The 70,717-nt window shown below is 51.9% G+C and overlaps 1 protein-coding gene across 1 annotated transcript; it reads left to right on the top strand.

The window, feature by feature from the left end:
- Positions 1 to 30,734: 30,734 nt before the first annotated feature.
- LOXL1 (lysyl oxidase like 1) lies at positions 30,735 to 55,313 on the top strand. Its single transcript, XM_043489963.1, has 7 exons — positions 30,735 to 32,246; positions 46,350 to 46,458; positions 49,525 to 49,662; positions 50,088 to 50,244; positions 50,850 to 50,945; positions 52,765 to 52,880; positions 54,975 to 55,313. Exons 1-7 carry the CDS (start codon positions 31,097 to 31,099, stop codon positions 54,979 to 54,981), a joined length of 1,773 nt encoding a protein of 590 aa, XP_043345898.1. The 5' UTR covers positions 30,735 to 31,096; the 3' UTR covers positions 54,982 to 55,313.
- The last annotated feature ends 15,404 nt before the right edge of the window (positions 55,314 to 70,717 follow it).

Genomic DNA, 70,717 nt, shown 5'->3' on the forward strand with positions numbered 1-70,717 from the left:
TTCTTTGTCTTTAGAACTATGTATTCTAGCTATGAGAGAAACAACACCCTATACTCACTGCTGGCTTAAAGCATACACCACATCCTGAAAGACAGCATCCCAACCTTGAAGGGGGTTGTCTTTCCACTATCTACATTACGAACTCTTACACAATGCTCAGGCCAGCTGTTTCTGGGGGATATGGGACATGAACTCATGGCTTCAACGTTCTTTCACAGTAAAACGTTTGTTGGCCAAAAGTCGCGTTGTCTGGGATACAGAGACAGGAAATAAATCCTGCAAGACCACAGTGAGTGGTACCGACAGCACCGTGGTCATGGGCAGGGAAGGCAGAGCCATTCCTGTTCCAAGCACACTCCCTAACAAACTAGCAGGGGCTTGACCTTTCAGGTCCATCATCCCCAGAGCTGGCCTGGCAGTTCTCTCCCCAGAAATACTGGGACCTGAATCTTCTTGTGGGTCTGGAGGGAAAAAGTGGCGGGAGAGGCCTTGGTCAGTAGAGGCATTTCACTGGAGCTCATCACAGATATTTTTTAAACTGTATTCATTTATTTATTTATTTCTGCCTGTGCAGGGTCTTCATTGCTCCACATGGGCTCTCTCTAGTTGTGGCAAGCAGGGGCTATTCTCTGTTCAGGTGCAGGCTTCTCATTGTGGTGGCTCTGCTTGCTGCAGGGCATTGGCTCCAGGCACACAGGCTTCAGTAGTTACAGCACGCGGGCTCAGTAGTTGTCCTGCATAGGCTTACTTGTTCTGAATCATGTGGAATCTTCCCAGATCGAGGATCGAACTCAGGCCCCTTGCATTGGCAGGTAGATTCTTATCCACTGAGCCACCAGGGAAGTCCAGGGATATTTTATTTTATTTTGTTTCTTATTTTCATTGCAAAGATCTTTAGACAAGTTAAGGGATGGAGGACATTTCCACAGACCAGAAGATTTGAAGAAATCAGCCTGTTTTAGGGGCTTACCCACCTCCATCTGATTGTGCCCGTGAGCAGACAGACCAGCTCCCCAGGAAGCTGTCTGAGTACTTGTCAGAGAGCGGCTTCCATGGGAGCCCAGGGACTCGCTGTGTGTGGAGGGAGGTATCTGAGGGGAGGCTCCTGTCTTGTCCCGGGATGGCAGGAAGTCATCAGTGGGCAGGGGGAGAAAACATGGAAGTCCTCCTGCTGGCCTGACTCTCAGGGGCCTGGCTGAGCCCAGGCTCCGTCCTCGCTCTGTGGGGCCTCCAGGCGCTCACTGTCCCCTGTGGGACTCTGTCCCCCTCATCTCTCGAAGGATGACAAGAGTCTGCAACAAATGTTCTTAAACTTTTTCAAACCACAGAACCATTTCTTCAAAGTAAATGTGATACTGGAGCTGAATATGTATGTGGTTGGGCACCCTTTTTAAACACTATGTTTTTGCTTCTTTGTTTTCCTTTTGTGTGATTTCCAATCAACGAGCTGGGTCCTAGTACGTCTGGGGAATTTTTCAGCTCTAAATCAGAAGCTGTGTCATCGCTGCTCTTCCTTTGTAAACGTGCCCCAGGTCACTAGGAGGTTGTGTTGCTGCCTGTTTTGTGCACAACCCGAGGGGAAAGGGCCGGCCTTTAGGGTAACTGTATCCCAGAATAATGACACACGCCTCAGAGAGGCACAGTGCTGTGAGTTAGGGGGAGGGCGGCACCAGCCAAGACCTGGAACTCAGGTTCAGCTCCCAGGCAGCTCAGCACAGCCGTCAAGACCCTGGAGGGATGGCGGATGGAAGTGTCTGGTGAGGGGAGACCAGCACAGGGAGAGCCTTGCCCAGCAAAAATCACATATTCTCCAAACCAAGACCTTCCCAAGGATGGAAAGTCTAGGTCATCTTGGACCCTATGGAGCAGAAGTAATGTGACAGCCTAAGAGCAGAGGCATTTCTCCATTGGTCCAGACCACGTGGGTCTCGCTGACTGCAGTTTGGTTTCCACAGGCAGGAGCTTGCAGCCATGACAGGGAGCCTGTTTCTGGTCCATCCCATGGATCAGTGTTTAGAATCAGATTCTAATTGCCTTTCAAATGGGTGTTCCTACCATTTGAGCATGTGCAATGACATTTCTACCTGCTATCTTAAGAGTGGGCTTCCCTGCTAGCTCAGCTGATAAACAATTCACCTGCCATGTGGTGAGACTTGAGTTCGATCCCTGGGTTGGGAAGATCCCCTGGAGAAGGGAAAGGCTACTCACTCCAGTATTCTGGCCTGGAGAATTCCATGGACAGAGGAGCCTGGCAGGCTACAGTTTATGGGTTTGCAAAGAGTTGGACACGACTGAGCGACTAAGCACAGCACATTCAGAGTAAAAAATAAGGCTGCCCTGTTCCTTCTCTTCCCTCCCTGCTGCCCCCTCCCCCGGGGGCGAGGATGCTCCAGTGAGCAGAGCACTATCTTCATGTCTAGAAACAGAATGACCGATGTTTTAGAGTTACATGAAGTAACACTCCTCTCAGTTTGGATGAGAACGAGGGGCTTCTCAGGAGGCCCAGCCCTGCTCAGGGCCACTTCCCCTGGATGTGGGGGTTACAGGTCAGCTCAGGTAGCCCCCCTCCCCAGTAGGCAGGCCTCTGTCCTGGAGTTGCAGCCCAGACTGTGCTCTTGGAGTCGGGGACCCGTGGTGTGACCCACTCCCTCCTGCCATGTACACAGAGCAAAGAGTAAGGAGCTCACCCTGAGTCCCAGGACCAGAGAGGTTCATGTTTTCCCCTGATGGTGCTCAGCTTCAGCCCTTTCAGGAGGGCCAGCCCTGGAGGACAGGTGTGGGTAAGCAGACCTGGAAGACAGCTTTGCATGGGGTTTAGGGGAAGAGATGGTGGGAGGGGGGAGAGGAGGAAGCAGAAAACAGCAGAATCCTGTCATTGCCTTTCTAAACACAGAGTGACTATTTGTGAATAGGAGTCAGTGAATAAATAAGCAACCAGCCCTTCAAGCCCAGCTGAGTTACTGAGCTGCGGGGGCCCCCAACCCCGCAGTGTGATTCTGGATCAGCCCCAGGGAAGATGGTCTGGTTCCCGCAGTCAGAGGCTTTTCATGGTTTTCTTTATCCAGGGCAGGAAACTTGAGACTGTGGTGCAGGACCCTGGAGGTGACACATAATTTTGCCCACAGGGGACAATGCCCGGGGGCTACATTGTCACACCCCAGAGTCCCCCTGAGGACACAAAAGAGGAAGGACTGAGCCAGCTCTCCTCCTGGTCCTGCCTCCCCATCTTAAGACCCTCTAGGCGATGGTGGCCTTACAGGGCCTCCATCAGAGCCCAGGGCAGGCCTCTGGGGGCTGCTCAGCTCTCAATCCAGGACCCTGGACATTGTCAGTGCTTCACTGCACCCAGGAGGCAGCTCCATCTCCTCCCCCAGGTCCCTGATCTGCTCCACATGAAGACACTGGGGGACTGTTGACTCCAGGCTGGTCTCCAAGGACACAGAAGCAGGGGTCAGGCTGACATTCAGGGTGAAGGACGAGCCTATTACCCAATTCAGGTGTGCTCTCACGGCAGCAGGTAATTACACAGAACCCAGGGGGCAGCCTCCATCCTACACATCAAGGCTGTTCTACTCCTGGGCCGAGGAGACAGAGTTAGTGTCCCCCTGTCCTCACAGGACTGACCCTCTCCCTCTGTGTTGCCCACAGTGCTGGACGTGGTGGAGGTCACACAGGCTAGTGTGGTTGGGAGCAGCCGTTTGTGGCTGCGGTTCGTGCAGGACTTGTGATGCTGTCCCTCCTCTTATCAGCTCCATGTATTCCTTTACAGAAGTCAGTGACACAAGATCTTCTCTGCATCTCACATCAAAGCTGCACAGATGGTAGATCTTCTCTTATCGAGGTGGAATGTGAGGAGGGCCCAGTGTGAACCAAATGCATCTAAACCTGAGGTTCTCAACTGAAGCTGATTCCTGCCCAGCTCCTTCACAACACCCTTGCCTACACTCCACCCCACCCCGCCAACATGACATCTCCACTGGGGGACATTTAGCAAAGCCTGGAGACATCTTTGGTTCAGAACTTGGAGGAGAGGGGGATGTTGATACTGGCACCTAATGGGGAGTGGCCAGGGATACTCTAAACACCCTGCGATTCAGCATGTTCATAGTGATTCTGAAGAGCCCTAAAGATGACTCAGAGTTGATGATGAAGGCAGGGAAGGATCTGCTGTACTTTCTTCTTTAAGGTGGACATAGGGGTCCTGCCACTCCAGGGAACCCCTTTCTCTTCTTTCTATCCCTAGTGTTCTTCACTGTATCCTCTCTGTCTCTCACACACACACCACACACTCACCCCTTTCAAGGCTTCTGGAATGCCTGATGCTGGGAAAAGAGAGGAGACACACGCTTAGGTCTGGAAGCCAGGTGTTCACTGAGATTTATTGGGAATTCTGTGACCTGGAGGGGCCTTCCTGAGGATTAGGGACCTGATGGGGCTTTAAGAGGAAAACCAGAGGCAGATCCAGGGTGAGTGGCACAGAGAACCTGCCGGAGTCCTGCTCTGGTTTCCCCTCCGGCTGGCCCAGGTTCCCGGTTAATTCTCGTTCAGGACCTCATCGATCCAGGGCCGGTAATAGGAGATCCGGGTGAAGACGGCGGGGGATTTGCATTGGACTATCCATAGGAGACAATGCCCTGGGCCACCCCAGCACACAGAAGAGGGACCCCCCGAGTCTCCCTGTGGGACAGAGAAGGAAAGGGAGACAGAGAAGATGAGCTGGGAAACTACCCCGTCCTCCCTGTGGTCCCAACTCTGTTTGTCAGACCAGCCATCAGGCTCAGGAAAACTGGCTCCTCATGAGGTGATATGTCTCTGATTCTGTTTCCTTTCCTTCCTGGCAACCCTTGACCCTGGACAGCACCCCTGACCCTGAGAAGACCCTGGTCAGAGACCCCATGGGGCCGAGGGAGGAAGATGCAGAGGCAGGGTCCCAGTCCTCAGACCTGAGGTCTCACACTTGGTCACTGGCTGACATTCCAAACTCCATCTCCTTCCAAAGGTTCTGCACCTTAGACAGTGATTTGTGGGGAAGACCGTAGTCTGAGAATCACCTTAAATGCAGATTTTGTGCTCTGGGGATGGCCCACACACAGCTGGAGATTGTGGTCAAAAGCAGGGAAGAGGCTCCAGGCCCGGTGCTCCACGATTCTCAGCTCCACCTCTTGCAGAGTGCTGGAGGCTGGTTCCTTCACATCTGTTTTTCCCCAGCCAGCCACCCAGCACATCCTCCCAGGATGGATGAAGGTGAATTGGGGTGGGAGGGGCAGTGTCACGGGGCAAGAGCGGATTCCAAAGCCGCCTGTCCCAACTTGAAGCCAGCTGGTGCACCCTCTGTGTTCAGGCCCTGGGGCTCTGTGTTCCAGGGGAGATCATCGGGGGCACAGAGAGCAAGCCACACTCCCGCCCCTACATGGCTTACCTGAAATCGTCACCTTGCAGGGAAAGCAGGCAGCTTGTGGTGGTTTCCTGATAAGAAGGGACTTTGTGCTGACGGCTGCGCACTGTGCAGGGAGCTGAGACAATGGGTCCCGTTTATCTCCAAATGGGAAGTGAGCAGCCAGGGGAGCAATCAGGGCCAGCCCCTGGGGGCCTGAGGGGGAGCTCCTAGGGCTGGGTCTCTTTAGGGAGAGACTATACTTGGCCTTAAGGAAACCGTTCTCAGACTGATTTGTGTGATTTAATATTTTGAATTTATTAAAAATTTATTTCAAAACATTGAATCATGTAGGAAAATGCAATTCAAGAACGCTTTTTAAAACAATATATATATATCTCTATAGTAGAATCTCAATTTTTGTAATTATGGTTGGGTATTTGATGTATGCATAGGAGGAAACTGGAAATAATTAACATCAAATAATTATCATAATAATATAATTTTAGAGGCTAGGATTAATAGCTGTCTTTATTTCTTTTATATGCTGGCTCTAAACCCCAGGTATTCTAACTGTTGCTGACTCAATACCGTATATGGTCCTACCCATACATAAGCACATACACCTGTTCATCCTTCCACTGGTCAAGGTTTGCTCTGTGAGGAGTAAATACCCTTGCACTTCCAGATTGCATCACTCAGCCCATTCAGGATGCTGCGAAAGAATCTAAGCCTTCAAGGGATCCCTTGGGCTAGTGCACAGACATGGTGGTCTCCTTGTCAATTACTGCCTTGCATGGACATTCTTTTATCTTTAGCAAAAGTAATGGTGGCCTGGGATTTATACCCATGGGAATGGTGTGAGCTGGGAAGTATAACTGATTGAGCTGATCAGAGGTAGTAATAAAATGGCTCTGACGAAGCCTTTCTTATGCCACCCGAATCCGCCTTCACTTTCTTTTTGTGAATATTTATTTTGGTTGGTCTTAGTTGCAGCACGTGGGATCTTAGTTGCCACATGCAGACTCTTTAGTTGAGGCATGTGGGATCTTTAGTTGCAGCCTGTTGGCTCTACTTCCCTGACCAGGGATCAAACCCAGGCCCCTTGAACTGGCCACTCAGAGTCTTAGCTACTGGACCACCAAGGAAGTCCCATTTGCACCTTCTTACAGTATCTGGATCTTGCCTGATCAAGATGCCCATCCTTCTTTCCTGAGAGGGAAGGTACAAGTTCAAATCTTCAATGCAATAACCAATCACAGTCTCCTAAAAAGACTTATGGAGGGTTGGCAAATCAAGCTACGGGCTCCTTGGCCTCAGCTGTCCTCAGGTCTTAACTGATATTTCTCATCTGACCACTCTACTGCCCATTCTAGCCAATGTTTGTGTTAGTCTGGGTTTATGTTTGCTGGGGTGATCCAGACTTCTAACCCTGAGAGGGGCTGAGTCTTAAATTGCCTTCTATTTGTCGGGTTTGAGTGGTTGCCATTGCCCATTTATAATTATCACTGAGCACAAAGGTATAAGGGATGCCCCAGCGAATCTCCTGGCTTGTCATACTCTTCTCTTCCCTCTTTGGACAGCAGGAACACTAGCCTCCCATGAGATCGTGGTCAATTATTCAAACCGGCATAGTACCTCCTTTCTTTGCATGTTGGTCCACTGATACGAGGAGCCTAAAATGGCTAGGTGATAGTCACAACCTCCAGTTCCTAGAGCCTTTACCGTCTCCCTTGGTGAAAGCATGTTCCTCCCAAATATTTGGATCCCCAGCAATATGGCTTTGAACTTTCCTCATTCCATCTAATCCCAACGAAAGCTGCAGCAAGTAACAGAGCCATGCTTCATGGAGGAGAGTGCCCTCTCCTTTTCTCCTCCTATTCTAACTTTTCATCCACCTTCTTCTTTCTTTCCACTCCTTCCACTGTTCCCACATGTACCCAAAGGAGGCCGTATCACAGATAAACCAGTATCAGTTCATAAGAGGTGTCCCTAAAGGTGATTCTCCAGTCCCATGGCTTCTGGCAGTCTCTATCCCTTCCAGCTTCTGACCGACAACAAAATCATGTTTGTGACTAAAAAAATCACTGACGTCTCCTGTGCCCAAGGTCTTAGGACAAAGTGGGAAGCCTCATGAGCCTGCAGCTCTCTGGAGCCTCAGGTCTAATTAAGTCATCCGCACTAAATGAAAGGTCTCAGGCCCTGAATGAGAGGCCAGTATAGGACAGGGCTTCTCCAGCCCAGGAAAGGCACCCGTGGGCCTCAGCCAAACCTGGCCCTAGAGCCACCTCTGGGTACACCTGAAACGCAACCTCACTAACATCAGTGACCCCAGGTTTCTATAGAATGCTAGCCAGAGTTTTTGAAATTAAGCCAGGCCTCCCAACAAATGCTTTTGTTGAAGTTCTTTGCCACATACTTGATGCTCATCACCGCCTACCACTGCAACCAGGACCAGGAACCCTGGCAAGTGCCACAGGTGAACAGCGGGCCACAGTTCATCAAACAGACTCTATAGGAGACGAGGAAGACAGGCCTTCCTGCCTGGCTCCCCATCTGAAGTAACTCTCCTGCCTCCGCAGCCACTGAGGGACTGCCAACAATCCTGCTCCTTCTGCTTCAGAGCTTCAGAGTCCTAACTTCAAATCCAGTCAAAAATGCAATATAATCTGACTTGAAGAAAGCAGGATATTGAAAAATGAACATTCACTGTGATTGCAAATAGTGTAGAGTACTATACATTTTGGGACAAACTAGACAGAATTATTCTGAAATGGAGAATTATTAGAATTGTAATTAAACAAAAGACTTACCTGTTCTCTTTAAAATGATTTCCATAGGTTTGCAAATGACCCAAAAAACTGAAAAATGCAGAGAAACAAAAGTATTTTCTGAAACTGCTTAAATGCTCAGCACGTGATCTTATCCCTGATATTCCTATGTGCAGCACAGTCCCCATAGAGCAGAGGAACCACAGGACACAGTACCAGGATACCAGTAAAGAAGATGGGGAAGGTAGGCATGCTCAGGGTTGTTCACAGGCTGTGTTGGGAGGACCACCTGTGGGAGAACTTTAAGGATGCGCTGAAGCCAGTGACTGTGACTCCACAGCATTTCGGCAGCCTGCTCTGCCCACCTCTGCTTCCTTCACCCTGCAGGTGAGGGGCACTCCCCACTCAAGCCCCTACATGCAAATCTTTATCGCCACGTCTGCCTCTCAGGCATATTCATTTCCTCTAGCTGCTGAAACAGATCACCACAAACTGTCTTCAAACAACACCCATTTATTCTCTTCCAGCTCAGGAGGCCAGAAGTCCAAATTCAGCCTCTCTGCGCTACAGTGCAGGTGCAGGCAGGCTGGTCTCTCCTGGAGGCTCCAGGGGAGAGCTTGGTTCCTGTCTTCTCTTGCTCCTGGAGGCCGCCTGAACTCCTTGGCTGGTGGCCCCCTCCTCACATCACTCCAATCTCTGCTTCCTACTTCCTCCTTGGACTTTCTTACCTCCCTTTCATAAAGACCCTTGGGATGACAATTGGAGTCCATTTGATAATCCAGCATAATCTCTCCCTCTCAAGAACCCTAATTTAATCACATCTGCAAAGTCCCTTTTGCCATGTAAGGTGACATCCTGGTTCTGGGGATTGGGATGTTGATATCTTTAGGGGGCACTTCCCAAGTAGCTCAGTGGGTAAAGAATCTGCCTGCAATGCAGGAGATGCAGGTTCAATCCCCGGGTCGGGAAGATCCCCTGGAGAAGGCATGGCTAACCACTTCAGTATTCTTGCCTGGAGAATCCATGAACAGTGGAGCCTGGTGGGCTCGCTCAGTCGTGTCTGACTCTTTGCGACCCCACGGACTGCCTATAGCCTATCAGGCTCCTCCATCCATGGGATTTTCCAGGCAAGAATACTGGAGGGGGTTGTCATTTCCTTCCCCAAGAGATCTTCCCGACCCAGGGATTGAACCCGGGTGTCCCGTATTGTGGGCAGACGCTTTACCATCTGTGCCACCAGGGAAGTCAGTGTTGTAAATAGTAGGATATAACTGAAATGACTGAGCACACAGCACACACATCTTCGGGTGGGAGCTGCTATTCAGCCTACACACCAGGAAACCGAACCTAAGAAAGCAGCCTCTTCCTTTAAGCTGGAGGCCCAGTGCGACACGCGTCAACGCCTTCCAAACATCCTCTGTGTCAATCCCCAGCAAAGGCAGTCTGATCCATCCAAGGATGGTGACTGGGGTCTGGCTATGAAAGGATGGCTTCTGTAGGCAGTGGGTCCCTAATCTTGAAGGTATGTGATACTCAGTTACCAGGAAGGGGTAAACAGGCTACAAGTCTTTGAGGTCCAGGAATGCCTGACCCCTCTTTTCTCTACCTCTAATTATCCCTCATCACTCAAGGCTTGGCTGCCCCAGCTCAGCAGAGTAGCCGTCTCCTCTCTGACTTACACGCTCCCTGACACCTCCATTGGTACCTGTCCCAGTCCACTGCCTGTATCTGTCATTGCACAGGTGTAACTTTCCCAGACTAGCGGACAGGAAGGTCCTTCTCCTTTCCTCTCCCCCTTGATGCCCAACGTGGGGTCTGCTCCCCCTGGAGAGGACAGGCCTGTCTGCTTCCCATCAATCCAATAAATGCTCACAGAACCCGTCATGCTGAGCCAATCTGTGACACCCAAGGAGAAATATGGAAGTGAAAGGTGCCAGCTAGTGCCCAAGCCAAGTCTAGAGGACTCAATCTGAGTCTGGAGGACTCGGCAGAGGCCCCACGCACACTTCCATCAGCCCAGGTCTGGCAGCAGGTAGAGTGGCCAGGCCACTTGCTTGCTCCCCCCAGGCTCTGAGCAGCTCCCCTGTCCACGTGCAGCTCACCTTTGCCCCAGCCCCACAGGCCTTGGAACAGTTCCCCCATTATCTGGGCTTTTTGGAGTAGTCTGTGTCCTCTGCACCAACTCTCGTTCTCCCCGTATGTCAGCCCTCTCTGGCTGCTGCCCCTTTATCCCTCTGAAATGCCCTCCCCAGAGTCACTAACAACCCCGGTGCTGCCCAATGCAGAGGCAGCCATCCAAAGGCTCTGGCCAGAACAGGCTTCTCTGCTGCTCCTGACCTGGGACCCAGACCCACAGCATCTTATCTCTCTTCATAAGGGCATTGTCTGACCCTGGGCTGAACTCGGCCCCCACGTGGGTCAGACTAGAAGGCTGGGGCGTTGACACCCCAAGAGAAACCTTCCACCAACAAGGGACGAGTCACAGCAGATTAATACCCCTGCTTTTCACCCTCCATTAGACAATTCTGGGCCATGTTCACAGGGACCCCACTCGGCTGGGGTCCCGATTGCTCACAGCAGTAGCCTGCTCATTAACGCACGCTTTCTCCACTTATCTCCATCCTGTCTATTTCCCCATCCCTCACCTGCTTCCTGGGATCACCTGAAAAACAAATGACTTCACCCAAATCCTTGTGTAAAGGTCTGGAAACCAAAGGAAGACAACAGATCACCTGACTCTCCTCACTGCCTTCCGGGAAAGCCCGGGTTCTTTCCCTCAGTCTTCAGAGCCCTCCAGGACCCTCACCCACGTCTGCCTCTCCTGGACCACTTCTCCCCTCCAGCCTCAAACTTCATGCTCTGGCCACACTGAACTGCTCGTGATCACCAATACCACCCAGAGCAGCCATGTCCCTGCCCGCTACACACACATACACTAACATACACACACACACACACATAAACACACACACAGACACACACACATACACATGCACACACACACACATAAACACACACACACAGGCACACACACATACAAACACACAGACACACACACACAGACACACACACAGATACAGACACACACACACACAGAGACACACACACAGACACACACAGAGACAGACACACACACAGACACACACACACACATACATGCACACACACACACACACACACACACAGAGTCTGGCTCATGCCCTCTGGCCGTAACGCCCTTCCCTACACCCTTGGCCCTCTGCCTGAAGCTCAGTGCAGGCATTTCATCTGGAAGCCTTCCTTGGTGACTGTGAAGGTCAGTCCTCGGGCGGCCTGCCCCACCTGAAGGTGAGCGGACTGTGAAGCCAGCTTCAAGGAAGCAGGGGCCTGGGTGGAGTCGGCTGTCAGCCCAGAGCAGAGCCCGTCAGGCCCCGTGAGCCCTCGCCCTGGGAAGGCTGCGGGGGGCTGCTCTGCGGTCAGCCCTGTTAGCAGCCCCCCGCCAGGTCCTGTTGAATCTCCTTCCACCCCATCGCCTGCTGGCATGCTAAAATCAGCTCACACTGGCTCAGAGGAACCAACGTGTGCATCTCTTCCAACGCATCATCATTGCATCGGTAGCTTGGAACCAGCCACGATGAGAGTGTTTACACCAAGGAAATCGGAAATGCTACCAAGCAAGGATTTCATCTTCTTCAGAGGGCCTCCACTGCGTGTACCCCATCCCCACCCCAACCATCTGCGGCTCCCAGGTGTAATGAAATCTTGAGTGTGTGGAGGGGTTTGTAGCACAGGTTCTGGCTCTGATCTTCCCTCAAGAGGCAGGCAGATCAGCCAGGAGGAGGGAGGTCAATCAGGCCACAGAGTGCCAGGGTGGATGTGGACAGGACCAGCATGCAGCTGGAGAACCAAAACAAGGAGAAACTGGGGCTCAAAGACAGGGCCAGGTGTGTGTGTGTGTGTGTGTGTGTGTAAGAGTGAGAGGCCAAGGAAAATAGACAGCAGAGACAAGAAGGGAAGAGACATTGAGGTATAATGCAAACACAGACAAACAAAAAGCACAAAGAAGTGAGGAAGACAGAGAGGGGTAAGGTGAGTGGAGACAGAGGCAGAAATGAGAGGAGGACAGTCCAGAATGGAGAAAGTCAGGGGCAGAAATGGGAGAATCTAGGGACAGAGGTGGAAACTGGGGAATGATGAGCACAGACAGCAGCACCAGAGGGCCGCGGAAATCGCAGGCTCAGCCCTAGCTGACCATGAAACCTGCTCCAGGCATTGGGCTCCAGGGGAGCGAGGGCAGCTCGCTAGAGAACCAGGTCCCCTGCCCCTACCCCAGCCAAGTGTGAATCAGCGACTCAATTCAAAGATGCAAACGTTTCATTGCTTCTTCAGTTCAGGCATTGCTGCTGCTGCTTAGTCATTCACTCAGTCGTGTCTGAGAATTCGGCAAGAATACTAGAGTGGGTTACTGTGCCCTTCTACAGGGGATATTCCTGACCCAGGGATCGAACCCAGTTCTCCTACATTACAGGCAGATTCATTACCACTGAGCCACCAGGAAAGCCCCCAATTTAGGTACTAAATCCTTCTAATTCAATAACATGTGGTCCAATTACTTCTAGGATGAGCAATTGTTAAATTAGGTAAAAACATTTAGGTGATTAAATTCCTAAGTGGTCCGATTGTTTTGGAAAGAGATTCACTCACAAAGGCACTCTTGAGCTTTTATTCTCCCTTGTTAAGCCGACCTGTGGGAGGAAAACAAAGAGTTAGGGGTCTGCTCGCTGGCTCCTCCCCGGCAGAAGCCAGCACATCCTTGAGGTTAGAGTCCCTGGATTCATGCCCTTCCCCTGGCAGGATGGAGTGCAGAAATGGGCTGGTGCTGGCTCGAAAAAAAACGTTTCCACTTATCTTCCCAATTCTGCACTCTGCGCTTCATGTTGAGAGCCTGACATTGGTCATGGGGGTGGGGGCAGTATTTATTACATGGAGGTTGACAACTGCTACAGACCAGAGCTTCTTTTCGTCCTGAGAAAGCCACCAGTGCCTTCACTTACTGGCTCTGCCCCCAGCAATCTACGGCTCCCAGCTGAGCTGAAATCGGAGCACTCGCTGGATTTATAGCACGTGCTCCAGGTCCTGGCTGTGAGCGCCCCAGGGGAAACCCAGAGTAGAATCCATGGGGGCAGTCAAGCGGGCAGCACGACGGGGTCTGTGTGGACTTGCTGGGGCCTGGCCCGGGGGTCCGTGCTCCTCTCCTCAAGGCAGCGTGGTCTGCAGGGAAGAGAACTCAGGCAAGAGAATCCAGGCCCACGAGGGAAGTAACTGGCCATGGGTCACCTGCAGTGTGGCCAGGGTGGGGGTCAGGCTCAGGCAGCTGTCCTGCGCTCTGGCTTTGGGGCCTCTCTTGTTCAGCTGCTCAGACTCAGAGTCCCAGAAGGTTTGTGGCCCTACTTCTTTTTTTTTTATTGGAGTATAATTGCTTTACAGTGTTGTGATAGTTTCAGTTTTACAACAGCGTGAGTCAGCTATGCAGGCATGCGTGCTAAGTTGCTTCCGTCAGGTCCAACTCTCTGTGACCCTATGGACCGTAGCCTGCCAGGCTTCTCTGTTCATGGGATTATCTAGGCAAGAATACTGGAGTGGGTTGCCATTTCCTCCTCCAGGAGATCTTCCAGGCCCAGGGATCGAATCCTGTCTCTTATGTCTCCTGCATTGGCAGGTGAGTTCCTTACCACAAGCGCCACCTGGGAATCAGCTGTGAGCACATGCACGTCCTCTCCCTCTTAAGCCTCCCTCCCGCCCCCCCACCCCAGGTCATCACAGAGCCGGGCTCCCTGCGCTCAGCAGCTCCCCCTGCTCCCTGATTCACAGGGGGTCATGCATCTACCTCAAACCTATTTTCCCCATTTGTCCTGCCTTCCCCTCCCCAGCCCTGGTGCTTCTTCTACATAGAACAGCGTCATTGTTATTTATAACTCTGCATGGCCTTCTCGGGAAGCTGCGCCCCGGTGCCTGGTGGCCCTCTGTGCTGCCCACCTTGAAGGATCTGGGTAGGCAAACGGGGACCTAAGTGGGGAGAAGGGTGGAAAGAAATGCATCTCAAGTGCGGGTATGAGACCCTCTTTGAGGTCTACCACTCAAATCGTTAGTACACTGGGCCTTGCTCTTTGATTGAGTGAATCTGAGGGAGGAGTCGGGGACGGAGCGGTTTGAGGAGACGCGTGGGGCCCAGCCCCATCGGTTACACCAGGAGGGGACAAAGTGGGTTGAAGAGGAGGGCAGAGGGGGACAGAACCACAGACATGTGAGGAGAAGGCAGGAACTTCTCTCTCTGTTCCTCTGGGAAGCAGAGTGTTTGGGGAAACCAAACCCAAGGCACACCAGAGCAAGTGCCTTGATGTCCCCTTGTGAGAAAGGAGAGGGATGTCCTGGCCCGTGAGGGGCACCTGAGGTCACACGACTCTAAGGGACAGACTGAACCCCAGCCCATCCAGGGGGATGTTGCAGTGCTTTGGAGCTGAGCTGCGCTGATGTTAGTCTGTGGGCCCCCACACCCCCTAGCCGGAGAGGCTCATGGACCAATATCACATACGTGGAGAAGACAATCTGAAAGGCCTGGCAGATCCTCCTCGGCAAGGCGTGTTCTCTGTCCCACCAGCCCTGATAAAGTTGGGACTTCCCTTCATGAAGAGACCCCAGCCAGCTAAGGTTCCATACAAAGCTGGCCACAGAGACCCAACTCTGAGGGTGAGGAGCCAGGCCAGGCAGCGGGCACCTCATTCCCATTCATTCTCTTTCTCTCTTTCTCTCTCTCCTCCAAGCCTATCTTGTTCCTCACTCCCCATTAGCTAACTAGCCCACAGCTAACAGCTAAATATAGCCCCAATTCCTTGAATCCCAGAAGCCACCACTCTATCTATTAACATTCATTTCTCAGTCATTCCAGCCGCAAGCCAGCTGCTGGCTCTGGAATTTCACTGACTACTCTCAAGCCCGTTTTTTTTTTTTTGCTGGGGTAGGGGGGATGTGGAGGCCAGGGGGGTGTCTGCATGTAAAGAAACCACAGGTTTGAGAGAGCAGCTTTAGGTGTGAAACTGACATGGACTTTGGAATCAGAGAGACAAGGGTTCAAATCCTACCTTCTCCACTTCCTAGCTGTGTGACCTCAGGCAAGTTACTTAACCTCCCTGAGCAGCTCATCCTCATCTGTACCACGAGACTAATATCGCCTGGCTCACATGACTGTTGGGACTGGCCAACCAGGATAATAGGTGCAAAGCTTCTCGCCAAGACCTGGTACAGACAGAGAGCTGGATAACTGTTCTTTCCCCTCCCTGCATGCAGTCATTCTTGGCCTGTCCCATGATAGGACAGAAACAGGAATTATAACAACTGCCCAGAAAATGATGTTACTGAAGTCTGTAAAATCAGTGGCTTGCTATGGACAGAGTATCTGTCCCATGCCGTGACCTTGGACTTCCTCTTGGACACAGGGAGACCAGGTGTGCACATGCATGCACACATACACACATACACGCACAGGAAGGCGTGTGCACATTCATCAGCTCTGCGTGGAGGCATACAGAGGACAGGCTGACTGAGGCAAGAGGAACAGGCGGGGAGCATGCCATAACCACCCCCTGCCAACCTGCCTCTCTGCTCTCCCCTCCTGGTCCAGGCCTGGGCCTTGGGTGTGGGAAGAGGCTTTGGCGCCCTCTGCTGACAACAGCGATGCCTGCAGCCTACGTCTACCTCAGTTCAGGTCAGTCACTCAGTCATTTCGGACTCTGTGACCTCATGGACTGCAGCACGCCAGGCTTCCCTGTCCATCACCAATTCCGGGAGCTTACTCAAATTCATGTCCATCGAGTCGGTGATGCCATCCAACCATCTCATCCTCTGCCACCCCCTTCTCCTCCCGCCTTCAATCTTTGCCAGCAAGAGTCAGTGACTAGAGCCTTGGTAATAAGCCCTGGGTGCCTGGGGAAACTCCCCTCCCTCTAGTGTAGGAACAGGGAAAAACAGAAGGGAAGAGAAAGGAGATGAGGGACAAAATAAGAAGGGAGGAGTGGAGCCTGGACCCGTTCTGTCCTCCAAACCATCAGGCTGGAGGATCCGGTTCTGTAGCCCCTCCATCAGCCACAGCAGCTGCTCACAGCCGTCACCTCTTCCGATGCTCGTCATGACCTCCTGGAGACCTGGTGGGGACACAGCCAGTCCCCAGGAAGCTTCTCACACTCTGGTTGTGATGCCTGACGGTCTACACGACAGAACTATATCCCAGGCCTGGAAGACTTTTCTACTTCCCCTGGGAATGCCATGTCCCAGACCTTCAGTCTCAGAGGCAGGAGAGCTGAATGGTAAAAACTTGTGGACTTGGAAACCAGACAGACCTGGGCGGAGGGCCAGGCCTGGCCTCCACTAGCCACAGGGCCTTGGGTTCCTAACCTTTCCAACATAACCTCTGCCTGCTCAACCTCGATATGGATGGAAATAATACAGCTGCCCTGAGGATTCATTGAAAATCCATACAGAGCACAGCCCAGGGCCTGGCACATAGTAAGTAGACAATAAATGCCAACTATTATGGTTTCTGAGGTTGCTTCCCTTGCCATGGGTTTCATGAGGGCTGAAGGCCATAGCACCATCAGAACCTCTGCAGCTTGCATGGCACCCTGGCAGGTGGTGGGATGGTGGGGTCGTCGGAACCCCCTCCTTACAGAGGTCATGGTGTCAGTCTGACTTCCACCAGGAACACCAGTTGTGCCTGACTGACGGCCCCGATCCTCTTTCCCTGGGAGGGGCCTTCCCTGCTCCTCTGTGGAGCTGCCCTCCTGGCCAGCCTGACTGTCCACTGTCCTGACCTGGCCGGTGAGGTCATCCTCTGGGATTATAGATTTGGGGCCTCTGAGAGTCAGTTCTCCAGGCAGAGTTTCCATGTTACAATGCTTGGAAGCTGTGAGTGGCCATATTTTCTGTCTTTTGGACCAAACCTGTGTACAGAGAGAGGAAAGATTGGGGCTGACCTGCAGCAGGAAGCAAAACATGAGGACTGGGAGGGGAGGATTTTGCCATCACTCATGCCCACCTGTGTCACCTCCCTGCCCCCAGCTCAACTATTGGACTCCATGAGATGCTCCAGGATCCCCCCTATAAAACCCCACTTCTGCAGAAGTGAGCATGAGTTGGACTTCTGTCCCCTGAAAGCAAAAGGACAAAGACCTGCTCCTTGACGCCCTCGGTCCCCCGCTGATGGCCAACCCTCTTCATCTGCACTCACAGAAGCTCCCATGCCCTTCTACATTCCCTACTCCCAGAATGTTCCAAAGCTGTTTTATCCCCCTTTTGCTTTTAAGAAAGGGTTTTTCACGTGTAGCACATTCATTGCAGAGTCTCAATCTGTTGGAGTATAAACATGAAATGGTCTTCTAATAACCAACCCCCCACCCCCACCCCCCACCCAGCTGTGTCCTGCTGAAAGCCCATGTCCACTGGGAGGCAGCGCTCTGAATGGCATCTTGGCTGCACCGCCCTGCTCCCCGGCCGTGTTCGTCTGTTGGAACAGTCTCGTTTCCGCAGTCAACACTCAGACCTCTTCGCCTCCTCCAGCAGAGGGGAGACCCCAGCTGCATGGCTCAGGGTGAAGGGGAATCTGGCCCTACACCCATCCTCCTCCTCTCTCTTCCGGGGATCTCTGAGACAGGGGGGCCAGGAGAGGGCTGTGGAAGCAAGTCTCACAAGCCTGTCCTCTCCTGGCTGGGTCGTCACTGCCTTTCTGGCTACTCGACCCATCCTCTGTTCGCAGACAGCCGAGCCCCTCTGGAAGGCCTGTGCATTCCTTGCAGCCTGTGAGCGGCCCTGGGGCGAGGCAGCAGCAGCAGCACTCAGTCTGAGCCCCCTGCCTCCCTCTGCGCTCTCTCCCCACCTGACATCTGCCTCCATTTCCCCTTCCCCTCCTCAGGCGGCCCGGAGGTTCATCACAGAGCCCACAGACAAAGCGGACACCCACCTGGGGGGCGACATGCTGGTCTCGCCTCACAAGAGATCCCCTGTGGCCCTGGGGAGGGAAAGCGCCCGTCCCCATCTCCCCCATGAGAGGGAAGGGCGGACCCTCTGCCACCTGCGCTGGGCTCCCCACGTGGCCAATGACTCTCCCCCGTGCCAGCTCCTCTCCCAGTCACTGTGGCAGCCGTGGTGCTGATGAGAGAAGGGCCAGTCCAGCCCCCGTGCAAGCCCTGCAGAGGGGAGATGCTGTGAGCTCCTGGCCCTCACTGGAGGCTCTGTGAATGTAGGCACATGGGTTCCTGGCGTCTTTCATATGCAGTTTTGGGTCTCAGCTGCATCCAGGACAGGACGAGTCCCACACAGCACCCAGGTATGCTGGTGCAGGGCTCTCCTTCCTCCCAGAGCCCAGCTGATCAAAAGGATATAGAAGGGAAAGCTCAATAAATAAACATATTAAAAAAGGTTTTTTGCCTTTTTTTTATTATTATTTTACTTCACAACATTGTATTGGTTTTGCCACACATTGACGTGAATCCTTCATGGGTGTACCTGTGTTCCCCATCCTGAACTCCCCTCCCACCTCCTTCCCCATCCCCTCCCTCTGGGCCAATATGGTATTTATTTACTTTTGGTTGCGTTTGCTCTTAGCTGTGGCCTGGGGGATCCCTCCTTGAATGCCTGGGCCTCTCTCTACTTGTGGTGCGTGGGCTGAGCTGCCCCACTGTGTGTGAGATTTCAGTTCCCTTAGCAAGGATCGAACCCGTGTCCCCTGCACTGGAAGGCAGCCTGTTTTTAAAAATTTATTCATTTTTTAATTGAAGGATAATTGCCTTACAGAATGTTGTTGTTTTCTGTCAAACCTCCATATGGATCAGCTATGGTGGCAGTTTAGTCGTTAAGTTGTGTTCAACTCTTGTGAGCCCATGGACTGTAGCCTGCCAGGCTCCTCTGTCCATGGGATTCTCCAGGCAAGAATACTGGAGTGGGTTGCCATTTCCTTGTCCAGAGGATCTTCCCGACCCAGGGATCGAACCTGGTTCTCCTGCATTGCAGGCAGACTCTTCACCAGCTGAGCGACAAGGGAAGCCCTGAATCAGCTGTAGGTGCACATATATCCCCTTCCTCTTGAACCTCCTCCCATCTCCCTCCCCATCCACCCCTCTAGGTTGATCCAGAGCCCCTGTCTCAGTTCCCTGAGACACACAGCAAATTCCTGTCGGCCATCGATTTTACACGTGGTGATGCCAGTTTCCATGTTAGTCTCTCCATACATCTCACCCTCTCCTCCCCTCTCCCTGTGTCCATAAGTCTATTCTCTATGTCTGTTTCTCTCCCTGAAAATAAATTCTTCAGTACCATCTTTCTAGATTCCATATATATGCATTAATACACAATTTTTATCTTTCTCTTTCTGACTTAACTTCACTCTGTATAATAGGCTCTAGTTTCATACACCTCACTAGAACTGACTCAAACATGTTCTTTTTTATGGCTGAGTAGTATTCCATTGTATATATATACCACAACTTCTTTATCCATTCATCTGTCAATGAACATCTAGGTTGCTTCCATGTTCTAGCTGTTGTAAAGAGTACTGCAGTGAACATTGGGGTACGGGTGTCTTTTTCAACTTTTATTTCCTCAGGGAATATGCCTAGGAGTGGGATTGCTGGATCGTATGGTAGTTTTATTCCTGATTTTAAAGGAATCTCCATACCGTCTGGAAGGCAGATTCTTAACCACTGGACCACCAGGGAAGTCCCCTTAAATTTTTTTATTAAAAATAAATAAATAAATAAGGGCAAGCCCTGAGTCAGCCTGGAAGCCAGGGGAAGCACATTTCCATGTCAGGAATGCTGGGGATCTGCGGAAAATACGCAGCATCGGGGTTGAAGGGAGACCCCCCAAGGGCTGTTCACAACACCAATTCTTGAGAAAGGTAAACTTCCTTCAAGAGAAATAAGTAGATGAGATCCTGGCAGTGTTTGTCAACTGCCCCTGAATTGGAAAGCATGTGTTGGGACGTGGGGCTTGCAGAGAATATGTCATTCAGAAGCCCTTTCGGGGCTGTGGATCAATGGCATTGGGGAAGAGCTGACTGGAAGGCTTTGGGGTGCCTGTGGTTGCTAGGCCACGTGTATAACTGGGAGGGAGCTCCTCCCTGAATCGGTTTCTCCCTGATACCACGTTTCCTCTTCCTTGACAGGGTGAGCTCAAGTCTTATCATGGCTGCATCAATTACCTGGTGGAGGAGCCTGGCGTATCGCTGGCCCCTGGTGCAGACAGAAGAGTCCCCACTGGGTCACGGCCAATTCCCACTCTGTTCCCCTAACTAGATCCCTGAGCGGGTAATAGCCTTTGGAAGGCTCTACTTGAGTAGAGAAAGAACAGGACAAACACACAGATACACACACACACACACACAAGCCCTACAGCCAGGGAGACCTGCAAGTCAACTCTGGAGATGAGCGGGGGCACATAATGACAAAGACAATTTGTGTTCACAGCCAGTTGGTGACATGAGTTGGCATTAACCAGTCCTTCAACCTAAAAGATGACAGGACCTGGAAAAATATCCAGGTGAATGATGAGCAAAAAGAATCCAATTCTTCCCCTCTTGTTTGGGGGAAAATAATAAGATTTAACAAAACACTGATTTTTTAAGGAGGAGTAAAAGCAAACACACACCCACAGGCACACACAAATGCTTCAAACACACAGAGTCTTTGAAAGATTCTGTATCATGAAGGGAAAGAACAAGTCCTTCAAAGGGCAGAGAAAAACCATTCCTTTGAAGATGATTTATCACAGATACACAAATAACTTTCAGACCACATCTGCTTTGTATGCACTTCATGTAATCAAAACAGAAACTCTAAGAAAGGACAGCTGAAATACAAATGGGAAGAATGAAATGAGATGGCTGCTGGCCGAGAGGCAGGTGGAAGTCATAGGCAAACCATATAGGAGAGAGAGAGAAAGAAAGAAAAGGATGTAAAGAAACTACAAAGGCAGCAGTAGGTTTAAAATTGCATTATGATGGTAATGGACAGAATCGAAACTACAGAAGACTGAATCTGTAAATGCAGAGACAGACCTAAGTCCTCTGAGAAGGCTGAGGAAAAGCCCAAAGGAATAAACGCAAACAGGGAGACCACAGTAGACGTAGAGACCCAAAGAAGAAACTGAGCAAATGAAACAAAAGCAAGAATCAAAAAAGGAGATGATACTCCTGATGGGAAGCCTGCGCTTAAACACTTAAAATGTTCCTTTTGATCTCTATGTCAAATTAATTTAAAAAAAAAAAAAAAAACTTAGAAACACCATGCAGCATTTTGTCCATTTTAAGGGTAAAGAAATAACTCTATGGGGCTTCCCTGATGGCTCAGTAGTAAAGAATCTGCCTGTCAATGCAGGCAATGCGGTTTGACACAGATTCGATCCCTGGGTCAAGAAGATACTCCAGGGAAGGAAATGGCAACCAACTCCAGTATTCTTGTCTGGAGAATGTCATGGAGCCTGGCGGACTACAGTCCATGGGATCACAGAGTTGGACACAACTTAGCAACTGAACAACAACAACAGAGTAATCTCATAAGCACCCATACAGAGGGGGGAAATGGGAGAAACATCTATAACATTCTGGAATCATGTTTAATTGGAAGAGAAATTCCATTCCAGGGAATGTTGAGAAGTACTTATGTTACCAACCAGGGTGGCCTTCCCCAATCAACAGAAATTGACCAGAAGCCAGACAAGAAATCCAGACAAAGCTTTATTGGGACCCTTGCTGCAACAAGTGAGATCAAGAACAAACAAGTTTCCCTTGTTCTCTTCCTCCATAAAGCAGGGTGCCAATTTGTTCCTTATACAGAATGAGGGTAGGGGTGTGTCCAGGGGTCAGACCAGAGGGGTGGCTTAGGTGTTTTACCCACTCCTTTGGTGATGTTGAGTGCAGTGGGCATGCGCAGTACACTATTTTTGCTTCTGACACAGTTTTTGCTCCAGGTTCTTCAAAAATGGCGGTTGGGTTTTTGGTCTCTTTGTATCTTTGGTCCAGAATTTGTCCCAAGTGCATATGCATGCAGTTATTTTTAGTCCCACAGTGTCTTCATATTGTGTCGCTTGAGGAGAGGGGTGTCAGGTGCAAGCACCGCAGCACTGCCGCAGAGGCCCCGTGTCCCAGTTATGCTGGAGAAAAACAGCTTCTGCCATAAAATCGGCCTGGGAGACGCAGAATGAGGTGCGGCAAGATCCTATACCGAGGCTTTCTCGGGGCTTGGAAAGCATTTGTGAAATCGGTAATATTAGCGAGCACAGTTTTCCAAGCTTATTTAGCAATGAAACCCTTTTCCACTGGCTGCGTGGAAAGACAGGTGCTCTATGGAACACACTTTGGAAACAAGGCTTCTACAGAATTTTTCGAGATTGCAGCTGTGACCTAAAATTCCCACCATCTGCCAGGTGAGCTCATGCATGAAGACAACAGAAAGAAAGTTTCCTGTACTCCAGAACTTAGGACATGTGCCATGTGTAATGTGTCATGGGGGAAAATATTCAGGGATGCAATCTTAGCAGGCAGAGACGAGTCAAAATAAGCAAGATCAGAGTAAACAACGAAAATCAGTACGGGGAAATTGTTGCATATATGTGAAAGTAAATATGAAAACCCTTTCAGGCATAGGATCATGTTAGTCTCCGTCAGAGTCTGGTCACGAGACAGAAACTGCAGCAGAAGCCACATCCTTGCCTGTCTGGCCCAAAGCCCCAGGGGGCTGACCCCACAAACCGCTCCGGCAGCAGCAGTGTCTCCAACCTCAGCACTTGCCTGATGCTATTCTCCCAGGGGTCAGCTCTAGGCACCTCCCTCGTCCCTGCAGCCCTGGGACTGCTGGTGTCTCCCCATCAGTACTAGTCTCTGGCTGCCTCACTGTCCCTCGTTTGTCCCCATCACCTTATCCACACTTCTGTAAGGACTCCCTTCATTAAAGTCTCGCTATTTAGGGACTTCTCTGGTAGTCCAGTAGCTGAGACTGCATTCCCGATGCAGGGGGCCCAGGTTTGACCCCTAGCTGGGGGAACTAGATCTCACAAGCTGCAACTAACGCATGCTGCAACGAGGGTCGAAGATCCCGAGTGTCACAACTAAGACCTGGGGCAGCCAAATAAATAAATATTTTAAAAGTAAAAAAATAAAAAATAAAAATAAGGACTCTCTGTTTCAACCATTTGGCAGTGGGGAGAATGTTTCTTGCCAGGACCCTGACTCACACACTTCCCAGCTCTTTTTAGAAAGTTGGAATAACCCGAACACTAAAATCTGACCAATGGCACGAAGGAAAACACAACGAACGAATGAGTCATTCACTAGTTTCTCTCATAGAGACGTAAAGCCCTAGTAAAAATTTACTCAGGTTAAAGTCCAAACCCAGTCCAACAACATATTAAAAGAACGTGTCCAGTGTTTTCACCGTAAGCATCTTTGCCACAGAAATCTTTGCCGAAAGCGATTTCTGCTGCAAACATTTTTGCCCTGTAACTAAAGGGCTGTGAGGCAATTTTGTGAGAAAGATCAAATAACTGGTTGACTGTTTGGGGTTTGACAGCTTGGTTTCTGCTGGTTGAAGTGTGTTAGCATTTCTTCCAGTTAGCAACGTTATTGATGGCTTTATGGAGCTGACAGAAGACAATGATTTGCCCCAAGAGTTGGTTTCTTATTTTGAAACACACTTCACTGGAGGAGAAAGAGGCCTTCCAGGCACAGTTGAGCCCACTCTTCCCACACACGTCTGGAGTGACAATCAATGGACAGGTGACATTACACCAAGAGCTAGTGACAGTTAGAGGCCTTCACAGCTCACTGCAGAGCTCAGGTATGAAGACACATCCCAGGATTTGGGAACAGATACTCATCTAGTGATGGAAGAAATTTTAGCCTGAAAGAAAAAGAGTGATGCCAGCTAAGAAGACAATTCAACAAGTAAATGCATAAAATACTATGAATGGAAGACCTGGAAGACAGGTGCATATCGGTCCAGTCCACAAAATAAAATCAGTTCTTTGTGTAGTATTTCTATGAATCTATAGTATTTTAAATGTATTCAAATATTTTGTATTTTAAAATAAAGTCTTTTAGATTTCATTATTCATTCTTCATGTTTCTGTCCTTCTTAATGTTCCTCTTAAACTTTTATGGCAAAATTATCTTATAGCCAGCTAGTTATGTGATGTAAATGTTTGTGGCAAAGATGTCTTGGCAAAGATACTTACAGTGAAAGTATCGAGAACTATGAAAAGAATACACCATGAGCAAACACTCCTGGAATGCATGGATAATGCTATGTCAAAACTCCAGGAAACTGATTAACTACAGCGATAGGTCAAAGGAGAAGAAAAAATCATTTTACATGCTGAATAGATACTTGGTAAATTTCAATATCCATTCCTGATTTTCTTTCAAAAAACTCTAGTGAACTAGAGATGGAAGTATATTTGTTTCACTTGGTAAAAAATACTAGCTCTCAAACCCACAGCCAACACCAAATCACAAAAAGCATTCTCATCAAATATGGGAACAAGATAAAGGCTTCTACTGTCTTGTTATTCAACACTAAATATTATAAAAATTCTAGCTATTTCAATTAGAAAAAAATAAGAAGAGTAAATAATAATTATTTGCAAATAGGACTCAGAAAAACTAGGAAAAGGAATACAAAATTATCAGAATAGAAGAGTTTAGTAAAGTAGCCAGTTATAAAATAACTACAGAAAAGTTAATATCTTTTCTACTTCCTGACAACTTATTGGAAAGCATTAAGCAAAAATTAAATAAAGATGCTGCATTAGTTATCCGTTGCTGCATAACAAATTACCCCCAAGGCATAGTGGTTTAAAAACAACAAAATTTATTAACTCACAGTTTCTGTGGGCCAGGAATCTGTGGGTGGCTGAGCTGAGTTCTCTGCTTCTGGATCCCTCACAAAGCTATGATCAAGTAGTTGGCCAAGGCTGTGGTCTCATCTGAAGGTTCAAGTAGGTGTGCTCACTCATATGGCTGTTGGGCTGAGGGTCTCAGCTCCTTGCCACATGGGCTTCCCATATGGCAGCTCGAAACACAGCGCTGATTTTATCAGAGAAGGCAAGAGAGAGAGCCTGAGAGAGGAAGAGAGCTCCAGCAAGACAGAAGCCACAGTTTTTCACAACCTAATCTCAGAAGTAACATTCCATCACTTGTTTCCACTTTCTAGTCACTAGAAGCAAGTCATTAGGTCCAATCCACACATAAAGAGTGGGGATTATACAAGGGAGTGACTACCAGGGGTCATTGAGAACCATTTCAGAAGCTGCCAACTACAGATGTCATTGCCATGTTTCATAAAAGATGCACCAGACACATATATTCATCTATAAAACTTTATTGTAGAACAACAATTTAAAAAGACCTTAATAATAGAAAGATACACCATCTTCCCGAATGGAAACACTCAGTGTTGCGAAGAAGTTATTTACCACTACATTCATCTATAAATGTAATCCAATCCCAATTTTCAGAGGGACATTTTGTTTTGTATTTAACTTGGAAAAAAAAAATCCAGAGTTCACCTAAATGACAAGCACTAAGAATAATTTTTGGCAGTCCAGTGGTTAAAATACCTGTGCTTCCATTACAGGGGATACGGGTTCAATCCCTGGTCAGGAAACTAAGATACTGCATTCTACAAGCCATGGCCAATAAAGAAATAAATGAGATTTGTATTCTCAGTTAATAACCATTATTTAAAAGCTACAACTATTAAAATAAGGTAATCTCAATGTAAAAATGATCTGATAAGTCAATGGTACAGAATAGAAAGCATATCAAACAGAAAACTTTACAGTATATGATAAAATGGCCTTTCAGATCACTAGGAATTCATTTATGGATTAATTTATCATTCATATTGGGACAGTGGCTTAATTTGTTTTAAAGTCGTTTTCTTACCTCTCACCAGATACAAAAATAAAATAGAGTTAAACATAAAGGTGAGATTAAATTATAAAATCCTGAAATTTAATTGAAAATGTATGCATTCTTGGTGAAGACAAAGGTCATATAACAATAAAGTCTGAGGCCATAACAGAAAAATCAAACAATTTGACAGCTTAAAACTGAAGCACTTCAATATATCAGGAAAGTATAAAAACTACAGATATAAATGACAAACTTCAAAAATTACTTGCACACTATATGACAAAAAGAGTGATATACGAAAAGATGCTAAATATACTACATCTTATAAATCAATACTAAGCAGATGAACATTACAACAGAAAACAGTCAAAGAATATAGAATTAACCATTCATCCAGCTATTCAACTAATATTTATTGGGTGACTCAAAGGTCACAGTCAGCCTAAACATGCACCTCTACTCAGGACTGGCCACTCTGTTCTTATCTGTTTATCTGTGTCACTCCCACTAGAGTGGGGCTCTTTGGGGATCCCCCAGCCAACACAGGGCTTCCATTCAGCAGGCACCCAGGGAACATGCTGAGTGACTGCATGAGTGGACACATGAAGGAATAATTCAGAGAAATAAGTGAGGTGGAGTAAGGGAGATATGAAAGAACAGAAACAATGAATAGAGATTGCAAGCCACTGAAATGGAGGGAGACAGAGGAAATGAATGAATGAATGAAAAAAGGGATATTCTGAAAAAAGGGGGGAAAAAAAGGTAAAGAAACCCAGAAAGACCCAAATGGAAGTTAAAGATATAAAGGCAGGAAAACAAAAGCGGAGAGAGAGACAAGAGAAAAGAGCTTTCCCTTAGCCTTGTTTAGTCACAAATTCATGTTCCACTCTTTGGGACTCCACGGACCCCTGTATCCGCGCTGGTATTTCCAATTCCCAGGGGAAGCATGGAGGCGGGAGCCCCAGAAAGCTAGGAGGAAAAGCAGAGTGGGAGGTGGCCAGGGCCACCAAATTCCCCTGGGTCCTAGAGCAGGGTGAGTTCCTTCCCTTCCTCACGCCCCACCTCCCCATTTGTCCTTCCAAAAGGCTCTGACCTCACCTCCCCCATTTCCGGGCTTCTCCAGAGTTCCAGCCCTGAAGAGAGGCACTTCCAAACCAAAGGGCCCCAGCCCCTTCTGCGGGCCCCTCTATGGCTGCCCTGGCTCTGGGGACCTCCGAAGCCCCCCTGCCTCCCCCACCATTGCACCAGATGTGGCTGCAGGGGAGGGGTGGGCGCAGGGCCCAGCTGGCAGTGGTCACTTGGTGGTCCTCTTGCTGCAGAGTCAGCGCATTCTATGCCAGCTTGCCAGGCCTCCTCACTCAGCACTTCCTCGGCCCAATTTCTAGAAGCAGCAGCAGGGGCCTGCACAATTCACTGCCAGCTGGGCTGGGGCTTCCACCCCCAGGTCCGCACAAACCCCATCAATAGCCTTTGCCAGGGGCCTAGGCTCAGCAGCCAGGGATCACAGCGGGGGAATAAGGTCCAGCCCCATTCCAGGTGGGGGACAGAGGACAGGGACACCCGGAGCTTGCCTCATCTTTTCCCCCCAACCACAGAAACATTCTGACCCACAGTGGGCCTCCTGGTCCTTTCCTCTGCAAACCAGTAAGACATCCCACGGCTCCTGTCCTTTCTCAGCTTCCCAAACCCTCTGCTGGTTGGGTCTGAGGCCTCCTCACTCCCTCCGGATTTTCCAGAGCCTGGAGTTCCAGCACAGGATCAAAAGACACTGGCTGTGTCCCATGGGAAGCCTGGGGGTGGAGCAGCCCCTTCCAGAACATATTAGATTCTTAACAAAGTCACACACTACCAAAAGCTCTTGCAGCCCTATACCCCAGCCTTCCAAGAACACTTGTGCCTGGTTCTGAGTGCCAGGGACTGGCAACAAGCCTCAACCACAGGGCTAGGTCTTAAACCTGCGGGTGTGAACCCAGGCCCTAGGAACAGGGCCTGGTGAGGAGCTGCCTGCCACCCGCCCCTCACCTCCAGACGGCTCAGGCCCAGCCTGGTGACTCGAAGCCCTCATTTGACCCCAGCTCTGCATTCTTTGCTGCCTGCCCGGGGTCTCTCTCAGACCCTGGCTCCGCTGCTTCCAATCAAAGGATGTCAGGACACCTTCAGGCAAGGTCTTGTCCTGTGTGTGCAGAAAGGGAACCAGCTAGGCTCCTCTGGGCTCAGAGATCCAAGAGAGTCTTATCAGCCACTTTGGGAGACCCAGATTGGAAGAGAGAAGGAGGGCAAGGAAGGGAGTGGAGAGGAGGAGAGGACCGGCCCTAGGAGTGTGCCCTGGGCTGGCTACAAGAAGAGGATGCAGAAGACAGATGAAAAAGATGAAAGGGACAGAGAAAATGGGGAAGTGGGAACACCCTGGGGGATGAAGCCCTCCCTTCTCTCATCAGTCCAGAGGAAAGAAAAAAATAGTGGCCACATGCCCAGCACTGTGCTGGGTACTCTTCATAATCCTCTTATTTCATCCTCCCAAATATACCACGAGAAAGGTATTATTACTCCCAAGTTATAGCTGAAGACTTTGAAGCTCTGAGAGCTTAACAGGCTTCCCTGGGGAGCGTCTGGGGGCCAGGCCAGGACCCCAGGTCTCCAGTCTCAGCAGAGATGGCTGGCAGGGCTACAATCCTGGCCCCAGGAGCTTGTGCAGAGGCCCAAGCTATGTTCAGAGCAGAGTTTATTCAAACAGAGCCTAACAGGAAACTTGGCTCCTCTGACTCACTCTGATTCGACCTTATTAAGAAAAAAGAAAGAGGAGCAGGAGCCAGCACTGGGTAGGGTTTCACGCCAAGAGCTGGCTCCCAGGCGGAGGCCGGCTGAGCACAATGGCCTGTGCCCTGAACTCCCCACAGCTCCAAAGCCCGGAGGCAGCCTTGTCCCCCCCGCCTGGCTAAAGAAGAAGGGTCCTGCCTTCTCTGCTCTGCCAGTGGGGCTCCCGTACCACACAGCCATCCTCTCTCCTCCCTCTCTTCCTCTCTTCCCTTCCCCTCCCTGCCCAGGGGTACCCTGGGGCCTGTTTCCACTGCTCCTCCTCCTCCTCTCCTGGCGCTGCTGCCCATCTGGCTGTCGGGAGGGCCCTACAGGACCCCAGGGATTCCAAGCAGCTGAGGCCAGCACTGCAGGGGGGCAGGCTGGAGGGAGGGAAGGCTTAACCCTGCCGGTCCCGGCCCTCAGCATCTAGCTCGTGGTCCTGCACCAAATGGGTTGCTCTTTGCGGGAGTCCTGTCTAGAGACAGAGATCAAACCCCACACGAGGGAGCAGAGGGGCTGGTGTTGAGCAGTTGCTGGCTGGACTAGGAGGGCAGACGGATGCCCTGAGTCACCAGAACCAAGCCTCATCTTGAAGCACAGTGTGATGGGGGAACACATGCAGGGTGGACGAGGAAGCAGGGGCCCTGGGTCTCTGAGGAATGTCCACTCTGGCTGTCTCCTCCCAAAGTGGTCTCCAGGCGTTCCCAAAGTAGGAGGGGAATCTGGAGAGACCAAGTTAAGGGCAGGTTCTTCCTCCTGGATGTATAAGCCCAAGAGGGGGATTTCTGCCTTCCAGTTCCCAGGACCAAGGTTCGAGAAGGCAGCCCATAGGAGGCATTCAGAGAGATTTCTTAAACTCCAAAGTGTTCAAACTTCTGAGGCCCCTCCTATTTCTGCCAAGAGAACAGAGAACCTGCCAAAGCACCCTTGGAGACCATCTGGTCCAATCCTCCACTGATCGGATGTGGTGAGTGAATCAGAACAGGGAAAAGACTTGCCCAAGTTGATCCAGCAACTTAACCACATCAACTGGAGTAGGCCCATTCTCCCAAATCCTCTCTTCTGCTGCTCCATGCAAATAACACATAGTGCCTCCCAATGATTCCTAGCCCACATCAAAGACAGCCCCTGAATTTCATTTATCCAGGTGCACACTCAGGCTATTTCTAGGCCATGTCAACTTCAGAGATGTGTGACAGAAACCACACATGATGGGCAGGAAGTTGATCTCTTCCATGTTTTCACAAGTTCTGTTGAGCACGAAGGCAAACTTCCATTCTACAGGCCAGGAGAGTAAGGCCCAGGGGTGTGCCAAGAGGGAAAAGGCTGAAGCTCCATCTTCTTTGTGCGCAGGCCCAGTGAAGGAAGATGCGCCTGATGACGTGCATTAGAGTGGTTCAGCTTCTCCCCACAAGGGGGTAGGATTCAGCATATCCCCCTAGAAGGCCCACCGACAAAGAGGAAGTCTCAGTACTGCTTTGGAGACTAGCAGCCCAGACATCCTGGGCAGAGGCTGGAGTGGACAGGAGTCAGGGGTTCATTAAAGCCCAGGTAAGAAATCAGTAAGGTGAAAGCAACCAGGATGCTGGGTCCAAAGCAAAAGGAAATGGGCCAGAGTGGTGCTGACACCTCAGCCCTGTTATGCCTGCCAGGTCCCCACTCACCAGGCCTGAGTCCCCAGAGGCCTCCTTCCTACTCCCTATTTCACTCCCGTGCTCAGAGGCAGGTCTGCGGCTTGGCTGGGAGCTCCAGGGGCTGAGGGAGCCGGCGCAGCAGCTGTGGGACAGACCACATAGCTAAAACCCGGCGGGCCATAGGGCCCCGCGGAGGAGGCCCCAGCAGGCGGACCAGGCTGCCCGAAAAACCTCCCGAAGCTCCCAGCCTGTTGCTTATTCATTCAGAGTGGGAAAACGCCAGCCCAGCGCGGCCAGCCACAGCCGGGCTGGCCATGTAAGGCCCCCAGGCGGCCCTGCCTGCCCGGTGCCCTGCAGAGAGCCTCGTGCAGCCCTGGGCACCGCCCCTGCCCTGCCCTGACCCCCTTGGCCTCGAAATGCTGTCATCGGAGGAGCCGTCCCGCTCGGGACAAGGCCAGGATGGACAAAGCTAGAGCTGGGGCGGGCAAGGAGCCGTCCTGTCCTCGAGGCCGTGGGAAGAGAAGCACGCACGGGGGGCCACTCCTGAGAGCCTCTCGGTCCACCGGGCCTCCGCAGAGGGGCCACCATGGCTCTGGCCCTAACCGGCTGGCAGCTGGTGTGGGGCGCCTGCGTCTGCGTCCTGGTGCACGGGCAGCAGGCGCCGCCAGGGCAGGGCTCGGACCCGGGACGCTGGCGGCAGCTGATCCAGTGGGAGAACAACGGGCAGGTGTACAGCCTGCTCAACTCGGGCGCGGAGTACGTGCCGCCGGGGCCTCAGGGCTCCGAGGCTAATTCCCGGGTGCTGCTGGCGGGCGCGCCCCAGGCCCCTCCGCGGCGCAGCCAGGGGGGCCTCCGGCGTCGGCAGGCCCCGTCCCTGCCCCTGCCCGGGCGCGTCGGCTCGGACACCGTGCGCGGCCAAGCGCGGCACCCCTTCGGCTTCGGCCAGGTGCCCGACAACTGGCGCGAGGTGGCCGTCGGGGACAACACGGGCATGGCCCGGGCCCGCACGTCCGTCTCCCAGCAACGGCACGGGGGCTCCGCCTCCTCGGTCTCGGCCTCGGCCTTCGCCAGCACCTACCGCCAGCCGTCCTCCTTCCCGCAGCAGCAGTTCCCCTACCCGCAGGCGCCCTTCGTCAGCCAGTACGAGACGTACGACCCCGCGACGCGGACCTACGACCAGGGCTACGTGTACTACCGCAGCGCGGGCGGCGGCCTGGGCGCGGCGGCCGTGGCCTCGGCGGGGGTCGTCTACCCCTTCCAGCCGCGGGCGCGCTACGAGGAGTACGGAGGTGGCGGCGGCGAGGAGCAGCCCGAGTACCCGCCGCAGGGCTTCTATCCGGCCGCCCCGGAGAGGCCGTACGCGCCGCAGCCCGCCGACGGCCTGGACCGGCGCTACTCTCACAGTCTGTACCACGAGGGCACCGCGGGCCTCGAGCCGGCCTACCCCGACCCGGGCCCCGACGCCGCGCAGCCCAACGGGGGCGGCGGGGGCGGCACGTACGGCGGCGGCGGCGGCGACCACCGCCTCGGCTGGTACCCACCCTACGGCAACATGCCGCCCGAGGCCTACAGCCCGCCGCGGGCCGTGGAGCCGCAGCCCCCCTTCCGCGTGCTGGAGCCTCCCTACCTGCCGGTGCGCAGCTCCGACGCGCCCCCGCCGGGCTCCGAGCGCAACGGCGCGCAGCAGGGCCGCCTGAGCGTGGGCAGCGTGTACCGGCCCAACCAGAACGGTCGAGGTGAGTCCGTCCCGGCGCCCGGGGCCTCGTCCATCCTTTACAGAAGGCCTCCCCCGCCTGCTAAGTCAGGACCCCCACCCTGGCCCCCATCGGCAGCCCCAGTGCTTCCCAGGCCTTCGCCGCCATCCATACATCCCCATCCCCATCGGAGCCAGGACTTGGCCAGGCAGGCCAAGGCTCTGACTTGGGGGGATAGGGGGTGGAGGGGGTGGACAGGCCTTGCAAAGAGACGCTTGGGTCATCTGAGGACACATAAAGGAGCCCCTCTCCCCACCTCTCCTTCGTTCCCACTGGGGCACGTCCTCCCCTCTTGGAGGTGCCCCTCCGCCAGCCTCACAGGATGAAACATGGAGCATCCGGGTCAGAAAGGCCTCGGGGACACCTCCAGAGGTGTGACAAGTTCCCAGTCACTGGGCATAGGTGGGCTTGGCGTGAATGAACAGGAGGTTAGAAGAGAGGGTCTGGCCTGACAGGAGAGCAGATTGGACCACCCGGGGTTCCTTCGTGGGACTGCCAGGCCCGGACTAGAGAGGCAAGTGAGGCACTGGCCTGGGCTCCAAAAAGTAATCGACTTAAGAATATTTCAGTGCATTTTTAGATCAAAAATCATGCCAAAAATAGATGAACAAAATATCAAAATTTGAAATAGAATCAGTGATGGTGCCGTGCCAAACTGTATTCAAGCCAGCGAAAAACTGAAAATTAGCAGTAGCGATCTGTCTTTATTTGAAATTTTGATATTTTCTTCATCAGATTTCTTTTTTTTGCAGTACTGCTGAATTTTAAAAACACTGCTTCAAATATTACTTCCCTTAGTTACTGAGTTTTTAGGTGCCCTCTTAAGTTTTGCACCCCAGGCTGGGAAGAGTCCCTGGAGGCAGCTGTGGACAGGGATAGTGGGGGGAGGTTGAAGATACGACCTAGTCTTGGGAAAGCTATCTGCACAGTGGAAGGGGCGGCCTTCCTTCTTCAGATGAGCAGCTCCACACACGCTGTTGGAAGGCAGTCTACCTTGGCGAGGGCCCACAAGTGGTCTGGCCAGGGCTGAACGGCCATTGACCTAACCTCTGCCGTCCTAGATTTCCCCTTCCTGCTTCTGTCTCTGCAAGTCCACAGTCAGCTTTGGTCAAGGTTTTCCATTCAGACCCCAACGTGTATGCATTCCACGTCAGCCTTGCCTCTTTCAGGTTGCAATTACTATTCCTGATTCTTTATTCCTGCTTCTCTGCTCCACACCAGGGGGCTGCGCCAGGCCCACCAGGTGAGGGCTAAGCATTGAGGGGCCCAGGGGCACAGATGCTGCACCTCCAGCCTTCGTTCCTCTGCCTCTGTCCACACGGGGATGCATCCTTGTCTCCAGCCATACTGACCTTGGGTGAGAGGCTGCTGCTGGGTTGCAAGGGTGGGGACTCTTGTCTCTCTATGGGCTGCTGGAGCCCAAGGCTAGGGCAGGGAAGTGTCCCCAATGGTAGTACTCACTCCCTCACATTCAGGGGCTTCCTAGGTGGTGCTAGTGGTAAAGAACCTGCCTGCCAATGCAGTAGACGTAAGAGATGCGGGTTCAATCCTTGGGTCGGGAAGGTCCCCTGGAGGAGGGCGTGGCAACCCACTCCAGTATTCTTGCCTGGAGAATCCCATGGACACAGAGCCTGGTGGGCTACAGTCCATAATGTCGCAGAGAGTCAGACACGACTAAAGTGACTTAGCTCCAGCTCTCCCTCACATTCAAGGCATAGCCTTCAACTTGGGATGCTGAATCCCACTTTGAAAACCTGCAGGTGCTCAAAACAGGAGCTAGAGGAAGGGCCCGTCTATGCTGTGACGAAGGATTTCGCGGCCTACCTGCATATGATCCTCAGCAGGACTCGCAGCAGCCCTGCAGTGGTGTGTGATACCACTCTGCATCAGCCCTTGCTAGAGCTCCGTGGAGGAGAGCACGTTTTACCTATAGGCTAAACTGTTGTGATGGATTTTCTTAGAATGCAAGACCGCGACGTGGGGCTTAGCCAGAAGTGCTCCACCTCTGGGCGGAGGAGAAAACCCAGGCCTCAAACAGCAGTACTGGCAGAGCCAGGCCTTGGACTCGATGTCTGTGCCCCGAGCCAGTGGGTTTTTCTAAGGCCCTTCTGTGGCCCGTCAGGTCTTAAGGTTCAGAGGGAGACTGACCAGGGCAAGGCCGTGTCTGGAGTGGGGCTGCTTGGTCCTCAGGAGGGCCTCTGGCCGTTGCCCCTGAGCCCCAGTGTTCATTTGGGATTAAAGACATTTCTCTCCTGAAGGAGATGCCAAGCTGAATCCAGGCCCTGCCCTGAGGGAGGCATAGAGGAGGGGGCATCTCAGTGCTGTGATCAGGCAGGCACTGGGCTGGTGGGGAAAGGATGGTGGTTTACGGGAGCCAGAGGAGGGGCCTCCCCAGTCAGGAGCTAGGAACCAGGGAGGACTTCTAGGAGGAGTAGGTGCCCAAGTATTGCTGCAAGCTGTCAGCACCCTCCAGGTGCCCCTTCCCTAGTCCTGGGGGGCGGGGGGATGGTGTGTGAGTCGGGGCTGCAGGCTAAATCGGGGCTCACAGAGAGGCCAGAGAGGGAGCAGTACCTTCTCCCCCATCATTTGTTCCCCTTCCCACCCTGCTAGGCTGGGACCGTGGAAAATCCAGGCTCAGGGAAGGCCAAGCTTTGTGCTTGAGATCAGACCCCCAGGCCTGGTGTGGGAGTCCAGGGCGGATTCTCCGAGGCTGACCTCATTCCTCCTGGCCGCACACCCAGGGGTCTGAGGCTGGGCGCTGGCAGCCCGCGCGTGTACGGGCGTGGACATGTCCTCACAATACCAAACACATGTGCGCACCGCCCACGGCCTCCACGTTTGGGCGGTTTCCAAGTGCCTGTCCGGAGTCTCGTTTCTTCCCTGGGCGCCTGTACCCCCTTCCCTCCCACCCTGGAGAGGGGGACCCAAGGGTTCCTGCAATACCATTGTCTCTGAAACGTGTAACTGGACAGAAGGCAAGGAAACAGAGGCCCAGGTCACATACCTGGCCTGACTGTCCCAGCAAATCCAGGCAGAGGCCTGGGGGTGGGGGTGCCTGCTTCCCAGGCCCTGCTGAGACCCCAGAGCTGTGCCCCTCCCTCTCCTATGGCCAGGCCCTCTCTTCCTGGCCTCCTTGTCCCTGTTCCCACCTCCCCACAGCCTCAGCTCCTCTGATCTGGTGATATTTGTGCGGACTAAGATGACTCCAGGCCCTGGAAAACCATGCCTCTTCTCCCAGGGCTCCCCCTTACACCCCCGGCCTGTTTCACTGGTTCTGGACACCCTGTGAAAATAAGGTGGAGCAGCCGCCCTGGGAGGACAGCCAGTTGGAGGGCATCCTCCCGGGGCACCTCTGATGGCTGTGCCAGCCGTGCCTGGCACGGTTCCTCCAGCCTGTCCTCACACAGCCAGTTGGAGCTGGGACTGCCCCCTCCCTGGTTTCTTCCAGTCCGTCCTACGTGTGAGGCAGTTACACCCTTGCCTTGCTGACCACATTACTCTCCTGCTCAACGAGGTTCTGGGGCTCCCAAGGCCTTCAGGACAAAATCGCAAATGCCTTAGCCTATTGCTCCAGAACCTGAGGCACCTCCTCCCATCCCCTCCTCCTCCTCTCAGGCCTCCACAGCCCCCAGGGATGGTGGAGACCTAGGTGTTTCTAGGGTCCGCTTCTCTCCATCCAGCCTCCTGCACCCAAGAGTCCAGACAGGATCCCTTAGTCCCTGAGAGTGGCCCGGTCTCCCTGCTGCATCCCCTGCTGCCTGCCCCTCTCCCCACCAGAACCTGCCTTCCTGACTCAGGTCACCCACCCACCTCCACAAGGCCAGAAGGAGATGTAGGGGCAGACAGAGCGGGCCTCCACCCAGCAAGCCTCCAGAGTCAGAGCGCCCAGGCAGGAATGATGCTCACAACCCCAGCCATTTGCAGAGGAGCACCTGCTGAGCTTAGAGGCCTCAATGTGCAATTTCATTCACCCCACAAGCCTCCTAGAGAGGTGTGGATTACAGGCCAGTGGTACAGATGAGAAAACTGAGACCCGGGGAGGTCTCACAGCTGGATGCAGCGGAGCCAAGACTTCGCACTGAGCCTGTCATGTCTTCATGGCATTGAGGGGACCCCACCCTCAAGCCACCTGCGAGCCAGGCCTCAGTTCCGCCAGCCACCTCCAGGGGGAATAATTCTGCTAGCGTATGTTGGACACTTTATATTTATACATCATCTCTCTTTATTCCCATAGCAACTCCACCAGCCAGATGCTGATAATCCACCCCAGTTCATAGATAAGGTGGCGGGTTCACTTGCTGATTGTCACATGACCTGTTAGTAGTGAAACCAGAATTTGGGTCTGCATGACTACCCATCTTGGGTCCTTAACCGCTATGCATTATTTTTTCCTAAATTTTCATGTATTAAGGCTTACCTCTCACATCCATTTGGTCATTTAGCAGATGCTTGACTCCTACTGTGTTCTGGGCAGTGAGCACTGGTTGTGACAAAGTGAGATGAAACAGAGTGTGCACAGATTTAGAAGCAAAGAACACCTTCCCAGTGCGTTGTTAACATGAAGCGCTATCATTTCCACTCCAGACTCCAGAATATTTAACAGGCACATGGACAGCACCTGACACAGTTCTTGGAAATTTACAGTTAGAGTCGTTTAGTCCTCATAACGGGCTTCCCAGGTGGCCTAGTAGTAAAGAACCCACCTGCCAGTGCAGGAGACGTAAGAGACGTGGGTTCGATCCCTGGGTCAGGAAGATCCCCTGGCATAGGAGATGGCAACTCACTCCAGTATTCTTGCCTGGAGGATTCCATGGACAGAGGAGGCTGGCGGGCTACAGTCCACGGGGTTGCAAAGAGTAGGACACGACTAAGCACACATACAACCCTTGTTGTTACTATTACTCCCATTTTGCAGATGAGGAAACAGAAGCCCTCGGAGGTTAAGCACCTTTCCCACGATTGCTTTAACTGGTGACTGGTGGAGGCAGAATCACAGCTCATCACTCCTTCTTCCTTCCCTGAAGTTGTCCCAAGTTGCTCCTTCAGAAAGAAATGGAGTCTCAGGCCGAGGAAGTTGGGGTAAAGGGTCAGACAGTTATGGAGACAGAGGGGCCTGGGTCCTCTTGCTGCTCCCCTGTTTGGCAATCGGAGGTCACTGGTGTTGGAACAAACAAGTTGTGTCACGGACAGCCTCCTTGCAGGCAGACTTCCTGTCTCCTCTCATATCTGCCAGTTGAGGGCCACATCCTCTCCCCCTGCTCTCAAACTGGACTATCCCTGCAGGAAGAGACAGCTCCCGTTTTAAATAATTATAATTGCAACTGATATTATTGAACGCTTAATGTGTATCAAGGGCTTCCCTGGTGGCTAGGACGATAAAGAATCCTCTTGCAATACAGGAGACCCAGGTTCAATCCCTGGGTCGGGAAGATCCCCTGAAGGAGGGCATGGCAACCCACTCCAGTATTCTTGCCTGGAGAATCCCATGCACAGAGGAGCCTGGCGGGCTACAGTCCATGGGGTCACAGAAGAGTCAGACATGAATGACGCGACTGAGCACGCACAGTATGCCCCAGACACCATGCCAAGCATTTTATTTTTGTTTCCTCCTTTAGTCCTCCCGGCAAGCTTGTGAGGTATTATCACCCCCATTTTACAGAGGAGGCAGCTGAGGCTAGAGAAGTTCGGTAACTCATCCAGGGTCCCAGAATTCATCAGCAGCCAAGTTCAGATCCAGGCTGACTCCCCTCACCAAACCGCTCCAACCTCCCCATCTGCTCCTGCCCCTCAAGGAAGGGTATGTCTCCACCTTCATTGTTTCTCTCAGACCTAAACCGTCTAAGACTCAAAAAGTTGGACTTTTTGCCTTGAGTTCGCAGGCCCCACAGAGCTTGTTGGGGTGGTGGCCCAGCAAGGCGCTTCAGGCCTTATAGGCACCAGTCTACTGGCACACTTGGCCGGCGGGGGCGGTTCTGGCCTTTTGCCCCCTTCCTCCGCCTCTCTCCCACCCTAGGTGCCCCCATCTCAATGCCCTCTCACCTCCGAAGGGGCACTTCACCTCCAAAGGTTCACTTCTCCCAAGCAGTCCCAGCCCAAGTCCACGCGACTCCTGTCCAAGCCAAGAACACATGGAAAACTCCCCAGGGCAGTGGCTGGAAAGGCAGAAAGGAAGGGCGGGGGAGGAGCCGGTGGTCGGTGGCCCCAGCAGCCCACACCTGCTTCCAATTCTGTGCCCGGCATTCCTGCGGAGCAGCAGCCGGCAGGGAGGGAGGCCGGAAGGAGAGGCTGGTCCCGTCCCTCCCCTGCCCTGACCTAACAGCCTCCTCCCCACAGGCGGCTGGAGCCAGAGGGCCTTGCTGTCTGGATTCAGGATTACAGGGCCAGGCTGCACCTGGGTCCCTCTCCCCGTTACTGACGGGCGCCCAGAAACCTGAAAACGGGGAGAGGGCATCAGGACACCAGAGCAGGAGGGTGCTCAGAGGGGGAGGTCGAGGCCAGAGGAGCGTCAGCCACCCGAGTCTCAGGAGAGAAGCCGCCCTTCCTCCCTGCCGTGGGCCAAGGGAACCATGATTTTCCAGCCCCAAAGCTAATCCTTCCTGAAAAGAAAGGGCTTTTGGAGTCAGCCCCAGCCTCTACGTGGTAATGAAGGCTGTGCTCCCATAGGCAGTGCCAGCAGGCCCTTTGTGGGGTGCCGGCAGTTGTCCTCAGGCTCGCTGAGGGCGTGCAGGTGCCAGGCCCCGAGCTGGGGTCCAGGGAATTCAGGGGCACCCTGAACCCATCCCTGTTCTCGCCGGGGCCTCAGCCCAGGCAGGCAGGATGCCATGGTCCAGGTCCACTTCCTTCTCTCGCCAACTCGCCAGCTCTCAGAGACCTGGGCCACAGCGGGGTGGCGGCAGACAGGTGGTGGGAGGGGGAAGAGGGAGGGGCACCGGGCGGTGGCAGAGGAGGGCTAGCGAGATAGGCCTTGGGACCCCAAGACTACCCCGATGAAGCGTGTGTGTGTGTGTGTGTGCGCGCCTGCATAGCAGGGGATTCCAGGACAAGGGCAGTATGGGGTCAGAGGTCAGTGGCAGAAGAAAAGGTCAGTTGTGCTAGTAGCTGCCTCCTGCTCCTTAGGGTTAAGAAATCTGGAAGGCCAGGTTAAGGCCAGACCGCAGAAGGCTGGCTGTGGAGAGCAGACACCATCTCATGAGGAAATGCAGCCATTCAACAAATATTCATGGAGTGCCTTACACTGTGCTGGTCTAGAGCTGGGCATTCATGAGGTTAAGAAAAGAGACAAAGTCCCTGTCCTTGTAGATCTTGCATCTTCATGGGTGAACATAATAAGTAAATAATAGAAGGTGGTAAGTGCTGCAGAGAAAGCAGAGAGAAATCAAGGAGTTCTGGAGCATTGGGAGAGCTTGCAGAGGTGTCAGGGTGGGCATCATGAAGGTGACGTTTGAGCAAAAACTTAAAGGAGTCATCTGCCATCTCCTATCTGCCGGTAGAGCATTCCAGACAGAAGAACCAGCCAGTGCAAAGGCCCTGAGGTAGGAACTCCCTGAGCTTTCAGGTGTGCTCCAGCGTGGTTGGAGCAGCACGGCATGGGTGTGGGGGCCTTACAGGAGACAGGCCAGAGAGGGAACGGGGTCCAGACCATGGACGTCCTGTAGGCTACTGTGAGGACTCTGACTCTCCATTCACGGGGGAGCCACAACAGTGACATTTGAGCAGGGTCTCTCTCTGCTATGCTGGGAATGGACTGTGTGGAGGCAGACAGGGGGAGTCTGAGAGGAGGCTGGTACAGAGAGCGAGGCTGAGATATCAGCGGCCGGGCCAGGGGATAACAACGAGGCGGGGGGCAGTCAGTTTCAGGATATATTTTGGGGATAGAGCTGACGAGCTTTTCCTGATGAATTGGATGTGGGGTGTAAGAGAGAGAGAGGGGTCAGGCATGACGGGAAAGGGTCCTGTGCAGCTGAAAGGGTGAAGTCACCATAAGCTGAGATGGGCAGTCCATGGGTTTTGTAAGAAAGATAAAAAGTTCAGGTCACTGAGAAGGGTCTGAGGGGCAGCAAGGGAACCCAGGAGACCACAGGATCTTCAGAGCCTTCTAAAGGTGGGGGCAGGGCACTAGGCAGGGCCTGCAAGAGGGGGCCCGTGGGTGGGGTGGGCGGGCGTGTTCACACTGGGAAGAGTGTGAGTGATGGAGAGGTGTGAGGAGGCGGCAGGAGGCAGAAGGTAGCTCACCTCCCCTGGCGGCCTCCTCCAGCTCTGCCCGGCTACTTCTGGGTAGTTTGCGCAGTTAAACAAATACCCTTGCCCTCCTCTGAGTCTGGAACTGTCACTCAGAGCATCGAGGCCATCACTGCCCTTGGACTGCCTCTCCCAGTCTGGTGGGGGCAGCAGATGGGTGCTGGAAGGAGGGGGAAGGAGGGGAACCGGGTGGTGGCAGAGGAGGGTTAGTGAGGTAGACCTTGGGGCCTCAAGACTGTACCCTGTATAAGGGTATGTGTGTGTGTGTGTGTCTGTGTAGCGAGAAGTCCAGGGCAAGGGCGCTATGGGGTCAGAGGTCAGGGGCAGAACAGGTCAGTTGTGCTAGGAGATGCCTCCTGATCCTTAGGGTTGAGAGCCCTGGAAGGCCAGGTTAAGGTTAGACCGCAGAAGGCCTTGGCCGCCACCCTGAGAAATCTGAGCTTGATTCTGTAGGTGATGGGGAGCCACGGAAGGTTCTTAGCTAGTCTCAGTGACCATCCTAGCTCCTTTGCCTGGACTGTATTGCCCTTCACAGTGAGCCACAGTGGATCCTGCAGAACCTTGCCTGCCTACTAGTCACCCAGGTGTGGCGCCGACAGTTTAACGTCCTGATTCTTAGACCATCATTTCCTAGGACCTATAGCTGCCAGCTCCTGCCCCGGAGGCCCTCCTGGACCATCCTTATTCCAGGCCATGCTCTCTGAGCTTCCTGCTCTCCCCACCGAGGGGCTGCTCTGGAGTCGGGCCGCTCGGGCCAAAACATCCCTCTCTGTACATATTTCACAACCCACTGACCGGTTCCTGCTGGACATTGTTTATCCTGCAGCCCCAGGCTCGAGAGATTAGGGCTCTTTGGCATTCCATTTGCCTTCAGCTGCTTCGTGTGAGCAGGAGGCTGGGGAGAAGGATTTCAAAGGAGACGAGGTTTATGAAACTCACAGGAAAGAGGAAGCCAAGAGGAAAACAGGTGAGGTGTAGGCACGCGGAGGGAATGTAACCTCAGACCCTCTGCTCTGGGCGACCGCCAGGAACCGCTGAGCAGGAGGGAACAGATTCCTCCTAAAGCAGGAAGGATTTAGGTCAGACGGTGGGAGAATTTCCTGGCAGCTAGAGTATCGTCTGCAGAGGTTGTGAGAGGTCCTGGGCTCTTGCCCAAAGCTGGGGAACGGCCTGAATAGCTCCTGAAAAATATTTTAATCTCCAAGTGTTTATGGAGCCATCAAACCTGCTCTCAAGGGACGGTTACTCTAATCTCCCCGTCATCCACGTGGGGAAAGTGAGCCTAAAGAAGTGCCGGGACCTGGAACACGAGGCGCGGGGCGAGATGGCAGATATCGCCTGCTGGACTCTCTCCCACCAGAAGGGCCCAGCTGCGTCCTGCCAGGGAGCGAGAAGACAGTGCTCAGCCTTCCACGGGCTGGTGTGGGGGCCAGCCAGCAGCTCCAGGCCCAGCCCAGGGGAGGCGGGAGGACATCAGACCCCCAAGAGGCAGTGGAAGGGGCCCTGGGTCCCACAGAGAGGAGAGCAGGAATGCCGAGTGCTCGCCCTTGTCCCGCCATTCTGTGTCCTCCCAGGCCTGGAGGGTCCACCGGAGCCCCCACGGCCAAGGGACTGCCTCTAGACCAGAGGCTGCCTGCAGATGGCCTTGGGACCTGGTTCACTCACACCCAGCCCCCCCCAGCTGAGCAGCCTAGCTTTGGTCATCCCAGGGGCCTTGGCCCTCTGACTCAGTCCTCCCAATCCTCGTCCAAACTGTGCAGCCTGAGCCCCCGTGGCCAGCACACTGTTCCTGGGGAAGAGTGTTCACAGGGGGTCAGCCCCAGGCTCCCAGCCCTGAGTGAGGTGGAGGACAGTCAGTCTGTGTTAATGGAAGCAGTGAGGCCTAGACTGGGGCCAGGCCGGCCCAGGGCCTTGCAGAAGGCCTGTAAGAAGTCAGGCTCCTGCCTACCTCCTGGGCAAGGAAGGCAGGGCACTGAAGGTGACCAGGCCTCCCTGGGTAACCTGAGCAAGCCCATCGCCCAGCCTTTGAGGGGTCAACCCCATCCCCAGGAGACTGGCTAGATCGGTCATGGAGGGTATAAACTGTGGAATCCTACTCATAATGACAAGCAATGAACTTGACATATCTTAAAAGTTAACATTGACTGGAAGTCAAGAAACAGAATGAGACCCACAAGGTAATATCATTTATATACCTCACGGATAAATACCCATTTCCAATTTTATACAGAGACACAGATGTTCAAAGACATGTCTAAGGGTCAGGGTAAGGATGAAGGTTAAAAAAACCTAATTATGAGAATGGCCTGGCACAAACCAGTGATAATGGTTGCTCTGAAATGAGAATTCAGTTCTCTGCATTTATAAAAACAAGTGTCTCCAGAAAAACTTCCCACTACACTATTTTATAATGTCTCCAGTGACAGGTCCACAGGCCGGCTGACTCCATACATTCTGCATAAGAGGTCCCAGCCCCACCCCCCACCCCCCACCCCCTCCCACAAAATTACATCCCATGACTGATGGTTCTCCCTGCCTTCTGATGACCCGATGACCAGGATCTTCCTTTTAAAATGCACATTTCTTGGGATGGTGGGGAAGAGAGGTGAGCACAGGTCTTGTTGGAACTGAACTTTAACCAACACTGGCCGCTCTGTCTGGAGGGCCTGGATGTACCCCATAAGCCAGAGGGAACAAACCGGTACCCCTACCCCTACATCCACAAGTGCACACTCAAGCCTTCCCTCAGCCCCCTTCCAGCATCACACAGCCCACCCACATACCCAAGCCCCTATGGAGAGGCTGAGAGCCCAAGCCTGCAGGCCTGGCTGCTGATGGAATGCCTCCTGGGAGAGCAGCAGAGAAGGAGGCATTGTTCCTTCCTGGGAAAACATACCAGCTGAGGGAGGGGGCCTGCTGTTCCCAGAGACCTCAGTGGGGGATTTTAAGGGGGGTTGGGGGGACCCAGCCTAGACTCTGCCTTTTCCAGTAGCTTCCCCCACGGCGGTGAAGGTGTGACAGAGGAGGGCGGACAAGGGGAAGCCAGTTAGGGGAGTCACAGGACCCCCGTGATGGTCAGAGATACAGAACAAAGAACACAAAATAATGATCAGGGGGATTCCATTTAAGTTCTAGAAAAGGCATAACTGATCTAAAGTGATTAAAAAGCAGATCAGTGGTTACGTGGGGAGGAGGGAGGGAGGATTTGCTGAGAAGGGGCAGGGAGGAACTTTCAGGAATGGTGGAAACAGACTGCAGCATGATTGTGGCAGCTCTAACACCCTGTGTGTATTTGTCACAGCTTATCAAGCTGGATGCCTAAAATCTGTGCATTTGACTGTATAAATTATAACTTTAAAAAAAGAAAAAATAACACGTCAAGTCCTGGAAGGAGAGATTGGGACCTGGAAGCTCTTCCTGGGGCTTCCTTGACCTGCGGTGTGACTGTGGGCAGATTCTCTGCTCTCTCTGAGCCTCCCTTCCCTCTAGCACCACTGTGAGCCGTGATTTCCTGAGGGAGACAGGGTGAGGAGCATGCTGGTGGATGAGTGGAGCAGTAAAGTATGAAGCCACTGATCATTAAAGAAGCTTGCCTGACAGAGACTGACAGCTTAACAGTCAGCCAGCCCTGAAGCATGCTGAGGGGGTGAGTGGGGCCTGAGCCCTGCCCTCGGGGAGTACAGACTGCAGGGGAGCAGACACAGGTAAATATGACGAAATCTAGTAGTGAGGCAGAAGTGTGAGCAGCTTGGAATGTCACTGCCAATCAGAGAAGCCTTCCTGGAGCAGGAGGCACCTGCCTAAACCTGAGGTTCCTCAACAGAAGGAGGAAAATGGTCATCTTTGGCTCAGCCTAGGACCAGGACCAAGATTCAGTGTGTGGCCAGGATCAGAATCCAGTATGTGGTCAGACTCAAGGCACAGTCAGAGGCCAGGAGTGGCACCAGCCCCGAGTATCCCTAGCCTCTTAGCTGGCTCTTCCAGCTTCCCTGGACGAGGAAGGGTCGGGCCAGAAAGCGCTGTACAGTCATCTGTGCAATGTTTATTGAAACCCGGCCTGGGGTGGGGGTGGCAGGCTGCCTGGTGCCAAATGTGGGTCTCATGCAGCTTCAGGCCCAGCTGACCCACCACCACATGTTGCTGAGGGAAAGGCTCTTTGATAATGGGAAGGGGGCCATTCCTGGCCATTCACCCCGCTCTCCCCACCACACAAGCTTCTATGGACGAGAAAGTGAGAAACAGCTTGATACGGAGGTGGCCCTTGCTTTCAGGGCCTGACGCTCCCTGGGGAAATGACTGCAAGCATTCCTAGGGGCTTGAGTAACGGGGCCGAGGCTGGCCAAGACAGCCCCCATCAGCCAGGAGCCACCTCATCCTCACCCACCCTTGTGCTCCTTGCTTCCTCTTCATTCCAAGCAGGTGAGATCACACTGGCTGCTCCTGCCTGAGGCTTGAACCGTAGGCAGGCAGGGGTAAGGTCTGGAAGCCCCAGAGATGTATTTGAGAGGGGTGACAGGCAGGCAGAAACCTCTGGGAAAGGGTCAGAAGCCAGCGTCCCCCTCTTCTGTCTCGTCTTCTGGACCTGCAAGCTGACAAGAGGGTTTTGGCAGCAAGAAGAAGGGGCTAGAAGCCTGTCCATGTGACTCAAGCCCCCTCACTGTGCCTGCCCCCCAAAAACCAGAGGGCTTGAAAGAAGCTAAGAAGAGCTTACAGCTTCATTTTATCATTTATCTGCCAGAAGCCCTGCGGCATGAGAGGGGAGGGTACATGGAGGCCCAGGCCCGTTCCCCTTTACGCTGGTGGCTGAGCTGGGATGGAGCCCAGGGCTCTGGAGTCCCCCTGCCCACCTCCCACCCCACCCCTTCCACACACCCAACATCAAGATCTTTCCTTCTTTATTCTGTGTGGCTAGGGTCTGGACACCTGAGTTCAGCTTCTGCTTAGTCCTAATAACTCACTGGGATGAAGTTATGTACGGGGGTGGGGGTGGGGAGCAGAATGGACAGACCCTTGGCTGCAGCCTGACCGGAGGAACAAGTGATCCAGGGACTGGACCAGACTCCAGACTTCCCCTGGGCACTGGGCCCCAGGCCCTCCTCAGACTGGAGGCCAGAGGCTGCAGACGGGAAGGTGTGGTCCGCTCTGGGGGCCAATGACAGGATGAAAGGAATCCTGAGCAAGGCGGGCTGGGCTCCCAAGCCGAGAATCCTGCCCTGTCAGCAGCCTGCTCCAGGGACGTGTTTTCCTGTGAGCCCTTCCCTTCCTGGCCACCCTCACTTCTGCCAACCGCCATTCACCTGGCTCTGCCCAGCAGCCTTCTGGTACCCGCTGAGGGCTGGAAGCCCAGGGCTCGCTCTCGGCGGTTCACGAAGAATGCCAGCTGCAGGGGAGAGGGGAGCAGAGAGTGTCTGGGGGCTGGTGCCCTGGGAAATAAGGACACCAAGGGGAGTGTCTGCGTCAGGAGACTGCTAGGTTCACTCGGTCCTGCCCCCAGGCCCTTATTCATGCTACGCCCCCTGCCAAGAGCACTCTTTTGTCTTCTAAGGTTCTCCAAATCCCACCCCCCAGTCTCCCAGGAGGCTCAGTGGTCCCCACAGCGTGGGGTTCCAGAGGTGAGCCCCTGCTCCCTGACCTCCCTGACCCCACACCTGAGCCTAGAGAGAATGGTTCATGTCACACACCTCGCTCACACACACATTGGGAGGCTTCCAGGAGGAGGTGACAGCCAGTGCAGAGAACTAAGAACGACCAAGGACATTTGGGTTGGGGAGGTCTCTGGGCTTTAACCCCGACCCTCCTCAATGCCAAGCTATCGCTCCCTCCTCTCTCTCCCACTCCTGACTCCAGGCCTCCCTGACTTGGTCCCAGACCCCAACTACGTGCAAGCGTCCACTTACGTCCAGAGAGCCCACCTGTACTCCCTGCGCTGTGCTGCGGAGGAGAAGTGCCTGGCCAGGTAAGGAGGTGAAGTGCGGATGGTCGTAGGGAGTCACCCAGAACCTGCCTGCAGGCCGCACCACCCTGGCCTTCTCATTGGTGGGCCTGGTCTTCCCCCAGGGTATCAGGTGGGGAAGGGAATGGGGAGATCCAACTTTTATGTACACATTACCCTGCAGGGAACTTAATGACATTTCACCTTCACACCCACTAGTAATAAAGAACCTGCCTGCCAATGCAGGAGACTATAAGAGATACGGGTCCTATCCCTGGGTTGGGAAGATCCCCTGGAGAAGGAAATGGCAACTCACTCCAGTATTCTTGCCTGGAGAATCCCATGGACAGAGGAGCCTGGTGGGCTACAGTCCTTGGGGTTGCAGAGTCAGACATGACTGAGCAACTTAGCATGCAACTTCACACCAACCCCCAAGGGTCTGTGTTGCCCCATCAGTAACTGAGGAGCAGTGAGAAGAACTGCATCGTGAGAAGGTCCCAGGCAAGTCTAGCTGCTATCAGGACAGAGGGCAGGATTATGGAGCCATCTTTGCAGAGGATGGGGGAGGCTGATGGAAGGGGCCAAGGGCACGGGTGACAGTGAGGCCTCCATTGTGTGTTGCACTAGAGAGAGGGGAAGGTCTTCAGTTTACTTGAACCCAGGAGGTGAGCACAGCCGACTCTCCATTATACCTGATTAATTCTGCCTCTTGCAGAGCTTGCTTCTCAGTTTGACGGCGAATGTTCTGGTCAAATATGTATGCGTTGAGGACATCTCCCCATGCTAAAACAACTAGTTAAAGGTTACGTTGACTTATTTCTTTTGTTTACATCCCTCTGTGTTGAAAGCACCTATTTTTCTTAATTATTTGCTTTTTTAAAGCAGTTGAACTCTCCTTTCACTTCTGCATATCTGGGAAGCCCTTGGGGATCTCAGCATTTTTTCATTGAGGGAACCTCTCATTCACTGCCACTCAAGAGTAGCTGACCACAGACTGTTATCTATCTGTAATGAAATGAGGGGCTTGCACTGGAATGTCACTCAATTCACCACTTCCTTCATCGAGAAAGTCTTGCTTCAAAAAAAGAAGTATCAGCTGAACTAGACCGTGTGATCAGTGATGTAGCTGATTTACATGTTGGTGGAAGTTCCTTATCTCCTTACAGACTGGCCACAGACAGTGTGACAGCTGGCAGAGGTCCAGGGACCACACGTGAGTCCCCTCAGCTGGCCTGCCCACTCAGGTCTCGTGCCTGGGAACAGAGCATCATAGTACTGCTCTTCCTACAGCGCCTTCAGAGACCAGTCTCCATGGCTGTCCACTGAGGCTGAGTTTTGAGGAGTCTGAGTCAAAACCAAGCTGTTACTCCATCTTCATGGAACGTCCTGTGTGCCCACACCTGGGCCCCCAGGTGGACTGGGGAGGAGGCAGCCGGGGCTCCGTCCGAGGGCTCTTTTGATCTAGCTGGAGAAGGTAGCCGCTCACCCAGACCCAAGCGACGGGGAGTGGAGGAGAGCTAGAAGGGGTGGTTGGCAGGCTGGAGCTGCTCGAGGCCAGAGGAGGGGGAGGTTGGCAGGGGCTGAGGCATCTGCGGAGGCTGGGCGTGGGATACAGACCTAGAAAATGCGGCAGGACCGACGCCCAGGAGCGGCAGGGCCCTCGGAGATGGCCGAAAGCATGGGCCACAGACCGATGCCAGTTCACAGACAGTAGGCGGGACTCAGACGAGGGAAGGGACTTGATCCAAGTCTCACCGCGGCTTTGTGGCCAAGCTGGGCCTAGAACCCAGACCCTAATGGGTTCCCACGGTGTGCCGAGCCCAACAGAAGGGCAGGATTTAGCTGAACAGAGGGAAGGAGGATGTTCTGTTCCAGCGCAGACAGAGACAAATTCCAAGCCTCCCTCAGACAAGGCCAAGGGACTTACGTCCTGGCAGACAGAAGCCTGCAGCGCCTGGTGTCCAGACATCTTCTCACAGAGAGCTAATCCCCATGACTGGCCACCTCCTGCCTCTGGCCTCAGGGCCCAGCCCTTAATGATTGCTAGGGAAGTGCCCCTGAGGCTGGCCAAGACAGCTGTCCGCAGTCAGCTGAAGAGGGGGAAGCCTGCAGTCAGCCCTTTCTCCTACCTATAGGGTGTGTGGACATGTGTCCCTTCACTGCTGCCCCCGAGTTTTCTCTCTTTTCCCTTCCCTCCTCACATGGCCCATCTCAGTTGGCCGCTGGGGGACAGCAAGTGAATTGTGAGCAGGCAGTCTGCAACCAGTGTTCCCCCAACAAAACAGGTCAGGTAGCTGGCCCTGAAGCCACACGATCAGGGAGAGCACTCACACAGGCCGGGCTCAGGCTGTGTGTGGTATCAGGGCATGCTGTTAGATCTCCCAGGCAGTCAAGATCCCTCTAAGTGGGGCAATCTCAGCAGACTTCCTGGAGGAGGGGACCTGAGTTGGGGCTAAGAGGCTGGTTGGGTTCTGGGTCAAGTGAACAGAACAGACAAAAGTAGAGATCAGTGAAAGAGTTAAGTCTGTTTGGGAAACAGTATTTGAAGCTAGAACCCAAGGTGTAGGGGGAAGTCAGAATCTCTTGGACAAGGCTATTTTTTAAAAAGCCCTCCGAAGATTTTGATATGCCCCCACACTCCGCTGTGTCTCACTCTTTGCGACCCCATAGACTGTAACCCACCAGGCTTCTCTGTCCATGGGATTCTCCAGGCAAGAATACTGGAGTGGGTATCCATTCCCTTCTCCAGGTCATCTCCCCAACCCAGGGATCAAACCCGAATCTCTGGCATTACAAGCAGATTCTTAACCATCTGAGTCACCACGCGTAGAGACTGTCCCCAACTGAGAGTCATAAGCAGGCATCAGGGACCCTCAGAGCGTCATTATCAGGCCCTGCTTTAGAGCATCCCCACCAGCAGCCTCCAGCCACACGGCAGAGGGGAGGGGGCGGCCCGCAGAGAGGAGGAGGCCTGAGCCTTGGCTGCAACACAGGGATCAGCGGTGAGAACCTTCAGGGACAAGACGGCCCCCGCGGGGTGTCTCTGGCTGGTGCCTGAGCGCCCTCCGCTCTCCCCTCCTGTCCCCACAGCACGGCCTACGGCCCCGAGGCCACCGACTACGACGTGCGTGTGCTGCTGCGTTTCCCCCAGCGCGTGAAGAACCAGGGCACAGCGGACTTCCTCCCGAACCGGCCGCGGCATACCTGGGAGTGGCACAGCTGCCACCAGTGAGCTGCCGCCCCGCTGCTGGGCCCGGACCCGCGCCCCCGCGAGCGCTCGGGAGGGGCAGGGCTGGGGAGAGGGCCCCGAGGGGGGTTTTCTGCCGAGAATCCATCACTGAGGCAAGGACTTTTAAGCAGAGCCTCAGCAACTGGGCTGGAAGATGGGACACAGAAGGATCGGTCTGGATAGGAGATGAAAGTGTCTAGAATGCAGGGCATCGCCCAAGGGAGGCCAGGATAGGGAGGAGTGAGGGGTCCTGCGGAGGTGCCCTCCTAGGGTGCCTGGCTCGGTGGGGACACCAGAGATGCTGCCTGTGGGACCCAGGAGCCCAGGCTGGTCAGGAGGCAGGGTCACCTGGGCCACCTCAGGAGGGGAGTGGGCTGGGCAGGGCCGCCTAGGCCCTCTTCTCCTGCGTCCTCTCCCACCCCAGGCACTACCACAGCATGGACGAGTTCAGCCACTATGACCTGCTGGACGCAGCCACAGGCAAGAAGGTGGCTGAGGGCCACAAGGCCAGCTTCTGCCTGGAGGACAGCACCTGTGACTTCGGCAACCTCAAGCGCTATGCCTGCACCTCTCACACACAGGTCAGGTCAGGTCGGGCTGGAGAGGCGGGGCCGGGCTCCGGACGACGGGGCAGAGCTGCCTGGGGATGGGAGGCTGGGCCACCCTGAAGACAGGCTATCGCCGAGGCTCCTGGCCACTCTACTCCTCCAGAGTGCAGGTCTTCTCGCCAGTCCTCAGGCCGCTGCAGGGCTCCTCGGGGCCTACCCTGCACCTCCATTTCCAGGGGTGTCTGCTCACGGAAGGGAAACATTCCAAGGAAGTCTGGATGGCTTAATGTTCTATTTGTCTAGCTGGGCCCCCAAATCCATCTTTCTGTCCAGAGAGTGTCCATCTATCCTGCCTGTCTCTCTCTGTCCATTCATCCATCCGTCTCTCCCAGGCATCCCCCCACCTTCATTTCACCCCTCCTTCTGGTTATTACATCTCTCATTGCTCTGGTCCATCTGCCCAGTGGGCCTAATACAGGGCAGAGCCATGCTGAGCTGCTCCATGGGGTGGGGGGGCGGGGGGCCCAGGGTCAGGACAGAGCACAGAGCAAGGAGGCCCCAGGCTGCTGAAGTGGGCATGGGGTGGCTCTTTGAGGAGTGCACAGCACCCCAACCTCTGCTCCTGTCCCCTCTCCTAGGGCCTGAGCCCAGGCTGCTACGACACGTACAATGCAGACATCGATTGCCAGTGGATTGACATCACCGATGTACAGCCCGGGAACTACATCCTCAAGGTGGGGCCCCTGGAGGCACTCTTCCAGCCTGATGTCCCCACCCCTGACATAAGCTTCACGTTCTGGGTGTACACCCTCTGGGTGTTAGATCTCACAGGCAGTCAAGAGCACTCTAAATGGGGCAATCACGGTAGACTTCCTGCAGGAGGGGACCTGAATTGGGTCTAGAAGGCTGGGTGGATTCTGGGTCAAGTGAACAGAAGTGAAAGAGTTAAGTCTGTTTGGGAAGCAGTATTTGAAGCTGGAACGAAGGGTGTAGGGGGAAGGGGAGGCCAGTATCTCCAGGCTAAGGCTCCTCCTTCATACTCCTGTTGCTCTGCAACTAATGATGTCCCCTGAGATCTGCACTTCCCATCTGAAGGTCTTAGTCTCAGGCAGACACAGCCTCTTCCCATAAAAACTCCAAGGAAACTGCAGCCCAGGTGTGGTAATGCTGGAGGAGGGGGTGACTCTCTTCCCTAAGTGACAGAGGACTTGGAGAGCCATGTAGTCCATCCCCCTGTATGTGGGCAGGGCAGGCTCTGTGCCATCTGGGAGAGGACACTGCCCTTCCCTGAGACACAGCTCCTCACAGGACCCGCTGCAAAGCCAAGGGCTTTATCCCCTCTGGCCTGAACCCCTCCTGCACGTCCGATCATTCCAATGCCCCTTGGTTGGGGGCACAAGCAGAAAAGTGCGTAAGGGGCACAGAACCCAGCATGGTGCCTCCATGCAGGCTGGGCAGGGGCCAGGTCATCACAGCCTCACCTGGGGAAGCCAAATCTTAGCCTCTTCCTTGCAGGTGCAAAGCCAGAGTGGGACTCACTCTGTGAGCTCTCTCTCACAAGGAGAAGAGCTCCTTGGGCTCTTCTCTACTCTGGAGTAAAAGAAGAGCAGAGAAGGTGGGCCTGGAAAGCAGCTTTAACCTGCACAAAGATGGGCTGCTGGGCGGCTGCATTCAGAACCCAGCAACCCAGAAGCTGTTGGTTGCAGCCCTGAATGAGCACCTCTCACTGGGCTTGGTGAGGCCTCTGCTCAGCCTCACCCAGGGGCCAGCATTGTTCAGGGTATCTTTTTTCTTCCCTCATTCATCCACTCAACAAACTCACAAAAAAGCCCCTCTGAGTTCTAGGTTCCAAGGATTCAAGACATGTAATGCCCAGTTCCTGCCTCTAATAAATGTAACTTAAAGACAATATCACTGCATCTCTTCTTAAATGTTCTGCAGATAAGGCTGGGTGTGGCCTAACCCAGTGAAGCCCTCTCCTGTCAGTCCAACATTTTAAAGACTTCCTTGTGTCCCAACAACTCCTCTTCAGCCAGGTTACGCTAGGGTCATCATCTCAGTTGAGTGTCAGGTGCCTTGGGCTCCAGGCCAGAAGATGCCTCCTGGCATCAGACAAGCCATCAGCGGGTCATCTAGATGGGCACGCATGGTGAAAGGGTACAGGCTTCGTAGTCAGGGAGACTAGGCATGGGATCCCTGCCCAGCCCCTCACTCAACTGCTGGGTTCCCTGGGGCAGTGGCTCTGAATGCCCTGTGCCAGGCCCCCTGTCCTGCCCTGTGACTGAGGAAGCCGCCTGTCTTCCAAGAAGGGTGATCTGATGATGCTTTCTTTGACTATGAGCTGTCTCTTCCTTCCTCTCTCTGTGTCTCTGCGTCTTCTCCTGTCTCTGCATCAGTGCGTCTCTTGGTCTGGTGTGGTCTTTCTCCATCTCCGTGTCTCCCTCCCTTTGTCTCCTCTCTGTCTGCCCGTCTGCCTCTCCACCTTCCTTGGCGACCAAGTGAAGCACAGCTCCCTGATCAGATCCCTTTCCATCTGTTCTCTTCCTTCTTCAGGTGCATGTGAACCCAAAGTACATCGTTTTGGAGTCTGACTTCACCAACAATGTAGTGAGATGCAACATCCATTATACAGGTCGCTATGTTTCTACAACAAACTGCAAAATCGTCCAGTAAGTGTTCGCCCACCCCGCTCCCTGCCCCAGCCCCTCTCCTCCTCGAGGAGCAGGCAGGGCCACCCGAAACACGGAGGATGCCTGCCCTCTGGGTCACCTTGGTGGCCATGCACGGCTGCAGCTGGACCAGCCCCCAGGCTGCGCAGGAGGAGGCTCATCTGTGCCCACCCCGAGCCCAGTGCTAAGGATGGGAGTGGCGCTCAGGCTGCGGGCACTGATCTGGGGCGTGGCCCCCCATCTCTCAACCGGAGACTGGCAGGAGGCAGCGAGGAGGTGCAGGGCCCTGCAGGCCTCATTCTGTGACTCCCTCGCTCTGTGATCTCAGGCAGCTCGTCTCACCTCTCTGATCTTTCCGCTTCGACACTTCCCAGGCAGGCTTGTGAGGCGGATTGAAAGGCCTGACAGCTGTCTCTGCGTGTTCCAGAACCCTTACACTGGTGCTCAGTGACGGGCAGCTGTGTGGGCCTTAGCGTCCCTGTAAAGTGGACTGAATGAAGCGGTCCCAGATTAGAAGGGATTCTGGCTGGAGTCACTTCTAGTCGGTCATCAGCCCCTGGGCCCCATTGTGGAGGGAGCTGATAAACTCTGCGCCCAGGCCTTTGGCACATGGCTCCTCAGCTGCCCGAGCTGGCTGTCCTCATCCTCTCTCCTGATTCCTCATGTGAAGCACTTTGCAGAGGGACTGCCTGCTTACAAACTCATTAAGAAAATGCAGTCGCACTCTGTATGAATTTTAAATGCTTGATCGGGTCAAAGCGACTCTCTTCCATTTAAAAAATAAAGAAAAACAGAATAGTCTTCTAGAACTGTAGTCCGTCAGCTAGGGGACAAGTGGCAGGGATTGCAAGGCCCAGAGAAGCATTTTTCCCCAAACACGCCTGCTTCTTAATGGTTCACAGATATGAGAGGCTTAGCCTATCTCCAGGGTCAGGGCTCAGAGTGTGACCGGGATTAGGGCTCAGTGTGTGACCAGGATTAAGGCTCAGCATGTGACCAGGGTCAGGGCTTGGTATGTGAGGGCTCCGTGTGTGTTTACAGATAGCCCCTTCACCCTTGGCTGCTACCACTAAGCTAACTGTTCACAGCCCCCCACCGCACTGTGAGGACAGTAGCCTCTCGTTCAATTCAGAGATTCAGTTCCTCATTAGTGGGATTAGATCAGAATTATCCAGGTCACGGAGGGACCTGGGAACGACCGACTCCTGCCCCATCCCTGGCAACCTAGCCCTTTGGCAGGCCTGGGTTTCCAGCACCTTCTTGCTCCTCAGGGCTTGTCTCTTTCAGCCATTAAAAGTCCAGGGGTCACCTAAACAGTAGAGGTTTTCTGGGAAGCAGTTGAAGGAAGGAGTGGGACGGGCGGGACGGAGGCAGGAGCAGAGGGGGGAGCGAGGGAGGCAGGGAGCCCACACGCCCTCTTGTCGCTCCTGCTGCTGGTGGGGGGAGCATCCAAACAGCCCCATGTTTTCCGGGAGGCACGGTGAGCTGGGCCCCTCAGCGGGGGGGACAGAGCAGCTGCCCCACACCCTCTCCAGCTCCCCCGGGGCCTGCGGGCACCAGGAATGCCGAGGCCCTTCCTTCCGAGCCCTTTACATAAGTGCTTGGAGAGGCTCAGGTCTCATTAGCGCGTCTCCACGACCCTGACCGCAGGCAGGCGGCTGGGCCAGCACACAGGAAGCTGGAAGGAGCGTTCCCAGAAAGGCCACGGGACTGACGCCTGTGGGTTTCAATCATGTTTCTGAAGAGAAAAAGGAGGCCATTTTTTTTTCCCCAAAAGTACTGAGTTAGAAGAAATAAGAAAGTATTTTCAGACAGTAGCAGCTCTGCTAATGACCCAGAAAAGAGTCTGGAGCTCAGGGCAAGGGGCAGTGTGCTGCCCAGACTACACCCTGGGTGGGAGCCCATGAAACCCCTCTTCTTAGAGCTGGGGGTGCAAGGCCGCTTCCCCTGAGCCCCAATGACTGAGGGGAGTGGAGGGGAACCACTCAGCTGGGGAGGTGGTGGTCGGTGGGCGGGGGGGAGGGCCTGGCTGACAGTTCAGTGAGGTCTCCCTGCCCTCAGCCTGCCGCTGACCTGCTCTCTTTCTTTCCTTAGATCCTGATCCAGGGGAGGTGTATACAGCCGGCCCACCTCCTCACCTCCCAAAGCAGGCCCTGCTCCCCAGGCAGCCTTCCGCCAGGACGAGCCCAGCCGAGGGGCCCAGCCCCCACTCACAGGCAGGGGCAGCTGGACCGCGGGAGCATCCTTCCCTGCCCGCCTCAGGGAGCGAACGGGGACCGAAACCACAGGGACTCCGGATGCCAGGCCCCACTGTGTACTTAACTCTCCCCCACCACGTTATTTTGTTGGTTGTTGGTTTTTATTTTTTATATTTTGGCCATACCACAGAGTAAGATTGCCCAGGCCTGGGCTGAATAAAACAAGGTTTTTCTACTCCGTGGTTTTCTGCATGTGGCCTGCCGGCCGGGATGACCAGAGCTAGGCTGGGCTCAGGAGACACGCTCGGGCTCCATCCTTCGCAGCAGAATGTGGAAAGGGCAGCCACCACCCGCCAGGACCACGGCTTGACCTAGGGGGCCTCGAGCCCCTGCTGGAAGCCCCACAGGGCCTCTCTCGGCGCCAAGCCCACTGCGTGGGGAGAGGTCCCCGGCATCTCATCCTCCACCACCACCCACCCCCCTCGCTCTCACAGTCACCCCCTCCACCAGCCACCTGCCCCCTTCTCACATATTGGGCGCCTACTGAATGCCCAGCCTATGGTGGAACTGAGCGCACATTAGAGCCAGAGACAGTTCCTGCTCACGGGCTGGAGGGGGTGCACCCCCCAGCGCGAAAACATTCCCTCCCCAGTAAGACGGCCCCGGGGGGCAGTGGTGGAGCCCGGGAAGAGAAGGGAGAAGAGTTTACTTGGCAGAGGCTGATGGAGGCGGTGGCCCTTTCGCTCCTGTCCTGGCAGCAGTACCCTGAGCTCCTGGACCCTGGATCCAGGCTGGAAGGAGCAAAGAAAGGCACTTACCCTGTTCCTTCTCCTCCCACAAGCCCTTGGAACACCTTTGCACCCACCTGCCTCCTGCCAGCTCCCTTCCTTCCCAGGGCAGTGACAGTAGTGACAAAGGGAAAGAAACTTGGTCCAAGAACCAGGGCTGTGAGTTCCAGGGCCAGGTCTCCTGCTCACCAGCTGTGTGACTCTGGGCAAGGCCTGCAACACCTCTGGGCCTCGGTTTCCCCGTCAGTAAAATGGGGATGCTCTCCTGCCTGGCCCACATGTGACATGGAGAGCCCGTGAGCTACTCCTGCAGGCCAGCCGCGGGTGACAGACCACGCCTCCAGGTCCTCGTGGTCTCCCCCGCCTGCTGCAGTCCTCCAAGGAGAAGGGGGCCCCCCCTTTTGGCTCTCACACTGGTCTTGCCTCAGGACCCCCGGAGCAAGTAGGCGCTCTAACGGCGTGGAGAGGGGGGTCCTCCTGGAGCCATGCTGTGCTTCCAGAAGGCCCTGGCCCAGCCCACTGGAGCCCTTGAGCCATTCACTAGCCCAGGCAGAGGATGGAGTGGGACTGCAGCCCCTCTCTCCTTCCCTCACTGAGCCTTGCTAGGGTCCCACCCTTTCCCGACTCGGGGTGAGGGCTGTGGCCCTGCCGCTCTCCACCTAGGGCTGGACAGCAGAACTGAGAAGGGGTGCAGGCAGAAGCCTGCCTTCCAGGGGTCCCACTCTGCCACAACCTGTACCCCTGTGTGCCTCAGAAACTCTGTCCTCATTCCAGCCCCACCGCTGTCCTTCCTAGGTGCCCCCAGGAGGGCAAGGAGGATTCAGACGAGGTCACCAAATTCCAGACTGTCAGAAGGTCCCAAGAGGTACAGTCAAGAGTCCCCAGTTGCCAGGTCAGAAAGCTGAAGCCTAGAGGAGGAGCCCGTCTGAGGTCACAGGCTTCAGCAGATGCTCAAGGGAGGCTCCTGGGGAGGAACAGTGCACCTGGGGGATGTGGGACTGGAGGGGCTAGAGGGTGGGAATGAGCGAGACTGCGGCAGGAGGAGCAGGAGGGGAGGAGGTGGTAACCACCTTCAAGCCTGAACCAAAAAAATGTTATTCCTTAGAAGCTGCCTTCCAAGAAAACAGTGTGGGGTTTTCTGGGTGGTAAGGGGCTGGGTGCCAAACAGGTTCCCTCTTGGTCCATGGCAATGCCTGTGTGCCAAGCCCCTCCCCTCTGCACTGGGGGTCGGTCAGCATCTGCACTGGCCCCACACCTGATGCCCACCCCTGGGGCCAGCCTCCTGAGGAAGGTTCCTGCTTGCCCTGCTGCTTCAGACTGAGTGAGGTTAACAATACCTGCCCTTCCAGCTCGGAGCAGGGGGATCACTCCCCAGCTCCGACCAAGCATCTCCCCTTTATGGCCAAGATACCAAGGCCCCCTTGGCCACCCTCCAAGACCTCTGAGCCCTGCTGGTCATGCCCAGGAATGGTCCCAACACTCCCCACTGTGGCCAAGTTGGGTACACACCCAACTATAGCCTTTTTTGGGAAGCCCCACCTCCCCATAAACTCCTTGCTGTCCCCCAGACTGAGTCCTACAGGCAGTGGCCACGGGCAGGGTGGGCACCAGCCAGCTAAGGAGAATGAGAGGCACTGCCCACACCCTGGAAACTTCACTAGGGAATCACAAGGATTCAGATCAAGAGAGCAGCTAGGACTCGGGACCCAAGGGCTCACCTGACACACATCACCCTGGAAATTGCAACAGAACTTTCCAAGAGTGAGAAAGTCCTAAAAAAGCTTCAACAGAGAAACTCAAGGTATGGAAGACAGGGGAAGCAGGTATGGATTTTGGTTCCCATTTGCCCTAGCTAAGTGAAATCATTCTTTAAAAAAAAAAAGAAAAAGAAAATTTAATCCGCTTTGAGCCCCTGGTTACCAGGTGGGAAATTCAATGTCCTGAGTCATTTTACTCTCATGCTAGAAGCCTCAAAAGACCCAGAACATCAGAGAGGCTGCCCTCTAGCCATTGCATGCAGGCTTGATGAATGAACCCTTGAGGGCAGGTGTCTCTGCTTCCTGCAAAGCCTGGGCACAAGGACACCACGCAGCATGTCCCTTGAGGTTCATACATCCTCAGGGCATCACCAGGAGCAGGACATTGTCCTTGCTACTAGCAGAGCCACAGGCCCCCATCTCCCGAGTCTGGGGGAAGCTGTCTTGCCTTTTTTCCCTCTGCCTGCTTCTACCACAACCTCCCTAACTCCTCCCTCCTTTCCTCTTCCCATTTGGGACAAACTTCCATCACCCCAGGACTTCCCTGGTGGCTCAGACGGTAAAGTGTCTGCCTACAATGCAGGAGACCCAGAAGTTCAATCTCTGGGTGGGGAAGATCCCCTGGAGCAGGAAATGGCAACTGACTCCAGTACTCTTGCCTGGAAAATCCCATGGACGGAGGATCCTGGGAGGGTACAGTCCATGAGGTTGCAAAGAGTTGGACATGACTGAGCGACTTCACTTTCTTTCTTTCCATCAGCCCACAGTGTGCCTTGGCTCACAGAAGCCCCCTCAGATCTGGACTTTGAGGTGGGGGAAACACAAGTACCTCCCGGGGTGGAGAGAGAAAAGGACCGAGCAGGAGAAGACCACTGATGATGATGGTAATGACGTTTAACTTCCTGAACTGTTAGCCACTGACAACGGTGCCAGCCGAAGTGTGAGAGTATTAGTCGCTCAGTCATGTCAAACTCTTTGCTACCTCATGGACTATAGCCCACAAGGCTCCTCTCTCCATGGAATTCTCCAAGCCAGAATACTGGAGTGGGTTGCCATTCCCTTCTCCAGGGGATCTTCCTGACCCCAGGGATCGAACCCAGGTCGCCTGCATTGCAGGCAGATTCTTTACCATCTGAGCCACCAGGGAAGCCCTAGCCATGTGCCAGGCTCTCCCATAAATGCTATACAAAAGTTATCCTACTTAATCCTCACAATGACTCTATGAGGAAAGGGAATGTTATTATCCCCATTTAGGAGATGGGGACGCTGAGGCCTAGAGAACCATGTGACTTGCCCCAGTTCCCTCAGCTAGTAAATAGGAGAGCCAAGATTCAAATGCAGGCAAATTTCTGGAGACAGGGGTGTGGCTTCCAGCAGATCCTCAAGGCATCTGAGACCAGACAGAAAACCATATGCTTGTGCTTTGAAGCAGAGCCAGGGCACTATTCAAACCTTCATCTCCTTCCTCCATAGCTCTCTAGATTCATGACTCCTAGAAACAGCAGCTCAAAAAGTGGCTGGGCAAGGAGAAGCATAATTCCTCTTAGAAGTAGTGGAATTCATGTCTAGATTGTTCTTTATGGGAAGGGGAAGGCATAGACAAAATAGACAATCCATCAACTGGTCTAGTCAAGAAAATAATACCAAATATGTGGTTAGAAAGGAAGTAATAACACAGCTATAGAGATGACTTTTGAAATTTAAGAGAATAGTACATGCATTTTCCATGCTTATTAATGAGTGCTTCAACATTAAAAACAATATTCTAGTAATATATTTGTAAATTTCCAAAATGGACTCAATGAGTGAGAAACCTGTAACTACAGAAGAAATTTTACAATTGTTCTCTAAAAAAGATACAAAACAGAGAGAGTTTTCTTATGAGTTCTTCCAAACTAGAAAAACAGTTCATTTCTATTTCTCTAAACTTTTCCAGAGCACATGGGGGAAATGATGGATGGGTTTTATGCATCCAAATTGATTTTATAAAGTTCACGTACTCCTGACACTCAAATCTAACAAAGATAAGTGTCCTCCCTCCTGACCTTCATGATGATAAACCACAGACAAGTTTTACTTCAGCAATGTATACAAAACCCTGGATAAAAGGCCAGCAAGTGAAATCCTGTTATGGTGTTGCTTAAAGAGGTCAGAGTTGCCCACAATTGTACAACACCCAGTGTTTGGTATGCTTTCCTGGTCCCTAGACTTGTGCTGGGGCAAAACTAGACCCGATATCTGGATCCAGGCAGTTTGGACCCAACATTCCTTTTGTACAGTCCTAAGTGCTCCTCTCAGGAAGCAGAGAGAAGAAAATGGAGCAGGTGTGCAAAGCTTGCAAAAAATACAAAAGGGCTACAGTTTGAATAATTGCTGCTTGCTAGAACCTTGCAGTCAGCTGAAATGCCACATTAGGTTGATAATTTGTCACTTCCTTTCCTTTTTGAGAAGTTCTCAAGTGTTTGTTGTCAAATAAGTTACTTTCTTGTTTTCTCCCTGCTGGGTTTGGCCACATCTGATTAAATAGTCAAGTCCTGGTTGGAATTCCTTCTTTTCTGTATCAATATGCATACCCCCAAAACACCTGGGGACAGTGCCTATGGTGACCAGGGCAACAGAACCCTGGATTCAAGGTATTTGATCCAAGTGGCAGGGTACCCATGGCATGGCCTCTGTCTGGGGTTCCAGAAAGCTAGGAGCTTCTCAGCCAGCAAATAGGACTGTCATTGCCCTAGGAAGCCACTAGATGGCGCAGGACTCTATTTCCAGGACGTGATAACACGTGTTAAGTCGCTCAGTCATATCCAACTCTTTGCGACCCCATGGACTACAGCCCAACAGGCTCCTCTGTTCATGGAATTCTCCAGGCAAGAATACTGGAGTGGGTAGCCATTCCCTTCTCCAGGGGATCTTCCCGACCCAGGGATCAAATCCGGTTCTCCCACATTGCAGGCAGATTCTTTACCATCTGAGTCATCAGGGAAGTCCCATTTCCAGGATATGTGACATCAAAGTCCATTTCATTTCTGATTCACAGCTATTGTTTCTTTCACTTTTAAAATACAATTCAGATATATTAAAGACTAATCTGCATACAGTAAAATTCACCCATTTTAGGTATACATTTTGATGAGTTTTGACAAGTATGTGTAGTTGTAGAAACCCCCCACCCCAATCAGGATGTAAAATATTTCCATGACCCTTAAGTTTTCTTATGCGTCTTTGTAGTCAATTTTCTACCTCCACCCACGTCTCCTGGCAACTATTAATCTGCTTTCTGTCCCTATAGTTTTGTCTTTTCCAGAATCTCATATAAATGGAATGATTCAGTATGTGGCCTTTTGTATCTGTCTTCCTCCACTTGACATAATGCTTTTGAAACTCATCCATGTTGTATCAACAGCTTGTTCCTTTTTATTGCTGAGAAGTATTCCACTGTGTGGACCACAGTTTGTTTTTCCATTTATATCAGAAATTATGTATTTGGTTTGCTTCTGGTTTGGGGCCATTTCAAAAACAAAAAACTTCTGTCAGTATTCACATACAGGTCTTTGAGTGGGCATACATTTTTTTTCTTGGGTAAATATCTAGGAATGAGGCTCTCAGTCGTATAAGTGTATGTTTAACTGTACAAGAAACTGCCAAACTGTTTTCCAAAGTGGCTATTGCTCCACAAAGTAACTGTTGCCAGCACTTCATATTGTGTGTGTGTGTGTTTTTAAACCATTCTAGTCAGTAAGTACTGTTATTTCATTGTGGTTTTAATTTTCATTTCCCAAATGACTAATAATGTTAAGCATCTGTTCACATACATATTTTCCATCATATCTCATGTCTGATGAAGTTTCTGTTCAAATCCTTTGCCCATTTTTAATTGTCTGTCTTATTACAGAGTTGGAAGAGTTATCTATTCTAGATACAAATACTTTATTAGTTAAATGTTTTGCAAATATTTTTTCCCAATCTGTGATTTGTATTTTCATTTTCTTACTAGTAATTTTGGAAGCACAGAAGTTTTAAATTTTGGTGAAAGTCAATATAATCAAGAGTTTTTTTTCTTTTATGGATTGTACTATTTATTTCATCTAAGAAATCTCTACCTAAACAAAGTCATAGTCTCTTCTATTTTCTAACATAAATACATAGTGCTATAGCTTCCAAATGCTGCTTTAAAATTTGATAAATTGTGTTTTCACTTTCATTTAATTAAAATATTTCTAATTATTTTCATTTTTTTCCTTTGAATCATGAGTTATTTAAAAATGTATTGTTTAATTTCCAACTATCTGGGGATTTTCCAGATATCTTCTGGTTATTGATTTATAGCTTAATTTTATTATGATGAGAGAACATACCTGTATGGGTTTAATTATTTTTAATTTGTTGAGACTTGTTTTACAGCTTAGCATATGGTCTAACTTGGTGCAGTTCCATAGCCTTTAAAAGAATATGTATCCTGCTATTGCTGGGTGGAGTCAATCCTATAAATGTCATTCAGATTAAACTGGTTAATAGTGTTATTCAAGTTATCCATATCAAAGTGGATTTTCTGCTTAGTCACTCATTCTATCAAATATTGAGATCTGCCTATTTCTCCTTTTAAGTCTATCAGTCGTACTTGTATGTATCCTGATGGTCTGTTCTTCAGGTCATCACTTTGAGGTCCTTTTTATTCTTGATGAACTTGACCTCTTTTTCATTATGAATTGTCCCTCTTTATTCTTGGAAATATTCTGTTTCCTAATCTACTTTGTCTCATGTTAATAATGTTCAAACTACCACACAATTGCACTCATCTCACACACCAGCAAAGTAATGCTCAAAATTCACCAAGCCAGGCTTCAACAGTATGTGAACCATAAACTTCCAAATGCTCAAGCTGGATTTAGAAAAGGCAGAGGAACCAGAGATCAAATTGCCAACATCCACTGGATCATCAAAAAAGCAAGAGAGTTCAGAAAAAACATCTATTTCTGCTTTATTGACTATGCCAAAGCCTTTGTGTGGATCACAGCAAACTGTGGAAAACTCTTAAAGAGATGGGAATGCCAGACCACCTTACCTGCCTCCTGAGAAATCTGTATGCAGGTCAAGAAGCAACAGTTAGAACTGGACATGGAACAACAGACTGATTTCAAATCAGGAAAGGAGTATGTCAAGGCTGTATATTGTCACCCTGCTTATTTAACTTATATGCAGAGTACATCATGTGAAATGCCAGGCTGGATGAAGTACAAGCTGGAATCAAGATTGCCAGGAGAAATATTAATAACTTCAGATATGCAGATGACACCATCCTTATGGCAAAAAGCAAAGAAGAACTAAAGAGCTCCTTGAGGAAGGTGAAAGAAGAGAGTGAAAAAGTTGGCTTAAAACGCAACATTCAGAAAACTAAGATCAAGGCATCTGGTCCCATCACTTCATGGCTAATAGATGAGGAAACAATGCAAACAGTGACAGACTTTATTTTGGGGGGCTCCAAAATCACTGCAGATGGTGACTGAAGTCATGAAATTAAAAGACGCTTGCCCTTTGGAAGAAAAGTTATGACCAACCTAGAAAGCTTATTAAAAAGCAGAGATATTACTTCACCAACAAAGATCTGACTAGCCAAAGCTATGGTTTTTCCAGTAGTCATGTATGGATGTGAGGGTTGGACTATAAAGCTGAGTACCAAAGAACTGATGCTTTTGTTGTGTTGGAGAAGACTCCTGAGAGTCCCTTGGACTGCAAGGAGATCCAACCAGTCCATCCTAAAGGAGATCAGTCCTGAATATTCATTGGAAGGACTGATGCTGAAGCTGAAGCTCCAATACTTTGGCCACCTGATGGGAAGAACTGACTCAATGGAAAAGACCCTGATGCTGAGAAAGACTGAAGGCGGGAGGAGAAGGGGACAACACACGGTGAGATGGGTGGATGGCATCACTGACGCGATGGACATGAGTTTGAGTAGGCTCCAGGAGTTGGTGATGGACAGGGAAGCCTGGCCTCCACGGGGTCGCAGAGTCCGACATGACTGAACGACTGAACTGAACTGAATATAGACACTTGAGCTTTGGATTAGAACATGTCATTTTTTTTTTCTTTTACTTTTAACCTACCTAGGTCTATTTGAAATGGCTTCCTTGTACTTAGGTGTTCCACAGTATTTTCGTCCCACTGTTCGCTTTCGGAGGCCCCTGCCTGCCTCTTGCACGGAGCGGCTCCCTCTGCGTGCTCTCGCTCGCCCCCTAGTGGTACACTGCTGTTGCTGTTTCTCGGTCCTCCCGGGCCCAGCCTCACTCAGAGCCTGTGTACCTGGGACCCACAGGGTGCGCCTTGGCGGTGTTCCTGCCCCTCGCCTTGGTCTTGGGCAGGAGAACCTTTCCTGCCCGCCCCGCTGGAACAAGTGGGGGCACTGACTTTTATCCTTCTCCCCGAAGCAGTGGGTCTTAGTTTCTGCCTCTCCTCCAGTAGTGTGCTGCGACCCGCCATCGCCCCTCCTACAACACCCCAGAGGCTTTGTAAATTTTTTATTGAAGGATAATTGCTTTACAGAATTTTGCTGTTTTCTGTCAAATCTCAACATGAATCAGCCATAGGTATACATATATCTCCTCCCTTTTGAGGCTCCCTCCCATCTCCCTCCCCAATCCCAGAGGCTTTTTTTTTATGTTTTATTTTTTTTAGTTTATTTTTTTATTGAAGGAAAATTGCTTTACAGAATTTTGCTGTTTTCTGTCAAACCCGCCCTCCAACATGCTCTCCCCAAGGCCAAACCGTTTGCCTGTTTGGAATTCAGTTCTCTTGGTTGCCTATGATGACCTCAGTTTTCTCATGGGTTTAAAAAATTAGTTTTGCAGATTACCTGGCTGCTTCTTGTCAGAATGGGAGTGACATTTTCTTGTAGCTTTCTACATCCTTAAGAGGAAGTGAAACCCCTCTCTTTCATTTTTACATCAAAATAATCAAAGGGGTTTCCGGACCTAAATGCCCTCTGACTCATTCCTAACCTTTTGTCAGGTGACATTTTGTGACGTGTCTCACAAGTTTTCTCATTTCCCCATATCTTAGTTGTGTTTGCTGTCGCTTGAATAGCTGGCATTTACTGAGCCCCTACAATGTTCCAGCACTAAGTGCCTTGGCCCATTTTGAGCCCTGATTCGTCTCCTTTTCTCTCACACCCACATCCAGTCTATCAGGAGATCCTTTGGCTCTATCTATAAACATCAGTTCAGTTCAGTTCAGTTGCTCAATTGTATCTGACTCTTTGCAACCACATGGATTGCAGCACGCCAGGCCTCCCTGTCCATCGCCAACTCCCAAAGCCTACTCAAACTCATGTCCATCGCGTCAGTGATGCCATCCAACCATCTCATCCTCTGTCGTCCCCTTCTCCTCCTGTCTTCAATCTTTCCCAGCATCAGGGTCTTTTCCATTGAGTCAGTTCTTCCCATCAGGTGGCCAAAGTATTGGAGCTTCAGCTTCAGCATCAGTCCTTCCAATGAATATTCAGGACTGATCGCCTTTAGGATGGACTGGTTGGATCTCCTTGCTGTCCAAGGGACTCTCAAGAGTCTTCTCCAACACAACAAAAGCATCAATTCTTTGACACTCAGCTTTCTTTATAGTCCAACCCTCACATCCATACATGACTACTGGAAAAACCATAGCTTTGGCTAGATGGACCTTTGTTGGTAAAGTAATGTCTCTGCTTTTTAATGTGCTGTCTAGGTTGGTCATAACTTTTCTTCCAAGGAGCAAGCGTCTTTTAATTTCATGACTTCAGTCACCATCTGCAGTGATTTTGGAGCCCAAAAACATAAAGTCTGTCACTGTTTGCATTGTTTCCCCATTTATTTGCCATGAAGTGATGGGACCAGATGCCATGATCTTAGTTTTCAGAATGCTGCATTTTAAGCCAACTTTTTCACTCTCTTCTTTCACTTTCCTCAAGGAGCTCTTTAGTTCTTCTTCGCTTTCTGCCATAAGGATGGTGTCATCTGCATATCTGAAGTTATTAATATTTCTCCTGGCAACCTTGATTCCAGCTTGTGCTTCATCCAGTAAGTGTTCAGGCGTCTCCGGTGGAGGCGTGGGTGGGCGGTGGCCTGCTGCAGGGCTGGGGGCACGGAGTGTAGCAGTGCATGAAAGCGACCTTCTGAAGGAAGTCACCATTATCTTCATCACCCCCACCATAGTTTGGCCCCAGGTAAATAACAGGGAGGGAACACAGCCCCACCCATCAACAGAAAATTGAATTAAAGTTTTACTGAACATGGCCCTGCCCATCAGAGCAAGACCCAATTTCCCCTTCAGTCAGTCTCTCTCATCAGGAAGCTTCCATAAGCCTCTTACCCCTCTCCATCAGAGGGCAGACTGAAAAATATCAACATAACCAGTTCAAAACTAAAAACAGAACTAACAAGGGCCCAGCCATTGCATTTATCCCCGAGAAACAAAGACTTACATTCACAGAAGAACTTGTACACAAGAGTTCATAGCAGCTTTACTTGTCATAGCCCAAGCCTGGAAACTACTCAGATGTCCTTCAGAGGGGGGAGGGTGAAACCAACTGAGGTGCATCCACACCACAGTATAAGTCAGTAAGAAAGAGGGTGAACTGCCGACACATGCAACACCTAGGGTTCGTCTCTAGAGAGTTAAGCTGAGTGAAAAAGCCAGCCTCAAAAGGATACATGCTGCAGGGCTTCATTTACCTGGCAATCCTGAGTAACATAATCATGGAGATAAGAGTATAGAGTAGTGGCTGTCAGGGTGAGCAACAGGAAGGAGGGGTGTGACTATAAAGGGGTGATGCCAAGGACAGTACCATAGAGCATCTTGACCGCTGTGGTGGTTACTCATGTATAGCCTACACGTGACAGAATTGTGTAGAGCTACACAAACACACACACACACACACACACACAAATAAGCACACATACAGCCAGGGAAGTCTGAATAAATCTGATTGATTATCCCAATATCAATTCCTTGGTTTTGATAGTTTGGTGGTTATATGAGATGTTGGGGTGTCTCAGGGAGGCAGACACGGGACTTCTCTGTGCATTTCTTTGCAGCTGCCAGTGAATCTATAATTTCAAAATAAAATAATAAAATACACATAACTACAATCTAATTCCTTCTAATCGCCTGTCCTGCTATCAGCGTGGTCCAAGCCACTATCATCTCTTGCCTGGATTATTACAGTGGCCTCTTAATGGGTCTCCATACTTTTACATACAGTTTATTCTCAATAGAGCAGCTTTTATAATCTTAGGCAGTTTTTATCATTTGTGGAAATAAATGACGACCAGCCAAATGGGAAAAGCAAAGGTTATTTTTTCAGAGCTTGCTACAGAGCAAGGGAGTCAGCCACCATTGCTTTGTCCTGGCAGAGACTCAAAGACAGGCAGAGGACTGGAAAGCTCTATAGTGAAAAATGGAAGGAAAGCTTCAAGTGTGCCCTGATTAAGGCTACTTGCAGTCTCCAGCTTTCAAATTGTGGTGCTGGAGCTGAAGAATTTATGCTTTTGAATTGCAGTGCTGTGGAAGACTCTTGCGAGTTCCTCGGACTGCAAGGAGACCAAACCAGTCAATCTTAAAAGAAATCAACCCTGAATATTCATTGGGAGGACTGATGCTGACGCTGAAGCTCCAGTACTTTGGCCATCTGATGTGAAAAGTCAACTAACTGGAAAAGACCCTGATGCTGGGAAAGACTGAAGGCAAAAGGAGAAGAGAGCCACAGAGGATGAGATGGTTGGATGGCATCACCAATTCAGTGGACATGAAATCTGAGCAAACTTTGGAGATAGTGAAGGACAGGGGAGACTGGTGTGCTGCAGTCCACGGCATCACAAAGAGTGGGACGCAACTTAGCAACTTAACTATTCCGGCACCTAAGACATTGCTTGGTCTAATGCAAAGTGAGTACCCAACACAATTTTTTAGAATGAATGACTGAATGAATATGGGATTATGTGTGTATGCAGGTATATTTAATGACATCTCCTGCTTATTGGGTACTTGGAGTTTACTGGACATTGTGCTAAATGCTTTCATATATTACCCCCATTTTTACTCTTCATAGCTCTCCGATAGGGTATTGGGTTGGCCAAAAAGTTCATTTGGGTTTTTTCATGAGATCATATAGAAAAACTTGAATGAACTTTTTCACCAACTCAATATTACCAGAGCCACTTACTGTTCAGATAAGGTAATCCCAGGAGACACAGTGACCAGAGTCCCAGAACTTCTCAAGCACCTACATTAAATGTTTAAAACCTGAAAGTCTGGCTCTAAAATGCAAAAACTACAGAACAGCCCAAATTAATAAATGTCTAAAAAATGTCATCAATTGTTAACTTATATCATTAATTCTGTGTCAACTTCTTTAATTATTAAATATGTAGTATTCAAAAGAATTTCATTCTATTTGGAAATAATTTGTAGATATTTAACTCCGCAAGTACTTCCAGAATGTAAATGAATGCCCACCGAGTGCTGAGAACATGCAGATAATTACACCGGTGAATGAATTACTCTTAGTCAAATAATTTCCAAAGCAAACTTACAAAAATCACTTTGTGTTATCTTATGGTAATATGTCATATTTGACAATTCTGTGCATTTCAATAATTGATTTGGGGGAGACACCTCATCCTAGAAAGATCTTAAAATGCCCTTTGATATAATTGGCTCCATTTTGCAGATTTAGCTCCATGATCTGCAGTTTCCTTGATCCTCTCTCTGGTCAATCTCCCCCAATTCTCCTGGCCAAACCCTCACATTATCCGGCCTCCCACATCCCTCCTGACCCCTCATCACTGCTTTGCCAGCCCTGGGCCTGGGTATACACAGGGATGGGTGTGTGAACGTGCATGGGAACAGTTGGGCAAGGTGGGCATCTCCCAGACCTGCCCATCTGGTTCTACTCTTCACTTCTCTCCACAGCGGCAGCTCCTTTGCCCCCAAGATCCTCCCCAGCCTTTGAAAGCACTTCCAGGAGAAAACCAGCCATCCCCCAAACTGCCACAAGATGGTGCCACAAGCTCACGATTGGGCTTCTGCCAGCTCCTTCAAGAAGAAACGCAGGACAAGGTGTCCCAAGAGACAGCTGGGTGGCCCCCCCCCCCCCAAGCATCTTCTGTTCCCCTCAGGTGTGACTCTGGCCCCTCCAGGGAGACCCTCAGGGCCCTGTTTTCGCCCCTGTGGCAGGTCCTATGGTTTGGTCCTACCTCCTCTTGCTGTCCGTCTCCCTGTTGCTTTGTCTCTCCTTGTTCATCTTCCAGCATCCCCCTCCATCTGTCTGTCTCTCTCCCTCTCTGTCTCCCTCGGTCTCTCCTTTCTTCCTATCTTCACCTGTGCTCTGTCTTCATCCTCTTCAGCAAACCTAATGCTGCTTCATCTTACCCAACAAGTCCATTAAAAAAAAAAAAATTAATGTGTGTTTATTTGGCTGTGCTGGGTCTTAGTTGCAGCACACTAACTCTTGGTTGTGGCATGCAGGATCTAGTTCCCTAACTAGGGATTGAACTCTTGCCCCTGGAATAGGGAGCTTGGAGTCTTAGCCACTGGACCACCAGGGAAGTCCCGAAATAAGTCCATTTTAAAAACCAGTTGCTGGTGCCGGTTATGTGGTGGACACTGCCAATTTCTGGGTCAGTGGAAGCACACTGGAGTCCCAGTCCAGGGGAAGAAGCTCCCAGCTGAGGACTGTGGTGGGCAAGTCCCTTTGATCCTCAGTCTCCTCCCTCTCCTCTCCTCCCCTCTTCACTACTTTCCTCTCTCTCCAGCCTCTCTCCTGACTGAGTGGCAGCAGATCTGGGACAGCAGATGGGGAATATGCCCCCTTCTGCCCACCCCTACCCAGTCCACACCCATCCCCACACGGTGGAGTCAGGCTAAGTGGAGCAACACAAAGCCAGAATCTTAAGACCCTCTTTATTCCAAGCCAATCCCCACAGTCCCCACTGATGGAAGAGGAAGTCATGGGCTGGAGCCATGAGACACAGGTTCTGGGCCCAGTCCTGCCACAAATCCCTCTGGGAAGGCTTTATGGGGGCCTGCTGGTCCTCAGTCATCCCATCTGTGAACCAATCATCTCTTGTTGTCCTGGTTGGGGGAGCTGGACTCCACTTGGCCTAGGACAGGAATCAAGAACCACTCACCAGGAGGAACCAGAAAATTTCTCCTCCCATCTTCCACCCCTGTAAGACACAAACCTCCCCAAGGCCCCACCCCCTCATCACTCTCAATTTCATGGTTTTTGGCTTGGAGGCCCCACCAAAGGGCTAACCCAGTGAGGCCTGCGTGAGTGACACAGTGACCATAATTTACCACTGGCACTTCTCTTCACTGAAACTGTTCAGTTAATAAACACGCCAGAGCTGCCGCCTACCCCAACACGCCCCCATGTACACAGGAGTGCCGGAATCCTGCCCCCAGCCTGCCTTCCTCCCTTCTTTCTCCAGGGTGAGGTGTCAATCTTTGTCCAGAGCTAATCCCATCAGGGCTCGGGATCCCATTCCCTTCTCTTCCTCTACAGTCTCCCTCTGCCTCTCTCTCTACTGGATCTTTCCCCATAATATCCTCTCTCTTTCATCTTAAAAATACCCACCTCCATGTTAGCCAACGCAATTATAAAAGGGAAAGCATTCTAAAGCACTGATATGAGGAGGTGACATTGTCAACATCTGACTGTATATTGAAGATTAAGGACTACTGTGAATAAAAATACAGTTAGTAAGGTAAGAATGAAGTTAGTAAGATACAGAACTCCTACAGAGCAGTAAATTGCACTCTGATCAGATAATAAAATGAAAGGAAAGACCCCATTTACAGTAGAATCAGAAAAGATATAGTACCTGGAAATAAACTTTAAAAAATGTCCAAGACTGTATGAACACTGTAAAACTTCTGAAGAACAGTAAGAGGGGAAAAAAACAACACATAAAAACAGGCCGGTTCACGGACAGGAAGACTCAGCACCATAAAGACTGCAATTACTTGAGTTACTTCACACATTTAATATGATCTCCATAAAGATATAAACAGTTTTTTTGACCACTCCACTGGCAGGTAGGATCTTAGTTCCCCAATCGTAA

This window comes from Cervus canadensis, chromosome 17, assembly GCF_019320065.1.
Source record: "Cervus canadensis isolate Bull #8, Minnesota chromosome 17, ASM1932006v1, whole genome shotgun sequence".
Classification (NCBI taxonomy): domain Eukaryota; kingdom Metazoa; phylum Chordata; class Mammalia; order Artiodactyla; family Cervidae; genus Cervus; species Cervus canadensis.

Coding starts and splice junctions, on each gene's coding strand:
- LOXL1 (XM_043489963.1), top strand. CDS start 31,097: ATGGCTCTGGCCCTAACCGGCTGGCAGCTGGTGTGGGGCGCCTGCGTC. Junction 46,459..49,524: donor GAGGAGAAGTGCCTGGCCAG/GTAAGGAGGTGA, acceptor CTGTCCCCACAG/CACGGCCTACGGCCCCGAGG. Junction 50,245..50,849: donor CCTGCACCTCTCACACACAG/GTCAGGTCAGGT, acceptor CCCCTCTCCTAG/GGCCTGAGCCCAGGCTGCTA.